Below are 72,089 nucleotides of genomic sequence, written 5' to 3' on the forward strand. Positions count from 1 at the left end.
ACATACAGATGGCCAACAGACACATGAAAAGCTGCTCAACATCGCTAATCAGGGAGATGCACATCATAACCACAGTGAGATAACACCTGTCAATGACACCTGTCAGAATGGCTATTATCAAAAAGACCACCAATAACAAGTGTTGTGAAGCATTTGGAGAAAAGTGTAACCTAGAGCACTGTTGCTAGGAATATCAATGGCTGCAGCCATTATGGAAAACAACATGGAGTTTCTTAAAATAAAAATAGAACTACTGTACGATCCAGCAATCCCACTTCTGGGTATTTTTTTAAGAAAACAAAAACTAATTCAAAAATACATATGCACCCCTATGTTCATTGCAGCATTATTTACAGTAGCCAAGGTACAGAGGCAACCTAAATGTCTCAACAGAAGCGTGGATTGTAGGGCGCGGCTGGATAGCCATTACGCATGCACTAAGTATGCCGCTAGGGCGTATGCACCTAATATGCTAATCAGGTTTTGAAGCAGTGGCCTATCCAAAGTCCGGCTTGCGAAATGCGATAACCATACGGACGAATCAGGGACTTACACGAGTCCTTAAGCCCTTATATAAACAGACAGGCTCGAGCGTACGGGGTCTTCCTTCCATCCGCCCGAAACCAAGCTGTACTCCAATAAAGTGTGATGCGAGAAGAATCTAGCGTGTGGTGATTCGTCATTCTGCTGGTCAGAAGCGGCTCGCCGCAAGTGGTGCCGAAACCCGGGAACCTGCGCGCCCCGCATGGAGGACCGATTCAGAACTCGACACACGGAGTGAACCGCCGTTAAGTAGTCCAGTTTAGGATCAAGATCCGATTTGGGTCCCGACAAGGTTAACAAGAGTCGTGGAAGATAATCCCAAGAACGATGTGGAGCGCTCAAGGAGTGACACTGGGCTGGATACTGTTGATGAGCTTCCCCCTGCTCAAGGCGGAGATCAAGACGTTTTGGGGAATTAGCCGAACTTGGCCAGTCCCCATCCCCGTTCATTCTCAAAGTACCGTTCTCCCAGTATTGTATTCCACTAGCTGTGAGATGAATACGGCTTGTGCTAGGCCACTAAGCACAGATTGGATGCTCTGAATAAGAGCAAGCAGATTGGAGAATTCCTAAAGGGAAATTGGTCCCGCGAGGCGGAGAAGATGATATTTAAGCAGAAGTTGAATATCCTGCAGCTGAATGCAACCAGAGTGGACCTAGTGACTCTTGGAGAATTTACCGCATGGCTAGCTAGAGCATTTTCCTTTTTTAAGGAATGGGTGGATGTGGGACTGTTCGCAGCCTGCTGTTTGTTTGGGATAGTGTTGTGTCTCTGGTTGGTCTGTCGTATTCGCATTCGAACCCGGCGAGATAGGATAATGCTCACTCAGGCGCTTGTGGCCATCAGTGAAGGCGAGTCCCCCGCAGCCTGGCTCTCCACCCTAAAAAACATATGATCGCCCTTGCACAGAGGGGCCTTGCCGCCATTGCACCTCTATAGGGGATCGGCCCTAGGGGCTGCCTCTGCACGGAGAGGTCTCGTTACCATTGCACCTCCATGAGGAGCCCATGCCACGTGAAGACAGCCCTTGCACCCTGCAGTTCGATTGCGAGCATTGCACGCAGGAGGGTGTCTGCGAATGCAAGCGGAAACTACCGGTACACCGTGTACATACCCCGGTATGAGCACTGGTACAGGTCAATGTCCGCTGCAATGGTCGAAAAGAAAAAAGGGGGAGATGTAGGGCGCGGCCGGATAGCCATTACGCATGCACTAAGTATGCCGCTAGGGCGTATGCACCTAATATGCTAATCAGGTTTTGAAGCAGTGGCCTATCCAAAGTCCGGCTTGCGAAATGCGATAACCATACGGACGAATCAGGGACTTACACGAGTCCTTAAGCCCTTATATAAGCAGACAGGCTCGAGCGTACGGGGTCTTCCTTCCATCCGCCCGAAACCAAGCTGTACTCCAATAAAGTGTGATGCGAGAAGAATCTAGCGTGTGGTGATTCGTCATTCTGCTGGTCAGAAGCGGCTCGCCGCAGTGGATAAAGAAGACAGTGCATGTATGTACAATGGAATAGTACTCAGCCATAGAAAAGAATGAAATTTTAGCATTTGGGACAACATATATGGCACTAGAGGGTATTCTAAGTGAAATAACTCAGGCAGAGAAAGGCAAATGCTGTGTGGTTTCACTCACGTGGAATGAAGAAAACAAAACATGGAGAGTCATGACAAAACAGAAATAGACTCACAGATACAGAGAAACAAGTGGTCGTCAGAATGGAGGGTAGTAAGGAAAATGAGTGAAATAGGTGAGGGAGATGAAACAAACTTCCAGTCCTTTTAAAGTCAGTCAGTCACAGGGATGTAATATACAGCATTTATAGAGTCAGTCATATTGTATGGTGGGAATTCCCTGGCAGTCCAGTGGTCAAGACTCCGCACTTTCACTGCTGAGGGCCTGAGTTCTATCCCTAGTTGGGGAACTAAGATTCTGCAAGCCATGTGGTGTGGGTCATGGGAAAAAAAAGAGTGAAGATTTCTTCCCTGAACAAATTAATGCAATTTTTTAAAAAAGTGTGATATTGGTGGCTGTGAGCAGGGTGGGGCTTCTGACAGGGCACCAACCCAAGTGGGATGTCACATGTACATTGTCTGGTTTGTGATGTCATGGATGCTTATGTCATAATATTTCTGTCAAATGTATACTTTTTGCATTTTTCTTCATGTGTGTTTTAGTAAAATACTATGATGTCAATTAATATAACTCACCACAGTAGCACCATAACCCATATTAAAAAAAAACACTATCAAGTTTTCTCAATAGATGTGGAAAAACATTTTATACTAGTCAACATTTCTGAATGACTAATTTCTTAATAATTTATGATGAAGGCAAATTGTAATTATAAGGGAATAGTCTTAGTTCAGGCATACAAAAATGGGGTCAGGCAGCCATCGAGGATCTGGTCTTGGATAGGTCCCTCCTCCACTGTTAACTTGAACTTTCTTTGAACATGACCAGACCCAAGAACACGACCAGTTTTATTCAGAACACAATCCACCAATCTGAGACCTTATGTTCTCAAGGTCCCCCTTTGGAACTATGTAACAATTTCAGACCCCAACACATCCTTGCTTAACAAGCACCCTTCTTGCCAGATCTAATTATAAATTTTGACAAACAACTTATGTAAAGTGTGGCCTTGCAGTTTTGCCTTTATAAGCTTCCTCCATTTTGTAGTCAGGCAAGATCCAATTCAAGTGCTTCTTTTTTTTTTTTTAATATTTATTTATTTGGGTGTGCTGGGTCTTAGTTGCGGCTCACTGGGTCCTTAGTTGTGGCATGCATGTGGCATCTAGTTCCCTGACCAGGGATCAAACCCGAGCCCCCAGCATGGGGAATGCAGAGGCTTTTAAAATAAATAAATAAATGTTTATTTATTTATGGCTGCGTTGGGTCTTCATTGCTACACGTGGGCCTTCTCTAGTTGCGGCGAGCAGGGGTTACTCTTCGTTGGGGTGCGCAGGCTTCTCATGGCGGTAGCTTGTTGTGGAGCATGGCCTCTAGGTACATGGGCTTCAGTAGTTGTGGCACACGGGCTCAGTAGTTGTAGCTCGTGGGCTCTAGAGCGCAGGCTCAGTAGTTGTGGCACACAGGCTTAGTTGCTCTGCAGCATGTAGGATCTTCCCAGACTAGGGCTCGAACCCGTGTCCCCTGCATTGGCAGGTGTATGCTTAACCATTGCGCCACCAGGGAAGTCCCTCAAGCACTTCTTGAATCTGCATCTCCCAGGCTGCCGTCCTAACAAATCCCAAATCAATGCCTCTGTATTTCAATCAGGCCTCTGTTTCTGAAATATTGATTAGTAAGGAATAGATGAGAACTGTCAATTGGCAAAAGGTCACTTGTCTAATAAAATTATACACAAACCAAGAATACCCATAGTCCTGCCCCCATCAGCAGTCTACTGGATATCCTAGCTGGTGCCATGAGAAATAGGTACAAGAATTATAAAGCAAGAAAAAAGTATCTTATCTTGTTTCATAGCTGAAACAATTGTGTATATAGAACCTCAAGAGTATATAAGGGAACCATAGGAAAAAAGACAATTAACAGGTTTTCTGGATGCAAACTCAATATAAAAATAAACGTCATGAGCTTCCCTGGTGGTGCAGTGGTTAAGAATCTACCTGCCGATGCAAGGGACACGGGTTCGAGCCCTGGCCCAGGAAGATACCACATGCCGCGGAGCAACTAAGCCCTTGTACCACAATTACTGAGCCTGAGCTCTAAAGCATGTGAGTCACAACTACTGAGCCCACGTGCCACAACTTCTGAAGCCCGCATGCCTAGAGCCCGTGCTCCGCAACAAGAGAAGGCACCGCAACGAGAAGCCCGCGCACCACAATGAAGAGTAGCCCCCGCTCACCGCAACTAGAGAAAGCCTGTGCAGCAACAAAGACCCAACACAGACAAAAAAAAAAAAAGTCATTACATTTCTAATCACTATAGAAAAGAGGTTGAGGATTTAATTTAAAAGATAATGTGTCGGGCTTCACTGGTGGCGCAGTGGTTGAGAGTACGCCTGCCGATGCAGGGGACACGGGTTCGTGCCCCGGTCCAGGAAGATCCCACATGCCGTGGAGCGGCTGCACCCGTGAGCCATGGCTGCTGAGCCGGCACGTCCGGAGCCTGTGCTCCGCAACGGGAGAGGCCACAACAGTGAGAGGCCCGTGTACCGCAAAAAAAAAAAAAAAAAAAAGATAATGTGTCCAAAAGTAGAAATGACAGTCATGTCAAAATAAGTCTAATGAAAGATTGAACCTAATGTAAAATATGTAGGATTATGTTGAATGACATCAAACCAAATAAATGGAAAGATAAAGCATGTTCTAAGAAAGGAGAGAGCAGTATCACTGTGATGTCAATTCTTCACAAATACCTATAGTGTCCTCATAAAATCCCTTTTTTCTACAGTGTTTCTTAGAACTTCACAAATCTCACTTCTAAGCTTTACAAATAAGAACAAATGTTTAGTAGTAGCAGTGTTTTTCTAAACAACGTTGGGGGGTGGTTAGCTTAAAATGATCAAGGATTAAAAACTTACATTGGGGGCTTCCCTGGTGGCGCAGTGGTTGGGAGTCCGCCTGCCGATGCAGGGGACACGGGTTCGTGCCCCGGTCTGGGAGGATCCCACATGCCGCGGAGCGGCTGGGCCCGTGAGCCATGGCCGCTGAGCCTGCGCGTCCGGAGCCTGTCCTCCGCAACGGGAGAGGCCACAACAGTGAGAGGCCCGCGTAACGCATAAAAAAAAAAAAAAAAAAAAAAAAAACTTACATTGGTAGCTTAATTATGAAAATATGAAAGTAAAGTATGTTCCCATAGGAATGGATGATTACCATTTAAAAGAGTGAAAATTGGCAGAAGACCTAAATAGACATTTCTCCAAAAAAGATATACAGACTGCCAACAAACACATGAAAGAATGCTCAACATTATTAATCATTAGATAAATGCAAATCAAAACTACAATGAGATATCATCTCACACTGGTCAGAATGGCCATCATCAAAAAATCTAGAAACAATAAATGCTGGAGAGGGTGTGGAGAAAAGGGAACCCTCTTGCACTGCTGGTGGGAATGTGAATTGATACAGCCACTATGGAGAACAGTATGGAGGTTCCTTAAAAAACTACAAATAGAACTACCATATGACCCAGCAATCCCACTATTGGGCATATACCCTGAGAAAACCACAATTCAAAAAGTCATGTACCAAAATGTTCATTGCAGCTCTATTTACAATAGCTAGAAGATGGAAACAACCTAAGTGTCCATCATCGGATGAATGGATGAATGGATAAAGAAGATGTGGCACATATATACAATGGAATATTACTCAGCCATAAAAAGAAACGAAATTGAGTTATTTCTAGTGAGGTGGATGGACCTAGAGTCCGTCATACAGAGTGAAGTAAGTCAGAAAGACTAATACCGTATGCTAACACATATATGGAATCTAAGAAAAAAAAAATGTCATGAAGAACCTAGGGGTAAGACAGGAATAAAGACACAGACCTACCAGAGAATAGACGAGGATATGGGGAGGGAGAAGGGTAAGCTGTGACAAAGTGAGAGAGTGGCATGGACATATATACACTACCAAACGTAAAATAGATAGCTAGTGGGAAGCAGCCGCATAACACAGGGAAATCAGCTTGGTGCTTTGTGACCACCTAGAGGGGTGGGATAGGGAGGGTGGGAGGGAGGGAGACGCAAAAGGGAAGAGATATGGAAACATATGTATATGTATAACTGATTCACTTTTGTTATAAAGCAGAAACTAACACACCATTGTAAAGCAATTATACTCCAATAAAGATGTAAAAAAAAAAAAGAGTGATATACCTTAAACTTTACTGGCTTTCACATTAAAAATTTACCTAGGGACACCTGCTTTACCAGGAGCTTCTTTCCAGTTCCAGGAGTTGAAAGTGTCTGCTGAGAATCCCATCCCCACCCCACGGGCTATCCTGAGTAACCCAGTGAATGAAGGAAACACAGGGATAAATCTATGAACTTGGATTTCATAATGATTTCTTAATATGACACCAAAGGCACAAGCAACACAAGAAAAAATAAAGTGGACATCATCAAATTAAAATCTCTTGTGCATCAAAGGATACTGGAAAGACATCCCTACAGAATAGAAGAACATATTTGCAAATCATAAATGTGATAAGGTTTTATTGTCCAGAGAACATTAAAAAGCCTAACATGTCAATCACAAAAATGCAAACAACTCAATTAAAAAACGGACCAAGGGCTTCCCTGGTGGCGCAGTGGTTGAGAGTCTGCCTGCCGATGCAGGGGACACGGGTTTGTGCCCCGGTCCGGGAGGTTCCCACATGCCGCAGAGCAGCTAGGCCCGTGAGCCATGGCCGCTGAGCCCGCGCGTCCGGAGCCTGTGCTCTGCAACGGGAGAGGCCACAACAGTGAGAGGCCCGCGTACCACAAAAAACAAAAAAAAACCAAAAAAACAAAAACACAAAAAACGGGCCAAGGAGGTAAACAGACATTTATCCAAGGATAACATACTAATAGCCAATAAGGACATGAAAATATTCATCACTAATCATCAGGGAAATGCAAGTCAAAACCACAATGAGATAATCACTTTGCAACCACCAGGACGGGTAGAATCAAAAAATCAGAAAAGAAATGTCAAGGATATGGAGAAATTAGAACCCTGTACACTGCTGGGGGGAATGTAAAATGGTACAGCCACTACAGGTAAGATGTTGGTAGTTCCTCAGAAAGTTAAACATAGAATTAGCCTATGACCCAACTATTCCACTCCTGTCTTTACTGAAAGAGATGCTCAAATACGTGTACATGAATACTGGTTGCAGTACTATTTAAAATAGCTAAAAGGTGAAACATTCCAAATGTCCATCAGTGGATGAATGGATAAAGTGTAACCTGTACATAAGATGAGAATAATAGTCACAAAAAGGAAGGAAGCTCTGACACATGCTGCAACGTGGATGAACCTTGAAAACATGCTGAGGAAAAAAACAGGCAGAAAAGGCCAATATTGTATGATTTATATATACATATAAGATCCAGAATAGGCAAATCTAGAGTCAGAAAACATTTTAGTGGTGACTAAATGGAGGTAGGAGGTAGAGTTATCATGGCTATTACTGCTTTTAATTCTTTTTCAATGGCGATATAACTCACATACCATAACGTTCACTTTTTTTTTTTTTTTTTTTTTTTTTGCGGTACGCGGGCCTCTCACTGTTGTGGCCTCTCCCGTTGTGGAGCACAGGCTCCGGACACGCAGGCTCAGCGGCCATAGCTAACGGGCCCAGTCGCTCTGCGGCATGTGGGATCCTCCCAGACCGGGGCACGAACCCGTGTCCCCCGCATTGGCAGGCCGACTCTCAACGACTGCGCCACCAGGGAAGCCCCGTTCACTCTTTTAAGTGTAAAACTCACTGTTTTTTGTATGTCGCTCACCTGTGCAACCATCACTCTATAATCTGAAAAAGGAAATAATAGTTTTTAACGTTTCAAATGTCACATGGGCTGACTAAAGCCTGATCTGACATAAATTTCCTTGTAGTGTAAAATGCACACCTGAGGTCTGTGGCCTCTCACACCTGTGGCTGTGCTAAGACCAGTCCTGCACGTAGTCTGGGGACTGGGGGTCCGAATTCCCACGGGGCAAAGGTCCCTGGCTGAGGGCTGCTGACCTCTAGCCCAAGAGATGGGGAAGGGGATGGAAGGCGGGCCCTCCCCGTGTCAAAGGTCACCTGTGGGACGGAACCTGACCCTTCGTTGCACGCGGTGACGTCACTGAGTCTTTGTTCTTAAAGGGCACAGACCCAGGATGACCTCGCATCGGGCCGACCCCTGACCCCGAAGGTCACCATAACAGGACCCCCTGCCCTGTCCCATTCTCGTCCTTCCAGTCCCCGCTCCGGACAAGGGGCGCTCCGCAAAGAAACTGAGTTAGGACATCCAGGTCCAGCAGGAGGACTACGAGGGGCCGCCGAGTGGCGGGCGGACGGCGAGTCAGCCTTGCCGGGAGGGGTTTCCGCTCGGAGACCCGTCCCGGGAAGGAGGCCACGTAGGTACCGTCTGAGGCATACAACACGTGACCTCAGCCGGCCTTTTGCTCGGGTTCCCAGGGAGTCCGTGATGCTGTCCAATTAGGAACGGCGGGGGCGGGGCCTGGAGGACTAACCTCTCATCTGTAGTAGGGGCTGGAGAACTGCCCAATCAAGTGTCAGGGAAGAATTTGGAAACCCGCCAATCAGGGCGTGGAGTCCCGAACTCCGTCCAATCAGGGCACGGAGCCCAGGGCACCGTCCAATTAGGGTCGGGGGCGGGCGCAATTTCGGCCCGTGTTGTCGTGGCTCTTGTACTTAAGCAGCGCTGGTGCGCACACTGAGCTCGTGAGCACGCCAAGCTCTTGCGCGCCTGGCCCACGCTATCCCAGGTGTACGTTCCCCATCGCTCTCACCTGCCCAAGTCTCGGGGCCGCTGGCGTGACGCCGGGGAGAGCTCAGAGCGAGGAGGAGATGGTGAGTGCCCGAGCTGGGGCCGGAGACCAGGAGGGGCTGGTTGGAACAGGCAAAGGACCCGCTGGAAGCTAACGGGGTCCCGCGTCTCCCTCCCCGCTCCCCCTGCTAGTCTCCACCCCAATAAGCCCTCCGCCCCGGGGTGGGGTCTTGGCGTCCTGTCGCGTCCCCACGCGGGGGTCCCTCCCCGAGTCCTTTGCTGGGTGGGGTCGGAGGGAGGACAGGACTTGGGGAGGGCGGTTGGGGTGACTGCAGGGGACCCGCCCTGGACCTGACGGTTCTGCTTTCACTCTGGCCTCAGTTTTCAGTAAAGGTAAAATAACGGATCCTTTCCCCATCTCCTTCCACTTAGAGTAGTAAGTTCCTCAGGTCTGTTCTTGGTCTCCTGGCGCGGAGCGTGTTGTTTCGACTCGTGTTGTTCTGGGAAGGGTCTCAGGAATGTCCTGTCTTCCACTGCAGTTGTGGGGAAAATGCAGAAAGTTCTGTGGAATTAATTGAAGAAACCTCAGCTAAAGTTGGAGTGGAAATGGGTCTATAGGGAGAGCTCTCTGCGTCCCCCTCCCTCTCCCCAAGCTTCATCAATTACTCCAAACAGGTAGAGACCACCCTCTACGTCTCCAACGGGAAGGCGCATCTTACTACCCAGCAGAAAGGAGAAAACCTCTCTGGGCCAGGACAGCCCAGCCACTGAGAAGCCTCCATATTATGGACGCCCAGCTCCTCCAATGGACTCCTCGGTTATTACAGCTCCTCCAAACTACTCTTTTTCCCTATAATAGCGCCCCTTCATTATTCTCTGGGTTTGCCGGTGGTCCGTCATAGATTGCAATTACTCCCTCTATTGCTGAACTCACTTTTGCTGGTAAGATAAGTGGCTATTACGCTGATAAACTTGACAGTACACTGAAATAAGGTCGACAAAGAGGTGGATTCATGTCTTTATAAAAATAATAGTGACTCTTCCATACAAGGTACAGAGTTCCTGACGCTGTGGTCCTGTTCCATTTCCTGTTAACACGTGGCATTCAGATTAATGAAAATTCTGTAAAATGTGACCGGTAAAAGCAACTAGTGTTCAATTCTGATTAACTTACAAACACTGTGTTACCATGAGGGTATTAGCTGATAACTGTTACCTGGGTTCTTGGAGCCCTTAATGAGTAGAAATTGATCAGGCCAGGTGAAGAGTTCAGGCAAGGCTTTATTGAGGTTCCTGCTACAGCACGAGGGAGCGAGAACAAGTAACTGGTGCCTTTGCTGGATCCAGGAGGAGGGGCGGGCTGGTTCCTTAAACGGGGTGGGGGTGGGGGTAGGTGCGTGGGTCGGGCCGGAGGGGTGGCTTAGATGGTCTGGCCACCCCCGTGGTGGTGCAGCGTGCGGGGATCATGCACAGGACTCTGCTTTTGCTACCGTACCTCGGAAGTGGCAGTTGGGTTTTGGCGTTTTTGTATCTTGTTCTTAATTTGCCCCCACTGCGCGTGCGTGCAGTTATTTTTAGTCCCTTAGAGTATCGTTGCATCTGTTGCTGGAGGAGATGGTTGTCCAGGTGCAAGCACTGCAGCAAAGGGTCCCAGGTCCCAGCCTGTCTCAATGCCTGTCTTCTGAAAGGAGTAAGCAGGATCCAGTTATTAAAACTGTAAAAGTGCCCTAGAATTTCCCTCTACGTTATCCGTGAACACAGGTGGAAGCAGGGATCCTGCAGGCTCCCATTCACACTCTGGGAGGAGGGTCTTTGTCTCCTGTAAATGACCTACGGAGCTTGAAGCAGGGGCATCACCTGGGGTGGGGGACAAGCTGAGCGCAAAGCTGAGCCTGCGAGGGAGGTGAAGGGAGGTGCCCTGGGGTCTTGCTGCCCCCCTCACCCCATGCAGGTGGCCTCCAGACCATGGAACTACCACAGGAGGAGCTGTTGATGCCATGATCATGAGGGGAGGGGACCCACTTCCAGTAGTGCTGGGGGTAGTGTGTCCTGAGGTGTGCTGTGCTTCCCGTGGGGCTGCTCTTAAATCGTGTGACTTTTGCATTAAGTTAATGATGCGAAAATAATCTTGGCTCTCTGTGCACCGATGCGGAACAGAAATATGGAGACAGTTTTGAGGAAAAGAAAGAATAGCTGGATTCTTTGCCAGGCAAAGGGGGGAACACAGTAGGCTAGCGCCTCAAGAACTGTGCCCCCTCGAAAGGGTAGAGAGAAGTTTTTTATACTCAGGACTCTCGGTCTGGGGTGGGTGATAAGGATCAAAGTTGTGCAGGTCTTGTACTTTTTTCTTGCATTATTTCAAAGTGGTCACAGCTGGCGTTAGGCAGCCTGGCAACCGGGTCTGGTATCCCTGAAGTTATAGGCCTGTGAAATAAAGAGCGCTACAAGGGAGTGTAGGGGGAGAAGAGTGCCAGGTGCAGAGTGTTAATTCATGTGGATTCCTAGAGTAATCAGCTTTGTGAAGGACAAGTCTAGCTACAGGTGTTTGTTAGTAGTAACAGCTACAGAATAACCAAGGTTGCTTATGTCTTTCAGGCCCGTTTGGCTGGTCTGTGCCTAAGCCCGTTTGCTTGTTTCTGTTTTGCTGCAACATTAATAACAATATAAACACCTGTGGACTCACCCCCCAGGTGTACAGGTAGGCCCTGGTACCTGTTGGCATCTCCGCATCTCCTGTGCTTCTCCCACATCGTCTCTCCCTCCTGTTGCCAAGGTGACCTCTGTCCCGATTCTTTGTTATTATTCATACCTTTACCATCTCTTATCACCAAGCAGTGTGCCGTCTGATTTTGCCCCTTCAGTTTCCAATAAGTGAACGTTAGTTCGTAAATCACCAGTAATGTGTTCCAGTGCCTCTGCTGCCTGGGTTCTTCCACGTGTTTTTTTTTTTTTTTTTTTTTTTTTTGGCTGCACCATGGCTTGTGGGATCTTAGTTCCCGGGCCCCCTGCAGTAGAAGCACCAAGCCCTAACCTCTGGATTGCCAGGGAATTCCCCAAGTGCATTTTTTTATTAGCTAGCAATGCTGCGGCAGTCATTCTTGTTTTTATCTCCAAGTGCGAGATGCGACTTGAGTTTCTGCACTTCAGAGAAAAAAGCGTGGCTTCGTAGCTTATGGATAAGTTTAAATTTAGAGGGAAAATGCTGGTCAAAAAAACCCCCCCCAAAATCTGCATTAAATGGATTATTATACATGACATTGACAGTGTTACCCACCCCCCTACCCCATCGCCCGTAGACAGCCGTTTGTCCTGCGCTGGAGGAGATTCCTGCCCTGTGTCCATTCTTTCCCCAGGTCTGTGAGTCCCTCCTTCTGCTAATGCTGTGTGGCCCCAACTACTGTCTGGGCTTAAATGCTTTGATGTGTTTTAGGGAAAGTTCTTCCACCTTGTTCTGTAGGAAACTTGGCTGTTCTTAGACATTTGGCTCTCATTTCAGTTCTTAGAAGTAGTTTTTCGTAAAGCAACAAACCCGCCCTGGTTTTGGATGTGATGGAATTTTGTTAACACTCTGCATCTCTTCCGGAGGGTTGCCATCATGATGGCATTGCGTCTCTTTTCTGAGAACACGTACTCTCTCTTTCTTTCTGCTTTGATGTCGTTCGGTAACACTTTATAATTTTCCCTTTATAATCGTTTCAGGGACTTCCCTGGCGGTCCAGTGGTTAAGACTCTGAGCTTCCATTGCAGGGGACCTGGGTTTGAACTCTGGTCGGAGAACTAAGATCCCGCAAGCCAAGTGGTGCGGCTAAAACGAAAAAAAAAACCACATCATTTTATGTCCTTCATTAGAGATTGCCTTGGAAGTAACTACAGCTCTCTGCACTGTGTCTGTTTTACTTTCACACTGAACATTTCACTTCTGATACTTCTGGTCACCAGAGCTATAGGGGTTTCCCAGATCCAGCAATTCTGTGACACCAACCAGGTGTCCTACAACCCAACTCAGTTCTGACACCGTCCACCTGGAGACAGTGTCAGACCGCCCCCCCCACAGGTTAAGGGCTCAGTCCCTAAGGACCGTCCCCCCACTTTAGATGCTAATCGAAGGTAGTTGGTCCCTACGTTGCCCACAACTTCTGTCTGACTTGGCTACAGATCAGTTTCCCATAACCCCTTCTCAGGTTCAGTTAATTTGCTAGAGCGGCTCTCAGAACTCAGGGGGACTGCTTACGTTTACCAGTTTAGTGAAGGATATGATAAAAGATACACACGGACGTCCAGATGAAGAGATACACAGGGCGAGGTCTGGGAGGGTCCCGAGTGCAGGAGCTTCTGTGCCCCTGGACCTGGGGTGTGTCACCCTCCTGGTGTGGATGTGTTCACCTTGAAGCTCTCAGAACCCCCTGCTACTGGGATTTTATGGAGGCTTCTTCACCCAGGCGTGATCACTTATTCACTCTGTTTCCAGCCCCTCGCCCCTCTCTGGAGGTTGGGGGGTGGGGCTAAAAAGCCCAAGCTTCCAATCATGGCGCAGCCTTTCTGCTGACCAGCCCCATCCCGGAGCCCACCCAGTTGCCTCCACAGAACGGAAGATGCTCCTGGTGCATCTTTAATCCATTTTAAGGGTTTTAAGAGCTCTGTGCCGGGAACCGGGGTAGGGATCACTATATAAATTTGGTATTATTTCGCAGACATACTTTAGGACTTACAATTTCTAACAAATTGAAAAGGTGCCATTAAACTTAGTTTTAATGGTCTAGGTTATCCTCTAAGGGTGTCTTTTAGCTGCTGTTACTAGTGATTCACAATGCACCAAGATCTGTTTTTGTATTGCATTTCTGGAAACTTACCAAAAACCCTATAGTCTGATTATAAGCTTATTCTCTGATTCAACTTCTTTGTGGATCTTCCATTTGTAATACTTAGAGTTATTTCATGTTGGACTGTATTTGATTTACAATGTGATCGTTTCAGATGTACAGCAAAGTGATTCAGTTATACATATATCTATTCTTTTTTCGATTTCTTTTCCCATTTGGGTAATTATGGAATATATATTTTTAAATTTTATTTTTGGCTGCGTTGGGTGTTCATTGCTCCACGGCATGTGGGATCTTCCCAGAGGAGGGCTCGAATCCGTGTCCCCTGCATTGGCAAGCAGATTATTAATCACTGCACCACCAGGGAAGCACTATTATGGAATATTGAGTAGAGTTCCCGGTGGTCTTGTTGGTTATCTATTTTATATATAGTGTGTGTATTTTTAAAAATTAATTTTTATTGGAGTATAGTTGCTTTACATTGTTTTATTAGAGTACTGTGTGTATGTTAATCCCAAGCTCCTAATTTATCCCACGTCCCAGGTTTACCCTTTGGTAACCATAAGTTCGTTTTCAAAATCTGTGAGTTTGTTTCTGTTTTGTAAATAAGTTCATTTGTACCACTTTTTTCAAATAAGATCTAACATGAGTGTTATCATATATTTGTCTTTCTCTGTGTGACTTACTTCACTTAGTATGACAGTCTCTAGGTCCATCCATGTTGCTGCAAATGGCATTATTTCATTCTTGTTAATGGCTGAAAAGTTCCATTGTGTATAGGTACCACATCTTTATCCATTCATCTGTTGACGGACATTTGGGTTGCTTGCATGTCTTGGTTATTGTAAACAGTACTGCAGTGAACACTGTGGTGATGTATTCTTTCAAAGCATGGTTTTCTCCAGATATATGCCCAAGAGTAGGATTGCTGGATCATATGCTAGCTCTATTTTAAGTTTTTTAAGGTCCCTCCATGCTGTTCTCCATAGTGGCTGTACAGATTTACATTAATACCAACAGGGTAGGAGGGTTCCGTTTTTTCCACACCCTCTCCAGCATTTATTATTTGTAGCCTTTTTTTTTTTTTTTTTTTTGGCAGTACACGGGCCTCTCACTGTTGTGGCCTCTCCCGTTGCGGAGCACAGGCTCCGGATGAGCAGGCTCAGCAGCCATGGCTCACGGGCCTAGCAGCTCTGCGGCATGTGGGATCTTCCTGGACCGGGGCACGAACCCGTGTCCCCTGCATCGGCAGGCGGACTCTCAACCACTGCGCCTCCAGGGAAGCCCTATTTGTAGACTTTTTGATGATGGCTATTCTGACTGGTGTGAGGTGGTATCTCGTAGTTTTGATTTGTATTTCTCTAATAATTAGCGATGTTGAGCATGTTTTCATGTGCCTCTTGGCTATCTGTATGTCTTCTTTAGAGAAATGTCTATTTAGGTCTGCCAGTTGTTTAAAGATTTTTTTTTTGATGTGAACCATTTGTAAAGTCTTTATTGAATTTGTTACAATATTGCTTCTGTTTTATGCCTTGGATTTTTTGGCCACGAGGCATGTGGGATCTTAGCTTCCCGACCAGGGATCGAACCCACCCTATACATTTGAAGGTGAGGTCTTAACCAGTGGACTGCCAGGGAAGTCCCTTTCTGCCTATTTTTTGATTGGGTGTTTGTTTTTTTGATATTGAGGTGCATGAGCTGTTTGTAAATATTGGCGATTAATCCCTTGTTGGTTGCATCATTTCTAAATATATTCTCCCATTCTGTGGGTTGTCTTTTTGTTTATGGTTTCCTTTGCTGTGCAAAAGCTTTTGAGTTTAATGAGGTCCCGTATGTTTATTTTTATTTTCATTACTGTAGGAGATGGATCAAAAAAGATATTGCTGTGATTTATGTCGAAGAGTGTTCTGCCTATGCTTTCCTCTAAGAATTTTATAGTGTCCGGACTTACACTTAGATCTTTAATCCATTTAGAGTTTATTTTTGTGTATGTTGTTAGAGATTGTTCTAATTTCATTCTTTTACATGCAGCTGTCCAGTTTTCCCAGCACCACTTACCGAAGAGACTGTTTCCTCCATTGTATATTCTTGCCTCCTTTGTTGTACATTAAGTGACCATAGGTGCGTGGGTTTATCTGTGGGCTTTCTATCCCATTCCATTGATCTATATTTCTGTTTTTGTGTCAGTAACACACTGTCTTGATCACAGTAGCTCCGTAGTATAGTCTGAAGTTAGGGAGCCTGATTCCTCCAGCTCCGTTCTTTGTTGACCCAAAGATTGCTTTGGCTATTTGGGGTCTTTTGTCTTTCCATACAAATTAAAAAATTTTTTGTTCTAGTTCTGTGAAAAATGCCATTGGTAATTTGATAGGGCTTGCATTGAATCTGAAGATAGCCTTGGGCAGTATAGTCGTTTTGACAATATTGATTCTGTCAATCCAAGAAAATGGTATATATGTTTCCATCTGTTTGTGTCATGTTCAGTTTCTTTCATCAGCATATCATAGTTTTCAGAATACAGGTCTTTGCCTCCTCAGGTAGGTTTATTCCTAGGTATTTTATTTTTTTTGATGGGATGGTGAATGGAGTTGTTTCCTTAATTTCTCTTTCTAATCTTTCGTCGTTAGTGTATAGGAATGCAACAGGTTTCTGCGTATTAATTTTGTATCCTGAAACTTTACGGAATTCCTTGATGAGCTCTAGTAGTTTTCTGCAGCATCTTTATGGTTTTCTATGTATAGTATCATGTCATCTGCAAAGAGTGACAGTTTTACTTCTTCTTTTCCTTTTATTTCTTTTTCTTCTCTGATTGCCATGGCCAGAACTTCCAAAACTATGCTGAGTAAAAGTGGCGAGAGTGGACATCCTTGTCTTGTTCCTGATCTTAGAGGAAATGCTTTCAGCTTTTCACCATTGAGTGTGATGTTAGTTGTGGATTTGTCATATATGGACTTCATTATGTTGAGCTATGTTCCCTCTATGCCCACTCTCTGGAGAGTTTTTATCATAAATCGGTTTTGAATTTTGTCAGAAACCTTTTCTGTGTCTATTGAGATGATCAGATGGTTAACGTGGTGTATCACAGTGATCCATCTGCAGATATTGAAGAATCCTTATATCCCCGGGGTAAATCCCACTTGATCATGGTGTATGATCCTTTTAATGTATTGTTGGATTTGGTTTGCTAGTATTTTTTTTTTTTTTGGCCATGCTGTGTGGCTTATGGGGTTTTAGTTCCCTGACCAGAGATCGAACCCAGACCCTCAGCAGTGAGAGCATGGAGTCCTAACCCCTGGACTGCCAGGGAATTCCCACGGTTTGCTAGTATTTTGTTGAGGATTTTGGCGTGTGTGTTCACCAGTGATACTGGACTACAATTTTCTTTTTGTTGTATCTTTGTCTGGTTTTGGTATCAGAGTTATGGTGGCCTCATAAAATGAGTTTGGGAGTGTTCCTTCCTTTGCAGTGTTTTGGAATAGTTTCAGAAGCATAGGCATTAACTCTTCCCTAAATGTTTGATAGAATTCACCTGGGAAATTCTTGTCCTGGACTTCCGTTTGGTGGGAGTTTTTAAATCACAGTTTCAATTTCAGTACTTGTGATTTTTCTCTTCATATTTTCTATTTCTTCCTAGTTCAGTCTTGGGAGATTGTACTTTTCTAAGAATTTGTCCATTTCTTCTGGGTTGTCCATTTTATTGGCATATAGTTGCGTGTAGTAGTCTCTTATGATCCTTTGTATTTTTGTGGTGTCTGTTTTAACTTTTCCATTTTCATTTCTAAGTTTTTTGATTTGAGCCCTCCATTTTTTCCTGATGAGTCTGGCTAAAGGTTTATGAGTTTTGTTGTTTATCTTTTGAAAGAACTGGCTTTTAGTCTCATTGATCTTTTCTATTACTTTGTCTCTAATTTCATTCATTTCTGCTCTGATCTTGATGATTTCTTTCCTTCTACTAAGTTTGGGTTTTGTTTGTTTTTCTTTCTCTAGTTGCTTTAGGTGTAAGGTTAGGTTGTTTATTTGATATTTTTCTTGTTTCCTGAGGTACAACTGTATTGCTATAAACTTTTCTTAGAACTGTTTTTGCTGTGTCCTGGAGGTTTTGAATCGTGTTTTCGTTTTCATTTTTCTCTAGGTATTTTCTATTTCTGCTTTGACTTCTTCCGTGATCCATTGGTTGTGTAGTAGCATATTGTTTAGCCTGTATGTGTTTGTGTCTTTTACAGTTTTTTTTGTTGAATTATAATCTCATAGCATTGTGATCAGAAAAGATGCTTGATATGATTTCAGTTTCATAAATTTACCGAGGCTTGCTTTGTGGCTCAGCATGTGTTCTATTTTGGAGAATGTTCCATGTGCACTTGAGAGGAATGTGTATTCTGCTACTTCTATAAATATCAATTAAGTCCATCAGATCTAGGGACTTCCATGGTGGCGTAGTGGTTAAGAATCCACCTGCCAATGCAGGGGACATGGGTTTGATCCCTGGTCTGGGAAGATCCCACATGCTGCAGAGAAACAAAGCCCATGTGCCACAACTACTGAGCCTGTGCTCTAGAGCCTGTGAGCCACAACTACTGAGCCTGCGTGCCACAACTACTGAAGCCACCACACCTAGAGCCTGTGCTCCACAACAAGAGAAGCCAGTGCAGTGAGAAGCCTGTGCACCACAATCAAGAGTAACCCCTGCTCGCTGCAACTAAAGAAAGTCCACATGCAGCAATGAGGAACCATCACAGCCAAAGATAAATAAACAAATAAGCATTACAAAGACTCAATGTATAAATAAATAAAAAATAAATAAGTCCATCTGGTCTAACATGTCATTTAAGCCCTATGTTTCCTTATTGGTTTTCTGTCTGGATGATCTGTCCATTGATGAAAGTGGGGTGTTAAGTTTCCCCAGTATTATTGAGTTACTGTTAATTTCTCCTTTGATGGCTGTTAGCTTTTGCCTTATATATTGAGGTGCTCTTCTGCTGTATGCATATATATTTACAATTGTTATATCTTCTTGGATTGATCCCTTGATCATTATGTAGTGTCTGTCTCTTGTAACAGCTTTTATTTTCATGTCTGTTCCGTCCGATGAGTATTGCTACTGAGCTTTCATTTGATTTCCATTTGTGTGGAATACCTTTTTACATCCCTTCACTTTCAGTCTGTGTGTCCCTAGATATGAAGTGGGTTTTTTTAGACAGCATATGTATGGGTCTTGTTTCTGTATCCATTCAGCCAGTCTGTGTCTTTTGGTTAGAGTATTTAATCCATTTATGTTTAAGGTAATTATTGATTTGTATGTTCTTATTGCCATTTTGTTAATTGTTTTGGATTTGTTTTTGTAGGATTTTTTTCTCTTGTGCTGGTTTGGGCACTCACCCTCCCAATGCCAGACTCCCAGGCTGGGGAGACGGATGTGGGGCTCAGAACTTTAACTCCTGTGTGCGAACCTTTCCAGTGTAAATATTTTCTAGTTTGTGGGTTGCCCAGCCGGTGGGTATGGAATTTGATTTCATCGTGATTGCGCCCCTCCTGCTGTCTCTTTGCTTCTTCTTTGTCTTTAGATGTAGGGTAACTTTTTTGGTAGCTTCCGGTGGTTTTTGGTCAGTGGTTGTTGAGCAGTTAGTTGTGATTTTGGTATTTTCATGAGGGGGACGAGTTCACGTCCTTCCCCTCTGCCATCTTGTCTCCAAGCCCCCACTTCATAGGATTTAATTGTCAAATATAGTGTCTGTAGAAAATGCATAAGCCATTGCGGGACCCACGTAAACTTACTGAGGTGGACATCGTTGGAGGGACGGCCAGGCCAAGACCTGGATGAATCCCTCACACCAGCCCCCGCTCAACATGACTTCCAGACAGGCCTCCTCTGGCGGGTGAGTGACAAGTGTGTGTCTCCCTGGGTCACTGTGTTTTAATTCTGTGTGCTTTCTTCGGAGTGCAAATGGCATTCAGTTTTCCGTTACTCAGCGCTGTTAGCTGCCCATGGGATGGCAGTCTGGTCCCTTTCGCTAGTCTGTAGGGCCCTGTGGTGGGGCTGCACCCTGTTCATTTCTTGATTCTACTGCTAGTAGCCACTCGGGTGGCCTCGAGGGTTTTCTGCTATGACACGTGCTTCTGAAAACTTTGGAAATCGTATACACTTGGATGTCTCGGCCTCATCTTCTCCAAATTGCCCATACTAGACCCCTGTTTCTCAGCCCCCAAACATCTTCTGTTCTCTGGTTGCCCTTTAGGAGGGGGATCAACCCTGCCCCCACCCAAGATGGGCTTGGTTGTCAGGGTGATGCCACTTGCACCAAGAGGATCAGAAAATAGTTGGTAATCTGGGGAGATGGACGCAGGTGTGCGCTCTTGCAGGTGGCCAGAGGAAGAGCTGGTGGGGCCTCCGTCGTGGCTGGGCGTTTATGAGGTTTGATCTTCCCACCCACAGGACACATGGCACTCGTGGGCCTCCTTATCCATTCGCATAGACCGGGCCAGGCAGGGAAGAGGATGGGGCTCTGAAAGTTCTTCCTAGTCTGACCACAGATCACATCACGAGTGGATCCAGCCTCTTCACCTCTGATATCTGTTTGATGACTGACACACCTCATCTCAGCTAATCGAATATGAACTTGTCTGAGTGTGAAGCTTAGAAGCCTAGTGCCCAAGCAGTGTAATGTAGTTAAGACAAGCAGATGTCGGAAGAGCGTTGGAATCCGCTTAATCCGAGGGCATTGGAGAGGGGAGGGAGACACCCTGGGGGCTTCCGGGCTCTGTCCAGCTATGTCTGCCGTGCTTTTGTGCAGCCTCGCCCGGGCTGTCTACCCACATGCAATGAAAGGCCCCTTCAGGGAAACTGCCCCTGCCCTGGCCGGTCAACGAATAGTCCTCAGCCAAGCGGTCAGCAGCTCCATGGAAAGCATCTAGACACAAGGCATGTGCTGCACGTGGCTCGAGTATTTGGGTATTTCCTGAGTGCCACCTGGGTTGTGGGTCCACAAGACCATCATCACACGGGAGGTGCCAGGGGCACTGCTGCCAGGGGTATCAGCACGTGGGAGGCGCCAGGGGCACATGCACAACCCAAGGCATCAGGGCAGCTGGGTGCCAGCAGCCCCGTCTCAGGGCCCGGGAGGGCCTCGTCTGCAGCAGGGCCCAGCGAGTGGTCATCGTGGTGCGCCACTGCTCTGTATTGCTAGGAGGGCTACCAGATGCCCGTGGGCAGTTAACGGCGCATGGTAAATTGGGCCTGCCGGCCTACAGACCCCTGAACGTGTGAGATGGTGTGTTTGTTCCTGTGGATGAACATACACTGACGTGTCATCACCCACAGTCCACAGCTGACTTTGCATGTATGTTCTGTGGGTTTAGAAGAAGATGCGTCCACCTTTATAGTATCCTACGAAACACGTTCACTGCCCTAAAAAATGCCGTGCGCCTCCTAGTCGCCCCTCCCCCAACCCCAATCCCCAGCAACCACTGATCCTTTTACTACCATCTCCATAGTCTTGCCTTTTCAAATAGATTTAGAAAAATCTTTTGATATGCTGTGATTTTTGTTTAGACCGTTGAAGTGATTTTTTTAAATTATTTTATTTTTATTATTTTTGGCTGTGTTGGGTCTTAGTTGCCGCACGTGGGATCTTTCATTGCAGCGCGTGGGCTTCTCTCTAGTTGTGGCCCACAGGCTCTCTAGTTGTGGTTCATGGGCTCCAGAGTGCATGGGCTCTGTAGTTTGCAGCATGCTGGCTCTCTAGTTGAGGCACGCAGGCTCAGTAGTTGTGGCACGTGGGCTTAGTTGCCCTGTGTCATGTGGGATCTTAGTTTCCTCACCAGGGATCAAACTCCCGTCCCCTGCATTGGAAGGTGGATTCTTAACCACTGGACCACAAAGGAAGTCCCCTGAAGTGATTTTTGAATGTTGAGCCAGCCTTGCATACCTGGGATAAATACCAGTTGATTATGGCATATAATTCTTCTGTATTACTGGATTCAGTTTGTTAATATTTTTTAAAAATATGTATTTATTTTGACTGCACTGGGTCTTAGTTGTGGTTTCCTTGAGGCATGCGGTCTACTTAGCTGCAGCATGCAAACTCTTAGTTGCGGCATATGGGATCTAGTTCCCCAAACTGGGATCAAACCTGTGCCCCCCATGGAGTCTTACCCACTGGACTACCAGAGAAATCCCCAGTTTGTTAATATTTTGTTTGGGATTTTTACATCACTCTTTATGAGAGAGACTGATCTATAGTTTCCTTGTAATGTCTGTGTGGTTTTGTTATTAGGGAAATGCTTACCTCATAGAATGAGTTAGTGCACATTCCCTCTGCTTCTGTCCTCTGAAACTAATTGTAGAGAATTAATTTCTTCCTCAAATGTTTGGTAGAATTCACCAGGGAACCCATCTGGATCTGGTGTTTTCTGTTTTGGAAGGTTAGTAATTATATTATTTTTTACTTTACTTTTTTATTGAAGTACAGTTGATTTACAATAGTGTGTTAGTTTCAGGTGTACAGCACAGCGATTCAGTTTTATACACACACGCACACATACATATATTTTTCAGATTCTTTACTCTTACAGGTTGTTACAAAATATTGAGTATTCCCTGTGCTATATAATACGTCCTTGTTGATTATCTATTTTATATATAGTAGTGTGTATATGTTAATCCCAACTTCCTAATATATCCCTCTGTCCATGCCCCTTTCCCCTTTGGTAACCATAAGTTTGTTTCCTATGTTTGTGAGTCTCTTTCTATTTTGGAAATCAGTTCATCTGTATGTTTTATTTTCTTTTATTTATTGTTTTAGATTCTACATATAAGCAATATATGATATTTCCCTTTCTCTGGTTTACTTCACTTAGTATGACTATCTCTAGGTCCATCTATGTTGCTGCAAATGGCATTATTTCAGTCTTTTTTATGGCTGAGTAATATTCCATTGTATGTGTACCATATGTTCTTTATCCACTCAGGTTGCTTCCATGTCTTGGCTATTGTAAATAGTGATGCTGTGAACATTGCGATGTATATATCTTTTTGAATTACAGTTTTGTCCAGATATATGCCCAGTAGTGGGATTGCTGGATCATATGGTAATTCTGTTTTTAGTTTTGTAAGGACCCTCCATACTGTTTTCCATAGTGGCTGCACCAATTTACATCGCCACCAACAGTGTAGCAAGGTTCCTGGAAGGTTACTGATTGTTCATTCAGTTTCTTTCATAGATATAGGACTATTCAGATTATCTATTTCTTCTTGTGTGAGTTCTTGCAGGCTGTGTCTTTCAAGGAATAGGGCCATTCCAACAAGGTTATTAAATTTGTGGGTATAGTTATTCCTAGTATTCCATTATTACCCTTTCAACATCCATAAGACGTGCAATGATATCCCCTAGTTCTTTGCTGATAATAATTTCTGTCTTCTCTATTTTTTTCCTAGTTAGCGTATGATTTTATTGATCTTTTCAGAGAGCCAGCTTTGGGTTTAGTTGATGTTCTCTACCAATTTCCTCTTTTAAATTTTATTGATTTCTGCTCCAAATTTTAGTATTTTTTTCTTCTGATTACTTTAGATTTAATTTGCCCTTTTTCTAGTTTCTTAAGGTAGAGGTTTAGATTATTGATTTTTTATCTTCTTTTTTAATATATCCTTTCAGTGCTTTCTCTAAGCATTGCTTTCACTGCATCCCTCACATTTAAAAAAATTTTATTTTTGTCTGCATTGAGTCTTCGTTGCTTCGTGCGGGCTTTTCTCTAGTTGTGGCGAGCAGGGACTACTCTTCGTTGCAGTGCACGGGCTTCTCATTGTGGTGGCTTCTCTTGCTGCAGAGCATGGGCTCTAGGCACGCGGGCTTCAGTAGTTGTGGCTCACAGGCTCATTAGTTGTGGCACATGGGCTTAGTTGCTCCGTGGCTCGTGGGATCTTCCTGTACCAGGGCTTGAACCCGTGTCCCCTGCATTGCTGGGTGGTTCTTAACCACTGTACCGCCAGGGAAGCCCTGCATCCGTCAAATTTTGATAAGTGTTATTTTCATTTTCATTAAGTTCAAAATATTTTTTATTTTTCTGGGGATTTCTTCTTTGATCCGTTTGTTATTTGGAAGTTTGTTGTTTACAAGTACTTGGGGGACTTTCCAGCTACCTTTATGTTATTTCCAGTTTAATTCCACTGTGGCCTAAGAGCATCCATTGTGATTTCTATTCTCTTAAATTCATTAGGGTTTGTTTTATGGCCCAAGATACGGTGTTTGTTGGTGATGGTCCCATGTGCACTTGAGAGGAATCTGTGTGCTGCTGTCTTTGGATGACGTCGTCCGTAGGTGTGAATTATATCCAGTTGTGGATGGTGCTGTTGAGTTCATTTATCTTCTTACTCACTTTTTGCCTCCAGGATCTGTCATTTCTGATAGAGATATATTGAAGTCTCTGATAGTGGATCCATCCATTTTTCGATGCCGTCGTATCAGTTTTTGTCTCTAGCATGTGGACTCTGTTGTTAGGTGCACACGCACTAAAGGTTGTTATGTCTTGGAGAATCGATGGCTTTATCATCGTGTCATGCCTCTCTTTATCTCTAAGAATTTTCCTTCCTCTGAAATCTGCTCTGTGTGAAATACAGCTACTCAAGTTTTCTGGGTTTTTTCCGGTTTTTGTTTGTTTGTTTTTGGGGGCTGCGTTGGGTCTTCGTTGCTGTGTGCAGGCTTTCTCTAGTTGCGGTGAGCAGGGGCTGCTCTTGCGGTGTACGGGCTTCTCATTGCGGTTGCTTCTTTTGTAGCAGAGCACGGGCTCTAGGCATGTAGGCTTCAGTAGCTGTGGCATGCGGACTCTAGAGCACAGGCTCAGTAGTTGTGGTGCATGGGCTTAGCTGCTCCACGGCATGTGGGATCTTCCAGTACCAGGGCACGAACCCATGGCCCCTGCACTGGCAGGAGGATTCTTAACCGCTGCGCCACCAGGGAAGTCCCTCCGGTTTTCTTTCGATTGGTGCTAGCATGGTATGTCTTTCTGCATCCATTTTCTGTTATTTGCATCTTTAAAGTGAGTTTCTTGTAGACAACCTATGGTTGGGTCTTGTTTCCTTGATCCACTCTGACAATCTCTGTGGTTAGCTCCACAGGGGTCTTATGTAAGGGGTGCACAAGGGGAAGCAGGGGAGACTGTTGATCACAAGGGCCGCTGGTGAAGTCATAGGAACTTATGGTTGTTCATGCCTCTGGGGGCTGCCGTCTAGGGCATGCACTCATGCAAGGGGCTAGTGTCAATTCCAGGACCCTGAAGGCTGCCTGGCCCAACAGAATGGATGCCAGAGCAGCGGTACCATGGAGCAGCTTAGCCAAACCCTTGACAATCCATCCTGTGATTCCTCGGCATCAGGAATAGCAGTCCTCTGAGTAGCAGATTATGTCCAAGTACATAGATACTGAGGCCACGGTAGCGCACATTTAACCAGGGCGAAAATGATGAGGCCTGTGACGAAGACTCCATAGAGTTGGAAACCCTTTTCTCAGCCACTGCTCCTCCAGTGGATGGCAAGGCCCACGAGAACAAATCAGGGCCCTCAGGGAGTGTGGAGCTGAGATATCTTAGCTCTGTTCTGCGTGGCCTGTGTATCTGAAGGTGTCTCCTGGAGGCTGGCCTGTGCTGCCTTGAGTTGTCAGGGTTCCTACAGCAAGAGCTGCCCTGCAAGGAGCAGACTCACCTGGTTAGCCATCACTGTCTGTGCTAGTGGGTCCTGCTGCTGCTGCATCAGACTCTGAGCACGGTGGGGCGTCTGCACGTGGTCGTTTAGGGTGGTTGGTCATTGCCGGGTGGCTTTTTTTCCTTTATTTTTGGCTGCGTTGGGGCTTCGTTGCTGCGCGCGGGCTTTCTCTAGTTGCAGCGAGAGGGGCCTACTTTTCGTTGCGGTGTGCGGGCTTCTCATTGCGGTGGCTTCTCTTGTTGCGGAGCACGGGCTCTAGGCACGTGGGCTTCAGTAGTTGTGGCTCGCAGGCTCATCGGTTGTGGCACATGGGCTTAGTTGCTCCGTGGCTCATGGGATCTTCCTGTAGCAGGGCTTGAACCCGTGTCCCCTGCATGGCCAGGCAGATTCTTAACCACTGGGCAGGCGGTTCTTAACCAGTGTGCCACCAGGGAAGCCCTGCATCCCTCAAATTTTGATAACTGTTATTTTCGTTTCATTAAGTTCAAAATATTTTTTATTTCTCTGGAGATTTCTTCTTTGATCCGTTTGTTATTTGGAAGTTTGTTGTTTACAAGTACTTGGGGGACTTTCCAGCTACTTTTATGTTATTTCCAATTTAATTCTACTGTGGCCTAAGAGCATTCATTGTGATTTCTATTCTTGATTAAATTCATTAAGGTTTGTTTTATGGCCCAAGATACGGTGTTTGTTGGTGACGGTCCCATGTGCATTTGAGAGAAATCTGTGTGCTGCTGTCTCTGGATGACATCATCCGTAGTTGTGAATTATATCCAGTTGTGGATGGTGCTGTTGAGTTCATTTATCTTCTTACTCACTTTTTGCCTCCAGGATCTGTCATTTCTGATAGAGATACATTGAAGTCTCTGACAGTGGATTCTTCCATTTTTCGATGCCGTCGTATCAGTTTTTGTCTCTAGCATGTGGACTCTGTTGTTAGGTGCACACGCACTAAGGGTTGTTATGTCTTCTTGGAGAATCGATGCCTTTATCATCATGTCATGCCTCTCTTTGAGAATTTTCCTTCTTCTGAAATCTGCTCTGTGTAAAATACACCTACTCAAGTTTTGTGTTTCTTTTTTTTTTTTTTTTTTGGGTCTTTTGTTTTTCGTTTTATTTTTTGGGCTGCGTTGGGTCATCGTTGCTGTGTGTGGGCTTTCTCTAGTTGTGGCGAGTGGGGGCTGCTCTTTGTTGTGGTGCATGGGCTTCTTATTATGGTGGCTTCTCTTGTAGCGGAGCACGGGCTCTAGGCATGTGGGCTTCAGTAGTTGTGGCTCGCGGGCTTCAGTAGTTGTGTCATGCGGGTTCTAGAGCACAGGCTTAGTAGTTGTGGTGCATGGGCTTAGCTGTTCCACGGCATGTGGGATCGTCCAGTACCAGGGTGCGAACCCATGGCCCCTGCATTGGCAGGCGGATTCTTAACCACTGGACCACCAGGGAAGCCCCTGCCCTCTCATGTTCATCACCAAAGGGTGTTTGGTGTAATTTTGCTTCTTTCGAACTTTTAATCAGTGGGTATTCTCAGGAATACACTATTGATGTTATATTGAAAATGTTTTCTATCTTAGCCCAGTCTGTTTCACACAAGCTGGTGTCGGAACCTGTGAGTCATCTGATTAACTTATCCATTTGCTCTTGGGGCCTCTGTTGTTTCCAGAGTGTGTGTGTGTGTGTTCAACAGTGCAACTGCAGTCTTGTTTTTTTTTTTGCGGTACGCGGGCCTCTCACTGTTGTGGCCTCACCCGTTGCGGAGCACAGGCTCCAGACGCGCAGGCTCAGCGGCCATGGCTCACCGGCCCAGCCGCTCCGCGGCATGTGGGATCTTCCCGGATCGGGGCACGACCCGTGTCCCCTGCATCGGCAGGTGGACCCTCAACCAGTGCGCCACCAGGGAAGCCCTGCAGTCTTGTTTTTATCCTTTTTTTTTTTTTTTGGCTGCGCAGCTTGTGGGATCTTACTTCCCCGATCAGGGATCATACCCGGGCCCCCTGCAGTGGAAGCACGGAGTCTTAACCACTGGACCGTCAGGGAAGTCCCAATTGTTTTTATCCTTAACTGCAAATACATCAGAAAATTTCTTCACATTGGAGAGAAATTGGTGCATTGTAGATTACGCGTCTACAGGTCCCTCAAGGATTTCACACTGTGGCAGTGCCACCTGGGGAGTCGACACCCGAATTGAGCTTGACCTTCATGGCAGAGGTGTGGTGCTCCTACCTGTTGGCCTTGATATTGGGGCCAGAAGCCTGGGGTCAAAGGACTGACCCTTACCCATGTTGACATTGTCCAAGATGAGGGGCCACTTAACCTGGCTTCACAGGAAATGAACAGCAGTAGAGAAAACGAGGAAAAAGGATATTACCGGTTCTAACTTTATAAGGAAGTAAGCCACCGGGAAAGGAAGTGAAAAAACCTAACGCTGCAGAAAAGACATCATTTCCACTCTCTTGGTCTTCCTGCAACTGTCGTCATGTGTTTTACTTCTAGATATATACTAGTCCTCCAGTATATTGGCGTTTTATTGAAATAATCAAGTATTTCTCAGACTGAAATGACAAAAAAATGAAAAACCATCTAATCTTTTTTTTTTTTTTTTGGGCTGTGTTGGGTCTTCATTGCTGCGTGTGGGCTTTCTTTAGTTGTGGCGAGCGGGGGCTACTCTTTGTTGCAGTGAGCAGGCTTCTCACTGTGGTGGCTTCTCGTTGCAGAGCATGGGCTCTAGGCGCACAGGCTTCAGTAGTTGTGGCTCGCAGGCTCTAGAGCTCAGACTCAGTAGTTGTGGTGCAGGGGCTTAGTTGCCCTGCGGCATCTGGGATCCTAGTTCCCTGACCAGGGATCAAACCTGTGTCCCCTGCATTGGAAGGAAGATTATTAACTACTGCACCACCAGGGAAGTCCCCCATCTTATATCTACATCCATGTATCTACAGATCCAGAACCTTCCAAGCTTTTGTACAGATCTCCCATTCTAGCTGATGTCCTGTCTCTTCTGCCTGAAAGACTTCCTTTCCCTTTTCTGGTAGTGCCAGTTTGCTGGGAATGGATTCTTTCAGCATTTGTGTGTCTGACTCAGTTGCCATAGTGTAGAAAGGTGTTCCCTCTTAGTATAGACATTTTCTGTGACATACAATTTTGCTCTGAGCACTTAAAATATGTTACAGCAATGTATTTGCACTGGCATTATTTCCAGTGAGTACTCACGTGTCAACCTTATGTTTGTTCATCTGTGTATTATTTGTTGTTTTTCTCTGGGTGCTTTGAAGATACTCTCTTCATCTCTGGTTTTTGTTTTGTTTTGCCTCACTGCATGGCTTGTGGGATCTTAGTTCCCTGGCCAGGGATGGAACCCAGGCCCTGGGCAATGAAAGCATGGAGTCCTAACCACCGTACAGCTGGGAAATTCCCTCATCTCTGGGAATTATGACAAGCCTTGGTGTAGATTTCTTTGTTTCCTGTGATTGGTGATCGTCAACCTTCTTAGATATGGGCTTTATATTTTTCATTCACTTTGAAAAATTCTCAGCAATAATTTTGATTATTATAGCTAGAAGATTTTCTCCTAGCTTCCTTCTCTCATTTCGGAATCTAGTTACATGTGTAGTTGGTTGTTAGGGCTCCTTTCACAGCTCACAGATGCTCTGTATTTTTTGATACTTTATTGCAGGGTTCACATCTTTGCAGTAAAGACCCATCCTTTTATGTTCACATCTCTTTTTTCTGCAGTATTTTATCTGCTTTTAATGCCATGCAGTGTGTGTGTGTGTGTGTGTATTAATTTATTTAGTTATTTTTGGCTGCGTTGGGTCTTCGTTGCTGCACGCGGGCTTTCTCTAGTTGTGGCGAGCAGGGGCTACTCTTCATTGCGGTGCGCTGGCTTCTCATTGCAGTGGCTTCTCTTGTTGCGGAGCATGGGCTCTAGGCACATGGGCTTCAGTAGTTGTGGCACACAGGCTCAGTAGTTGTGGCTCATGGGCTCTAGAGTGCAGTCTCGGTAGTTGTGGCGCACGGGCTTAGTTGCTCCACGGCATGTGGGATCTTCCGGGACCAGAGCTCGAACCCGTGTCCCCTGCATTGGCAGGCGGATTCTTAACCACTGCACCACCAGGCAAGCCCCTCCATTCAGTATATTTTTCATCTAAGATGTTGTAGTTTCCGTGTCCTGAGGTTTGATTTGGGTCTTTTCAAGTAATATCTCCATTTCTCTATATAAGGTTTTTGTCATATAGAACAGGGGTCCCCAACACCTGGGCCTGTTAGGAACCAGGCCGCACCACAGGAAGTGAGTGGTGGACAAGCAAGTGAAGCGTCATTTGCCAGTCCCCACTGCTCACATTACCGCCTGAACCCTCCCCCCTCCCCCCTCCCCCCATCCGTGGAAAAATGGTCTTCCACAGAACCGGTCCCTGGTGCCAAAAATGTTGGGGATCACTGATATAGAAGACAATTATAAAAGTTCCTTCTCTAATTTTAACTTGGTGTCAGTGCTGGGATGTTTCAATAGATTGAGCTCTCTCATCATCGTGAGTCTTGCATTTCAACCTTTTAAAAATTTTTATTTCTTTTTTGGCCACACCTCGAGGCACGTGAGATCTTAGTTCCCCGATCAGGGATGGAAACCACGCCCCCTGCAGTAGGCGCGCGGAGTCTTAACCACTGGACCGCCAGGGAAGTCCCTACATTTCAGCTTTTTCTAATGCCTTATATTTGATCAGATGCCAGACATTATGAACTTTACCTGGACGGGCGTCTGGTATTTCCCTATTCCTATCAATATTTGATGGATCTGAATTCAGAGAATCCTGTTTACTTATTTTGGGCCTTGGGTTCAGTGTCAAGAGCTTTGCGCTTCTCCCTCAAAGTTAATTTGCACAAAACTTCACACTTAAGTCCAAATTTGCACAAAACTTCACACTTAAGTCCAAACTAAAAATAAAAATAATATTCCGATTGGAAAAATAGGCCTGTGTTCTTTTTTATTTTTTAATTCATTATTTTTTATTTCATTTATTATTGGCCGCGTTGAGTCTTTGTTGCTGTGCGCAGGCTTTCTCTAGTTGCGGCGAGCGGGGGGCTACTCTTTGTTGCGGTGCACGGTAGGCCTGTGTTCTCTTAATGGCCTAGTGTTCTTCCAGAAAGATGGCCAGTCAAGACTGGTGCTGGCCGTTCTAATTTCCCTCTGGGTTTCTGACAGTTTGGAAGGTGCATTAAAAAGAATACCACCTCCCCAGTCCTTCAGTGTTTTCCCATTGTTAACCACTTCTGTAGATCTGATGCTTGTCTCACGTGCCGATAGCTGTGTTGGGCAAGGAAAAGGGAGATGAAATAGTTGTCATTTGAAATGGGTGATCTTGATGCAGACATGGTTCATTTCTAGAGCATTTCTGTCATTTCTTCATAGTGCCCATGGGGACGAAATAAACCAGAAATGGTCACAACCTAACTGCTGGGGAAATAAGTTCAGGATGTCAAAGGTGCTTGGGGAATTCCCTGGCAGTCCAGTGCTTAAGACTCCATGCTTCCACTTGAGGGCGTGGGTTCAATCTGTGGTCGGGGAACTAGGTTCTTGCATGCTGCCGTGGCTTGGCAAAAAAAGGAAAAAAAAAAAAAAAAAAGATGTCACAGGTGCTGTTAGATCTATGGGATGTGATGAGATCAGTGAACAAGAGGACTCTGGGTAGAGTGGAAAGGTCACTCCTAAGGCTCAGATTTGAAGCTGGCGGACGACAGAGACTTGGGTGAACACAGTGTGAGTCCAGTCCCCCTGGGCTGTGAGCGGCACCAGTCTTCCTGCTTGTCCTGGAGGACGTGGGTTTGTTGCTCTAACGTATGTGTTCTGTTTCAGGACTCAGCGGTCTCTGAGGATGTGGCTGCGGACTTCACCTGGGCAGAGTGGGCTTTGCTAAGTCCTGTCCAGAGGAACTCTACAGAGATGTGATGCTTCGAACCTTCAGGAACCTTGGCCTCAGCAGGTAGGGGTGGCATCACTCCTTCACTTGTCCTTCTAGAGAACAACCCATCTTACTCTGTTGACCTTGTTCCAGGATCTGGGCTGAGAAACGGGCCCACGTTAGCAAACACAGACGTGGCCAGAGGCCTAATGAACAGCTTTACTGTGAAGACAAAGATCCGCTTAAACATCTTTTAAGACGTCGGAAGCTGACTTTTTAAAAAAAAACATTTATTTGGCTGCACTGGGTCTTAGTTGCGGCACACACGGGATCTTCGTTGCCACGTGCGAGATCTTCCTTGCAGCGTGCGGTTATCTAGTTCCCCCACCAGGGATTGAACCCGGCCCCGCCCTGCATTGGGAGCGTGGAGCCTTAACCACTGGACCACCAGGGAGTCCCTAAGCTGACTTTTTATTTCTCTCTTGAGGCTCCTTAAACTGATAAGCGAGCATAGTTTTCAAATATTGGGTTGGGGCACCCTTTGCCTAAAACACACTGCAGCATCAAAAACATCAACAGTCACAAATATTGGGAAATGTGTCGTTACAATAATCGTGAAAAACTATCAGTCCTTACATCATTAATGATTATGAATTTTTAAAAATATTTATTTTTGGCTGCGTTGGATCTTTGTTGCGGTGCGTGAGCTTCTCATTGCAGTGGCTTCTCTTGTTGCGGAGCATGGGCTCTAGGTGCGCGGGCTTCAGTAGTTGTGGCTCGCGGGCTCAGTAGTTATGGCTCATGGGCTCCAGAGCGCAGGCTCAGTAGTTGTGGCGCATGGGCTCAGTTGCTCCGCGGCATGTGGGATCTTCCCAGACCAGGGCTGGAATCCGTGTCCCCTGCGTTGGCAGGTGGATGCTTAAACCCTGCGCCACCAGGGAAGCCCGATTATGAATTGTTAATGTACTTCTAGTGATGTAGATGATCAGTGGGGAGAAACCAAAGCGAGACTACAGTCTTACTGTGAAACAAAGACACCCTGCTGGAGTCGAATCCTACAAATGTACCGAGTGCTGGGGGGGCTTCAGTGGATACCCAAGTCTAGACTCCCACCTTCAGTGTGAGGCTGGGCAGACAGGTCTCGTATCTAAGCGCTGATGTGAGATCTCACGCTGTAGACAAAACCTATCGGTGTCAGGAATGTGGGATGGCCTTTCCTTTTCTCTTCTCTTCAGAAACATGTCTCCCTGGTAAATGCCACGTGAGGAATGTGGCAGAACTCTATCGTCACTCATCTTTTCAGACATGGGAGTGGTCACAAGCGAGCAGAAAACCTATGAAAGGGAAAGAACATGGCAAGGTTCTTATTTATTGCTCTGCCCTTAGAAGACCCGTGACTACTCATAATGGAGTAAAGTCTTGGGACAGGAACGTGGGAAAGGCTCTCGTCGTCATTACACGGTATATAAAAGCACTCACCTTGTAAGTGTGAGACGTGGGGGAACCTTTATTCCTTCCTCACACCCAGCAGCACAATTACGGCTGAATAGCGTCCGCTTACTCACTGCAGTGAGTCCACGAGGAACCGTATGTTCGCTCAGGAGGACGGTGTGAGAGACCTGATCAGGGGATCTCGCCCCGTGTGCGCCAGGTTTGTGCAAGGAGCAAGGAAGCAGGATTTGTGGACTGGATGTACTCATGGGGTAGTGTATGGAAAGAATTTTAGTAATTCTGACCTACAGAGCTGGAAAAATGGAGTGGAGCTAACTTGTAATTGGGGAAAGTGGAAAAAGTTCCTCCAAATATTGATACAATAGGATTGAGAGCTGGTTCTTATTTTTGGTTTGGACAGTACTTTTTGTGTTTTTAGACATGACTGTGCCGTGGCCTTATGGGTGTTCTCCATCCCCATCGGAGCGATGGTGTGGTTTTATGCCCCACGGACTGTTTCTAACAGAACCCGCCGACCATTCTGTGAGCGCTGGCAGTATGTGCCAGGTCAACTGTTGGGCTGTCAGGCAGCCCCTTCTTTTGTCCACAAGCAGATGAAGCCCAGCTTCAAGACCCTACTGTGTGGTACCCAGAACTTTATTACAGATTTTGTGACCTGGACGTTTTCCAGAGAATGTCTGTACTTGGAATAGGATTAGTCTCGCCTGCCTTTTTTTTTTTGATGCAAAATGATCAGATGAATCCTCTGATGCGACAGTGGCTGTGCAGTTGCATTTATTTATGTTTTTGCGGTACGCGGGCCTCTCCCTGTTGTGGCCTCTCCCGTTGCAGAGCACAGGCTCCGGACGCGCAGGCTCAGCGGCCATGGCTCACGGGCCCAGCCGCTCCGCGGCATGTGGGATCTTCCCAGAACGGGGCACGAACCCGTGTCCACTGCATCGGCAGGCGGACTCTCAACCACTGGACCACCAGGGAAGTCCCTGCAGTGGCATTTGAACCTCTAAAGAGAGTAGGGCAACGGTAACACAGAAATTTCCTAGAAATAAAAACGTTTTTTCCCCGAAGCCAGGGTCCTAGGTTACCAAACACAGTCAATGGAAATGTCCCCAAATCTAGACGGTCTTTTGCAAAGATCTGCATGGCTTTGTAAAAAAATCGACATGAAATTCACAAAACTTACAGCTAACCGTTTAATAATATACAATTTGGTCCGTTCACTGTGTTGTGCAACCACCATCTCTAACGTGAAAGCCTCTTCCTCACGCCAGGACACCCTGTGCCCTTTAAGCAGTGGCTCCCTATTTCCCCTGTAGCCTTCCCGGCAAGCGCTCATCTACTTTCTGCCTGTATGGATTTGTCCGTTCTGGTGATTTTATGTAAAAGCAGCCACACGGGGACTTCCCTGGTGGTCCAGTGGTTAAGACTCTCCCCGCAGGGGGTGCTGGTTGGGGAACCAAGATCCCGCATGCCATGCTGCGTGGCCCCCCCCAGTTACACAATATGTGGTCATTTGGGTCTAGTGTTTACTCAGCGTAATGTCTTTGTGGGTCAATGTGTCAGCACCTCTTTCCTTTTTATGGCAGAGTGATCCCACTGTGTGTGTGTCCAGTGCAGTTTGCCTACCCATTCGTACGTTGATAGATATTGGGGTTGTTTCCACCTTTTGGTCGTGGAAGAAAAACCCCTGCTGCTCTGAGCATCCGTGTACAAGTTTCTGTGTGCACCTAAGCACTCATCTCTGTTAGGCGGATACCTGTGAGTGGAGTTGCTGGGTCATGTGAGGTACGGCCAGACTGTTTTCCATAGTGGCCGCACCATTTACGTTCCCATCAGCAGTGTACAAGGTTTCCAATTTCTCCGCATCTTTTGGGAAAACCTGTGTTTATAGTCCCCATATCCCCATAGTGGGTAGGCCGTGATAGCCTAAGTGACCAATGATGTTGAACTTCTACTCGTGTATTTGTTGACTATGTATCTTCATTAGAGAAATGTCTGTTCAAGTCTATTGCCCATTTTTGAAAACTAGGTTGCCTTGCTGAAAGAGTTCCTTATATTCTGGGTACTAAACCCTTACCAGATCAAGGACATTTGAACAAAATGAGATGTGTGGATCTTGTTATCCCTGTAGTGATCACTAGGGAAGCTGACTGCTGCTCGTGGTTATTTGAATACGGTAAACGCAAGTTGTTTATCTTTAGGTGTGATAATGGACTTCGGATTATGTTTTTAAAAAAACATATATTCCCTAATATTCATGGATTAAATGGTATATCTGAGAGTTTCTTCAAAATTATGTGGAGAAATGAGTGGAGTAGAAATAAAAATGGAAAAGTGTTGTAGGAAAGTAATGGATATCTACAGTTTTATTGTGTCTTTTCGCATCCTTCTAAAAATCATTTTTTAAAATCATAGTTAGATACACATAAAACTTACCATCTTAAGTGGTATTAAATACATTCACATTGTTGCGCAGCCATCATATTCCAAGCCCATAACTGAAACAGTAACTCATACTCCCTCCCCCCAGCCCCTGCAACCACCATTGAGATGTGACTCCATACCTCCTATAAGTAGAATCATACAGTATATGTCATTCGTGATTAGCTGATTCCAATGAACATGACGCCCTCAAGGTTCATGCATGTTGTAGCGTATTAAAGAATTTCCTTCCTTTTTTATTCCACTGTATGGATGGACCACACTTTGTGTAGCCATTCATTCTTTGATGAACACCTCCTTACATATTTTAATGATTGTGAATCATGCTGCCACGAACATGGGTAAACAAGCATCTCTTTGAGACCGTACTTTCAGTACTTTAAGGGTACATACCCAGAAGTGGAATTGTGGGAGAATATGGTAATTCTTTCAGTTTTCTGAGGAACTACCATACTGTTTCCACAACTGCTTTACATCTTACATCCCTACCAGCAGTTCACAAGGATTCCAGTTTTTCCACATCCTTGTCCATACTTGCTTTCTGGGTCTTTTTTTGTTTTTTTGTTTTTTTTGATAATAGCCATCCTAATGTGTGTGAGGTGATACCTTATTGTAGTTTTGCTTTGCATTTCCCTAATGATTAGTGATTCTGAGCATCTTTTCATGTGCTTATTGGCCACTCGTATGTTTCTTTTTTCTTTTTTTTATTCAATATGAATTTTTATTAACACACATTTTTCAAAGTCTGTACAAACCAAAACATCCCTGTGTTTTAAAAGGTCCATAATCAAACATACAAATAAACAAAAGGTGTTACCAAAAGTTAGCTACTCGAGTTCATGGTAAAACAGTGTCATGATTTTTAAAAACCAAAATTTCAAGACTGAGGTTTCTGCCTTCCCTTTTTAGAACTTGTGGAAAGTTAGAAAATGTGTGGATTTGCTTGCCAAGACCTTAAAAAAAGATTTAGTATAAAACTAAATGTGTTTTTACATTGTCAAGTCTTTAAAAAAAAAACATGACTTTTATCAGTCTTCTCCCCACAGTCGATGTAAATGCATCTGAAAAATATTATCTGACACTTGTTTACTTAAACGATCCTCATTCAAAAGTTACAAAACTATTTAGCACTGCCATTTCCCTTGCTTAGAAGGGAAAATTACATCCTCTACTAGAGTGATCTCTAAGTAACATGGTCCATTGTTCCTCTTACCAGAAGGAAGTCACTCATTTCCACATCTCTGTCCAATTATGTGCATGGCTCCCCTTGTGAGAATGCTCACCGATTAGAAGCATTTGCTCCTAGGAAATGCCTAGCAAGTTAAACGTACTGCTACACTTTTGGTAGACAGGTACAAATGTCATCTGCCCTTATGATTACCTCTAACTGTAGTTCCGCCCCCTGCATTAATGATTCCAAGGTAGCTGGTTTTCCTGTTTCATGGCACACTACACGTCTCTAGTTCCTTTCACACTACACGTGTCTAGTTCGAGGACCTGAGACAACGGCTAGAAATGCCAATCTATCCTCTCACCTGGAAAAGGAAATCCATGTGCCTGAAGGGAAAACAGGACAAAATTCAGGCTGGGGCCAAGCTGCTTTTGATAGAGAAGCACCTGTTTTCAACACATTTCCATTAAAAGCAGGGAGTGTACAGGCTGGGGTGGGTGAGGAGTGGGGAAGAGGTAGGGTGATATCACTGTCCCAGTCAGCCTTATGGTTCCTACTAGAGCAGCTCACACTAACCTCCAAAATGCTCTGTAGTCCAAATATTATCCCATTTTGAATCAGGTTAAAAAAAAAAAAAAAAGGTACCTGAAAATGGCCCAGTGTGACAACGGATATAAGTAAAGGGTATTTTTTTTTAAAAAGAGGTGGCAGTGTGAGAATTTAAAATCAGTCACATAAAACAATCAAGAAAGGGGTAGGGGAGAGAAGTGTCCAGTACAGCCTGGACAACCTTTCTTTCTGCCCTTAAGTGCCTTTTGGAGGATTTCTTGGAAGAGCATGTAAGAAGATACTTAACTCCATACTTACATACTGAATTGTTTCACCTAAGCAATCAGTTTTTAAGACTCCAAGGTAGCAAGAAAGAAAAGATCTGATTCTTTTACTAAAGCTAGAGAGTTAGGAGTTTTTTTTTAAAGAGGCATCACTTTTACAAGAAGAATGAGCTAGGCTACCATATTCCTTTATCAAGAAAAAGTTTCTTTTTTAAAAAAAGTAAATTAAAACTCTGGCTATACGTAGTACAAAGTTCATACGTAATATACCTGGAAAAAAACCCAAAGAGTATATACCCTGAAGCAAAAAGATTTATTGGAGAGAAAAAGTCTCTTCCACGGTACCAAGTCTTAAGGTGGCAGTTTTCAAAGTTCAGAGGGTGGCAGTGATATGTAATTAATGCCAAACTGTTATGGACCAAAAAACCATTCTGCACATAACACTGAGCAGTGACCAGCACACACACACAAAAGTAACAAAAGAGAGACAGTAGTACTGAGAGAAGGGACAAAAGAGACAGTAGTACTGAGAGAAGGGTTTGGGATAGAGAGAGGGGAGTGAGGGAGAGTATGAGGGAGCCTGAAACCCCAAACATTCAAGCATGCAGTCATAATACAGCACAAAGCAGGTGTTTCCATTCAGCCCACTGCAGTCGCACACAGAAGGGTAACTATAGTAAAATAGAGATTTCTTAAGAAAGCTTGCAATTCCCAGAGAACAGCCAGGTTGCCACTCTAGCCCGGGAATCCGTTGCTATTGCCAGGAGCGTCCTTGTGGTCTCTCATTCCTGACTTCTCTGACTTCTTGTTCTTGGACAAGGCAGCTGCTTGGCTTCAGGAGCTCTCGCTTTTTGGCCTGCATTTGTTCTGTGACTTCTTTGTGGGTTTTCTCCATCTGGTTCATTTTGGCGCTCATGTGAGATGCTTGGTATTGAGAATCAGCCTTCAACTCCGTGACCTTCTTCTCTAAGCTCATCTGATCCTTTTGATGCAGCACCTTCAGAGCGGCTTCTTCTTCCTTTGGGCAAAGATGACAGAGTGGTCAGTGCCTGGTGAGTCCAGAGCCAGGTCTGAGGAAAAGCTGTGACCATTGGTTGTGATCAACTCAAACCTCGATTTTTTCTTTGGGATTTCCTTTTGAATTGAAGATGTAGGCAGTGTTTTCTTGCTGCTTCTCCTGGTGGCTGGCACGGGAAGAAGCGCTCAGATGCTCTTTGGTCTTCTGAAGGACCCGTTTGTATGAAAGTGTGCACAGCCAGCGTAACAACTTCCCGTCTACCTTTTTTCTGTCATCTTTCCCGTCAAATGCACCCTGCTGCTTGCCCTGTTCACGGGAATGTGGTGGGGTGGCCCATACTTCTGAGTCTGTGCGGCGCTGGCTTTGGTGCCAGGGAATGCTGCAGTTACACGGCAGTGCTGCCGAGGTTTGGGCATTCCATAGAACTGCACATTCTGAGTGCACTTTTTGCATACTGTATTGGTTTTACTCTCCTGCTGGTGCTGGCCTACAGTCGGTGCGCTTCACAACAGGGGGTACAATCCGACACTCCTTGCACAGCGGCTGCCCCTGAGACAGCGCCTCGAAGGGGAAGTGCTGCTGGCATTTGGTGCGGGCGTTGCTCACCACCCTACCGGTCCCGCCCGCCACTTTCTCTCTTGTGTGTCTCTTTGGAGAAATGTCTATTCACGTTCATTGCCCATTTTGGATTTGGTTGTTTGGGTTTTTTGTTGTTGAGTTTTAGGGGTTCTTTATATATTCTGGATATTAATCCCTTATCAGATACATGATTTGAAAATGTTTTCTCACATTCTATGTGTTGCCTTTTTACTCTGATGAGAATGTCTTTAGATTCACAAATTTAATCTCAAGCAGCCCAATTTGTCCTTACTGTTTCGTTCTGTTACCTGGGCTTTTGGTATCATATCCAGGAAATTATTGCCAAATCCACTGTTACAAAATTTACAAAATTTTCGTCCTGTTTTCTTCCAAGAGTTTTATTGTTGTAGGTCTTACATTTAGGTCCTTGAGCTATTCAGTTAATTTTTTTTTTTTTTTTTTTTTTTTTGCGGTACGCAGGCCTCTCACTGTTGTGGCCTCTCCCGTTACGGAGCACAGGCTCGGGACGCGCAGGCTCAGCGGCCATGGCTCACGGGCCCAGCCACTCCACGGCATGCGGGATCCTCCCGGACCGGGGCACAAGCCCGCGTCCCCTGCATCGGCCGGCGGACTCCCAACCACTGCGCCACCAGGGAAGCCCAATTTTTTTTTTTTTTTTTTTGAAGTGGGTCTCGCTTTATGCAACATATATGTTCTGTAAAGAAGATGCTAGGGTCAGGTCACATGAACGTTTTCCTCGCAGAACACGGCTTCATGTTTGGTGACTGCTCAGCGCTCGAGCAAGTGCATTAACCGGGGACTGCGGACTTTCTGACGCATTCGTTCAACTGTAAACAAACACCTGAATGAAACAGGAGAGCTGCCATTGATAGGAAGGAACCCTGAGAGTCTTCTGCAAACAGTCAACCCTAATTAACCGTTTTGTTAATGTGGATTTGCGGGGGGGGTTGCCCAAAAGGGACGCAGCCGTTACAGGGCATATTATACTGAGGATGCAGTGTAAAAAATCTAGGGCACAGGTCCTGGGGACAGAGGACCCTCAGCTCTCTGAAAGTGAGGTTTTGGTTAGGAAGCCTGTGCAACCACAGACAGATACACCTGAGGCTTGGTCCAAGTACCTTTCCTCCAAGGAGCTTTCCTCCACGTTCTCATCTCTCCTCCCAACAGGCTTTTTTACCCCTGACTTGTAAGGTCACAGGCAGGCATAGCTGAGACTAGAAGTCAAGTCTCCCTCTGTCTTCTCCAGCAGATCCCTGCGAGCCCAGCCAGGCCTGGCCATCAGAGCAGCAGCCAGGAGGAGGAAAGGCTTAGCTTCCTGGCCACCTGTTCTACATTCCCCTCCCACCCACTCTAGCCTCCATCCCCAGCTCAGCATAGAGGAGGGGCCAACAGTCCCCATCTCTGTGACCCACCCTTCCCAGCAGCCCCCATTCCCTACAGAAACCCTGCATAAAGCAAGGGTTAAGAAGTTAAGGCTGAGCAGAACCTCCTGAGAGCTGGTTGAGGTCGAGGTCCTGAGATCAGGTCATCTTACAGACCTGTCCCCAAAGTGCCACAGGCAAGAGCATTCCCCACACACGAATGCGCTTCCTTGGTGCTTCCCTGACACAAAGCACCAACTCAGGGTGAGACTGGGTCAGGGTCTGAGCAGCAGAGGGACCCTCACAGAATGAGCTGAGCTGAGCTAGATGAGGCTGGGGCTGACGGGGTGGCAGTCACTCAGACAGGTGAGACTGTGAGACTGGGCAGCGCCTCAGAGAGCTGCTTGACGTCGCGGCAGTACGGCTCCCGCCGCAGGATGAAGTCCGCCTTTTTCCTGTTCTTTACTCCCCCGCTGCTGCTGACTGTGTTCTGTGAAGCCCCTGGCAGAATGCTGCGCCTCAGAAGACCCCTGTGCCCTGACCGGCTCCTTCAGGAACTCATCCAGTGTAGGGCCATTTCGCCCCAGTGGGTCATCAGGCACCAGTTTCCCACGAAGGTGAAGGGCAGCAGGCGCTCTAGTGATCGCCATCCACTTCTCAGACTCCTCCGCCAGGTCCCGGCACTGGTCATTGGAGACAATGATCCCGTCGGTCTCTTCAGCCAGCTTCACCATGAACCTGTCGTCACAGGAAGAGATCCTCTTGCCATCCAAGGAGGGAGGCTGCGGGAATACAGCTTGTGCAGGAAGGGACCCTCTCTGACACCTTGGAGTACCTACTGAAATGCCACTGAGGCACAAAGACAGTTATGTCGCGGTGGCCACGGTCCCAGAAGTACTGCACAGCAATGGCCATGCCCCGGCTGGAGGCCATGCACCATGGCCACGTTGCTGCCATCGATGACAATATGGCGGAGGTCTGGCTTACCAAATTACCCCCCCGGGTGCCTCGTTTCCACGGAGACCCCCGACCTCGAGCCACGACCTGCTGCGTGTCTGTCCTGTCTCCCCTCGATCTCTGCAGTGCCTAGGGGGTTCAGGTGCTGGTGGGGGGCTGGGCACTCTCGCAGGTAAGGCTTCCCCATTACGGAGCCGCTGCAGGAGAGAGGCTCCCTGGGGTTGTGCTGCCTTCTGACAGGGGCCCTGGGTGCCAGGAGGCTCGCCCTGGACCCAGAACCTTCCTCTCTCCTGAGGCACCCCCTCCTTCCCCAGGGCCTTCCCTTTCAGAGGCACTGCCTGCCCTGTCTCTCCTCTTCCTGTGGCCTGAAGGCCACTTGTCTCTCCCAGGCCTCTTCCCCGGGCCCTTTGTCCTCTCCTTCCCCATAGCACGTCTCTCCCCTTGACTCCTGCCCCCCTGCAGGTCCTGTTGCCAGAGCACCCAGCAGACCTGGGCTCCCCCACTCCCAGGACGGGAATGCTTGGGGCCCCTGCCCCCTGGATGCCTCTTGCACCAGGCTCAGCAGTTCTTCCTGGACAGCAAGGGGCAGCTGCAGCAAGGCCTCTGTGTGGGCATCTCCCCAGGACTGCAGCAGAGAAGAGAAGAGAATTCTCTCAGCACCCCAGCACACTGAGAGGCTCCAGGGGATGGCCCCAGCCGAAAGTCCCAGCTCAGCCGCTCCACCAGCTCCTCCACTCAGCTCTGGACCATGACAAAGGCCTCGGTCAGGCCGCTGCATCAGCAAGCCGGGTGCCCCTGGCACCAGGTGGGCTGATGTGCTCCCAGTCAGGCAATCAAGGAAGAAGCCCTGGGCTCTCAGAAAGATGCAGTGCAGTTTGGGTGAGTAGTGAATTTCATTCTGTAGCTCTGGGCTGCAGGTACTCCTTGGCTCTGCTGGCGTTCTCCTTGGGGCCCTCCAGCTGCAGCCAGATGTGAGAGTCCTTCAGGAGGACGCTCATCCCCACCCTGAAGATGCGCTCCACACGGGGTTGCTGTTCTTGCACCTTGTCCTTGGCCTCTGCAGACACCGCAAACGGTCATGGGACAGGGAGCCAGCCCCCCAGGTAGGCATGGCTCCTTGGCCGCCCAGCCCCAACGGGGACCTCTCTACCTCATACCTCACGAACAGTTTTTTGAAAGGCTGGGCCTGCACTGAGCCCCAGTGTGTGCCCGCCCCTGCCAGCTGCAGGCTGCTGCCTGCCTGCGGCTGGAGCCTCGGCCCAGGCCCAAGCCCCCCAGTTAATTTTTGTATATCGTATTAGGTAAGGGTCCAACTTCATTCTTTTCTATGTGGATATCGCATTTCCCAGCATTGTCTGTTGAAAATGCTGTCCTCTCCCCATTGGATGGTCTTTTCACTCTATTCCCTTGGTCTATATATATCTGTCTTTATACCAGTACCACACTGTTTTGAGTACTGTAGCTTTGAAATCAGGATATAGGAGTTGTCCAGTTTTATTCTTCTATATCAATATTGTTTGGGCTTTTCAAGACCCCTTGAGATTCTAATTTGAATTTTATGATGGGTTTCTCCTTCTGCAAAAAATATTGGGGTGCATGTATCACCCCAAAATAGGTATTTTATTCTTTGATTCTCTTTCTGATCTTTCGTTGTTAGTATATAGAAATGCAACGGATTTCTCAATTTTGTATCCTGCAACTTTACCAGATTCATTGATGAGCTCTAGTAGTTTTCTGGTAGCATCTTTACAATTTTCTACGTATAGTATCATGTCATCTGCAAACTGAGTTTTACTTCTTCTTTTCCAAGTTGGATTCATTTCTTTTTATTCTCTGATTGCCATGGCTAGGACTTCCAAAACTGTTGAATAAAAGTGGTGAGAGTGGGTGACTTCCCTGTTGGCACAGTGGTTAAGAATCCGCCTGCCAATGCAGGTGACATGGGTTCAAGCCCTGGTCTGGGAAGATCCCACATGCTGTGAAGCAGCTAAGCCCGAGCACCACAACTACTGAAGCTTGCGCGCCTAGAGCCCCCGCTCTGCAATGAGAGAAGCCACTGTGATGAGAAGCCCGTGCACCACAACGAAGAGTAGCTCCTGCTGCAACTAGGGAAAGCCTGTGCACAGCAGCAAAGCTCCAACACAGCCAGAAATAATAAAACAAAAAGAAAAACAGAAAACAACCCAGGCTCGCAACTCCAAGGCTAGGGTGAGCTCTCCTGTTAGTAGTAATATTCGCAAATTAAGCTCTGCCCATGCAATTCCACTGAGGATAACAAACTCTGAGCCTAGTTTCTCCTGGATTCTGCCCTAAGTACTAATATTTACATGTCCTTTCCCTGTAATATAAACTGTGTATAACTGCTTTTCTGAAACAGGTCCTCCTGTGAGCTCTGTAGTGAATCCCCAGACCTGGGGCTGGTCTTGGACACCCCTGACACCCCACAATATGATAAGAAGTAATTCACTAGAGGAGCTTCACAGTCAGTTGAAACTGGCAGAGGAAAGAAGAATTGTGAACTTCATCACTGACTGATGGTACAATCTGAAGAATAGAGAGAATAATGAATGAAGGTGGAAGAGCCTCAGAGAAATGTGGGACAGCGTTTACTGCACCAATACCTGGGTGATGGCAGCAGGAGAGAAAGAAGCAGGACAAATACTCAAAGAAGTACTGGCTGAAAACGTGCTAAATTTATTGAAAATCACCAAACTACACCTACAGATGTCCAATGGACTCTGAAGAATAAACTTGCAAAGCGATCCACACACAGATACGTCCCAGTGAAAATGGTGAAAGTCAAAGACAAGGAGAAAAGCTTGAAAGCAGCAAGAAAAACACCTTGTCCCCTAAAAGGGAACCACTGTAAGACCATGAGCTGGCTTTCCAGCTGAAACCAGGGAGGTTACAGGTAATGGGATAAAACACATTCAAAGTTGTGAATATGAAGAGAAGCCACCGCAATGGAAAGCTCGCGCACCGCAAGGAAGAGTGGCCCCTGCTCGCCGCAACTAGAGAAAGCCCACGCACAGCAACGAAGACCCAATGCAGCCGAAATAAATTAATTTTTAAAAATTAAATAAGTAAGTAAACAAAGAAAAAACTGGCATCAAACAGGATGGATGGAGTCATGCTTGCAACTGACCTCAGGGCATAGGAACTGGGAAGCAGGCCAAGCAGCACCTGCAGTGCCACCAGGAAATGCAACATGAATTGGTATCACCTGGAGCAACGTGCAGGGGGCCTTCCATCATCAGAGAGGGGTCATCCTGTGACAGCCCGCTCTGCCAGTGCTGTTGAAACTGAGACGCACAGCTCCTGCCACAAAGGTTCCCATCCCCAGTATTATAGAGATGATACGGACATCTCCAAGGCTCAAGGCTCCAGGCTCCTATTTAGCTGTGATGTGTACTGGTCCCGCAGGGGATCCCACTGCAACCATTAAAGTCAGTTCTGCTCGCCACGGGGGGCATAATAAAGGCTGATCCCCCGCTGCCCCGAGCACCCATGGCAGTTTTAGGCTGTCGGAAGGAAAAACCGAGGCACTTAACAGTCAAACCGACCCAAGGGCTACTCCCTGACGAGCTAGACTCAGAAGCCGCACACATTGATCCATCGCACTGCCCTTAGAAAACTGTTCAGATCATGTCTCGTATCTGAATCAGGCTAGCTTAACAATGGGAAACCGTGCCTTGAAGGCTGAATAGCTCCTGGACAGCCGCCTATGCTAACACCAGCTGAGTTTACCATGGAACTTGCAACTTGCAAGTATTTAATAACCAAATGGGAAAACCTGACCAAAGATAACTTGTCCCTGAAATGGCCCAAAATGGGGTACTTTTGATTTACCTACATTGGTTTATTTGCACGTTTAATTAGAAAAAGCATACATCTTTATTGGAGTATATAATTGCTTCACGATGCTGTGTTAGTTTCTGCTGTACAACAAAGTGATCAGCTATATGTACACATATATCCCCATATCCCCTCCCTCTTGCATCTCCGTCCCACCCTCCCTACCCCACCCCTCTAGGTGGTCCCAAAGCACCGAGCTGATCTCCCTGTGCTATGCGGCTGCTTCCCACTAGCTATTTTACATTCGGTAGTGTATATAGGGAGGAATATTTTAATTGGACCTGGAGGCCTCACAAGTGAGGAAATAATAAAATGGCTTCATTTTAAGAAACAAACCAAAAATGATTAGAAACAGTGGTGGCTGAATTAGAGAAAGCCTCAACCTCCGTCTCCAGCTTCTTTATGTTCTCTTCTTTCTGAGTTGCCCTGCTCTGCCCTGCCCTTCCTGCTCTCCCTCCTCCAACACCAAAAGAAAAATATATTGAATGCGAGATAGAAAATGAAAGCAACACCAAGTTTAAGGAGAAGCCCATGAGCGAGGGGAACCTGCTCTATCTACAGCCCCTGGGACTAGGACAAAACTTAGAACTTGACTAAGGATTTTCCAGATCCTTTACAAAGACCCTTTAGCTTTTGCTAAGGAATTTGAACTTACGAGCCTGGATATTCAGACTTGTACCAGCTCGTACATTGACTAGTCTCTGAAAGTAAAGCAAAAGAATGGCTCTAAGACATAAATTGGAAAGCACCTATGGAGGATTTTCAGAAGTGTGAGGCTACAGATCGCCAGAAATGTAGAGAAGTTGCCCACAACTTATATCAGGCTATTCCAAAAATCTTCCCACATTAAACAGATTGGGCATGGGACTTCCCTGGTGGTCCAGTGGCTAAGACTCCACGCTCCCAATGCAGGTGGTGCCGCAACTTGAAAGATCCTGCATGCCACGACGAAGACCCAACACAGCCAAATAAATAAAACATGTATTTTTAAAAAAGAAAAGAAAACAGATTGGGCAAAGATCCATCAGTGTAAATAGAGGCCAGGAGAAACTATTTGATTATTTTGAAAGATTTGAAAAAACATTCAAACAACACTCTGGCATGGATCCAGAGTTTTGTAAACCATCAGAATGATTCAGTATTACATTCTATATTTTTCTCGAAGGATTAGATGAAGAAGAATTGGCACACCTGGTTAAAAGACATGAACTTGATTGGGCTACTATGCATACTAATGCCCTTGTCATTTTCTAAAACCTTATGGAAAGGAGAGAAGGAAAAAGCTGCCAAGATTATGACTGCAGCTACAGCAGTTTGGCGGCCCTCCAAAACTCACCTGCCCAAATTCCAGCCGGGCTTGAAAATTGCAAAAACATTTTAAAAGGGATTGCCACAAATTCAAGCGAGACTTGGAACAAGGTAAAACTAAAAAGGAAGAGAAGTGCTCTGAGGATTACGAGAGGGCATTTTCCCCTCTTCCTCACAAATACCTTAGGGGAGACTGAAATAACTATCAGAGGGGAAACTTCTAAGGCCCTGTAGACACGGGGGCTCCATTCTCTGTCCTTAGCCCGACCCTTATTCACTGCCCTCTCGCTCGGGGTAAACAATCGATTCTCATGGTAGGGGTTTCAAACTTTCCTGTGGTTTTTAAATCAGAACCAATAATTGTTCAGCTAGGAACTGTCACAGGAAGACATGTATTCCTTTTGGTGAATGTGCTCCAATTCATCTGACTGGATGAGACCTTTTAGAGGCATATAATGCCCGTATTGCCTTTTCACCTATAGGTGAAATGATTTTAGATTTAGAAGCTGTAGATGCTGCGAACATAATTACTGAAAAGTGAATGGTTATGAAAATCAAAATTCAGACAAATCAAGAGGAAATTAATGATTTGCTGTTACAGGACAGCTGCATGTAAATCAATGGAGTTAGAACACACCCTCACACCATGCACAAAAATAACCTCACAATAGCTTAAAGACTTAAAGACATGACGCCATGAAACTCCTAGAAGAGAGCATAGGCAAAACATTCTCTGACATAAACTGTACCAATGTTCCCTTAAGTCAGTCTCCCAAGGCAATAGAAACGAAAACTTACAAGCTTTTGCACAGCAAAGGAAACCGTAAACAAAAGAAAACCTAAAAGACAACCTATGGAATAGGAGAAAATATCTGCAAATGATGTGACTGACAAGGGCTTAATTTCCAAGATATATTGGGTGGGCCAAAAAGTTTGGGTTTTTCCATATCTTATTGGCCAACCCAATACAAACAGCTCATACAACTCAACAACAACAACAAAAAAATGGGCAGAAGACCTTAATAGACGTCTCTCCAAAGAAGAAACAAATGGCCAATAAGCATGAGGAAAGATGCTCAACATCACTAGTTATTAGAAAAGTGCAAATCAAACTACAGTGAGCTACCACCTCGCACAGGTCAGGATGGCCATCATTAAAAAGTCTACAACTAACAAATGCTGGAGAGGGTGTACACAAAAGGTTGGTGGGAATATAAGTTGGTGCAGCCAGTATGGAGAATATGGAGATTCCTCAAAAAACTAAGAGTTACCATATGATCCAGGAATCCCAGTCCTGGGCATATATCCAGACAAAATTATAATTCAACAGCATTCACAGCAGCACTGTTCACAACAGCCAGGACATGGAAACAACCTAAATGTCCACAGAGGAATGGACAAAGAAGATGGGGTACATTTATACAATGGAATATTACTCAGCCATAAAAAAGAACGAAATAATGCCATTTGCAGCAACATGGATGCAACTAGAGATTATCATACTAAGTGGGGAGTAAGTCGGAGAAAGACAAATACCCTATCACTTAAGCGTGGAAATTAAATATGGCACAAATGAATGTATCTACGAAACAGAAACAGACTCACAGACATAGAGAACAGACTTGTGGTTGCCAAGCAGTGGGGGGAGAAGGGAGAGGGATGGGAATTTAGCGTTGATAGGTGCAAACTATTACATTTAGAATGGATAAACGACAAGGTTCTACTGTAGAGCTCAGGGAACCATATCCAATCTCCTGGGATAAACCAGAATGGAAAAGAATATTTTAAGAAGAACGTACGGCAAAACTGAGTCACTTTGCTGGCGCAACACTGTAAATCAACTATGCTTCGGTAAAAAAATAAAATGATTGGCTGTACAAGTGCCTAAGGAATTATGGTCTCTTCTTCCTCAGATACTGGGAAAATTTAAATGGCTACTCCTATTAAAGTAACTATGGATAATTCCAAGCCGCTACCTAATATCCGACAATAGCCACGCAGACTGGAGGCATTAAAAGGAATGAGACCTATTATTCAGGAATGCCTTAAGAAAAGACTTACAATTCCTTGCACCAGTCCGTGCGATACTCCCATTTTACCAGGAAGAAACCAAATGGAAAGGCCTGCAGGTTGGTTCAGGACCGGAGCTCTAAGTACTCTTGTGATTCCCTGCCACCCTGTCGTCCCTAATCCTCCCACACTGCTCTCAGCCATCCCATCAGACACCTGTTATTTCCCAGTAGTTGACCTACGGAGCGCATTCTTGAGTATTCCAGTAGAAAAGAAAGTCAATACCTCTTCACTTTTACATAGGAAGATCGCCAACCTACTTGGACAGTTATGCCACAAGGCTATACTGAAAGCCCTACTTATTTTTCTCAAATACTTAAAACCGATTTGGCTGATGTACACTTTCCTAATGACTCTGCTCTGATTCAGTACATAGATAATTTACTTTTGTGTTCTAGAACTGGACCGGATTGCCAAGAGACGCTATCCACTTGCTGCAACAATGTGTCGAGAGGCATAAAGTGTCCAAAGACAAACTACAATCCTGCTCACCAACTATGCGATAATTAGGTCATTTAATATCTAAGGAAGGATTGTTGATTGATTCTGAAAGGATTAAGGGAATCCTAGCTTTCTCACTCCCCCAGACAAAGAAACAGCGGAGAGGATTTCTAGTTCTAACTGGGTATTGCAGCAATTGGGTACCGAGTTTCTCCCTCGTGGCCTAATAACCTCTATGCGTTACTCAAGTCTCATCAGCCAGAGGGACTTCCCTGGCCGTCCGGTGCTTAAGACTCCACGCTTCCACTGCAGGGGGCACGGGTTTGATCCCTAGTCGGGGAACTAAGATCCCACATGCTGCGGGGCATGGCCAAAACAATTAATTAATTTAAAAAATACTTTAAAAAAAAAAAAAAAACCTCATCAGCCAGACCCAATTGAATGGATGAACAGAAGGAGAAAAAGCTACAAATGCCCTGTGAACCTACACTAGCCCGGGCTCCAGCTCTGGGCCATCCTAACTATAAACTACCATTTCCCTCTTTGTGCCTGAAGACAGAGGACACGTCCTGGGTGTATTCACTCAGAGGCACTGTGACCACAGGATGTTATAGTTGCCAGTTAGATTTGGTGGCAGAAGGGCTCCCACCCTCTAGGAGAGCTATTTCGGCGACTGCCCTCTTTATGCAAAGCTACTGAAGAACTTCTCATGGGGTCTCCTCGGTGAGTCGCTTGACCTCTTACGAAGTATTGTTACTCTCATCACCCAGTATTACTTCCGCTTGCTGGTGTTAACAGCCTTAACCCTGCAACTTTGTTTCCAGCATCTCAAGATGACTGCATTATACTGGCTATCTTCTAACTGAGGACTGATGTGCAAGAAGTTCCCATTGATAATTCTGGATTTAATTTGGTTTACAGGTGGATCCTACTTCAAAGGACATTACTGAGCTGGGTTTGCAATAACTTCAACAGTAGAAATAAGTGAAAGTTCTTATTTACCAGACACCAAGTCGGCCCAACAAGCTGAACTGATTGCATGACGAGGGCTTGTCAATTAGCCAAAGGTCAAATAAACCACGTCTATACTGATAGCTGCTACGCCTTTGGAGTGGCTCGTGATTTTACAATGCTGTGGAAACCGGATTTCTCACCTCTTCTGGTCAGCCTATAAAGAATGGACAGCTCATCTCAAAACTATTAGACTCCAGACAGCTCATGATCATGAAGCTTACCTGGGCATTCCAAATCTGACTCCACAGAGGCCAAAGGACATGGACCGGCTGGTGCCGCAGCCAGACAAGCTGCCTGAGGTCTTGTCCCTGCCCAATTTCAAGGCTCCCCCCTGCTCGATCACAACTCTGACGAAACTTCAGAAATTTCTTTTGCAGGCTCAGGAACTGGCTTCAGAAAATGAAGAAAAAAAGGGGGGCTATTTGGATCCCATCTCCCAGATATGGCGTATCCGCATGCACTTGTTTAGGGGTGGCTGGTCATTGCTGGGTGTTCTTTTTTTTTTTTTTTAAGTTATTTTTCGTTGCCTTTACTCCAGCAAGGAGATTCCCTGGCCCACGGGCACCCGAGAAAATGGTATTATAGGGAAAACAGTGTATCTGGAAACCTTCTCCCACTATAGCTCATAAGGTTTATGACCTATGTTCTATCTGTCCTAAAATGTAATCCTGGTAAACCCCTTCATGGCTCGCAAGGCCACTTCCCCCTTCCTGAGGAGCCCTTGTAGGTTTGGCAGCTGGACTCCATCCACGTGCCTTCCTCTGAAGGCTATAAACGCATCCTGGTCGTGGTCTGCATGTTTTCACACTGGGTGGAGGCATTTCCTTGCAGAAGGCCGGTAGCCTTCACAGTAGGCAAATTACTGTTGGGAAAAAAATAATTCCACTTTGGGGCATTCCTTCTGAGTTGCATAGCAACCAGGGGACCCATTTTACTGGACAGATTATTAATTCCACTGGTAAGATTCGGCCGCTAATGCAACATGTTCACTGTACCTATCACCTCAATCCTCAGTGGTAGTAGAAGGGACCCAAGAGCACTATTAAAACACAATTGGCTAAATTTTCAGAGGCTTTTCATCTTCCACGGCCAAAAGCTCTTCCCTTGGTAACTCCTCAACCTTAGCTCTACCCACTTTGGTAAACATTCAGTTGTCTCTCTTTGAAATAATTACTGGGCGGCGACCTGTGCCTTTAGATGAAGGTACGTATGAACCAGCGCTGCTTCAAGGTCACATTCCACATTACAGGGACTCATCAAAGTGCTTAAAGAAAATGAAAAATTAGTAACCGAATCCTTCCACAGTGAGCTCCTGGGAGACGAAGACCTTATTAAGGGTCACGGGTTACAGCCTGGAGATGTTGGAAAAGATGTCAAAAAAGTGACTCTTTACAACCACGTTGGAAAGGACCATACCAGCTACTCTTAACAAATCCCTGGGGGGGCAAAACTTAAAGGACTAATCTATTGGAGTCACATCTCTCACCTCAAAAGGGCCTCCCCTCCTGAATGGACTGCAACCCCTATTTGTGACACCCCACTTCCACTAAGAGAGGCTTCATCAAACCAGGATGAGAAGAACACGACAACAGCGGTAGACAGCTAACCCAAGAGTCCAGACCAGACCTGTAAGAAACTGCCTCTCTCCATCAAAATTGAAAGTTATGGGACTTCCCTGGCGTTCCAGTGGTTAAGACACCCCCCTTTCCCTGCAGGGGGCATGGGTTCCATCCCTGATCAGGGAACAGCCAAAAAAATAGAAAAAGAAATTGAAAGTTACTGTTCTGCTTCTAGCTATGTTCTTAGGCCAATGTTTAGGATGAAAAGAAAACTCTTTAGTAAAACTATCACAAAGTATAGGTACTGGGGGAGGTTAACTGATTGCTGGATTTGTCATCAGATTAATCCGTCAGTACAAGGCCGATTAAACCCCTTGTAATTTCTGTCACTGACTTTTCAGATGTTTCTAATGGTACCACTTACTCAGACACACCTCCCTCTGGCCTAACTTTTCACATGCAGGATCTTAGTTCCCCGACCAGGGATCAGACCCGAGCCCCCTGCAGTGGAAGCACGGAGTGCAGTGGAAGCACGGAGTCATAACCACCGGGGAAGTCCCCATGTCCCGTACTTAATTAACAGAGGTCTTAAAGAGAAAGATACAAGTCACGTATGCCAGCAACTCCCCCACCTCCAATATCATACGGATAGCTTTTGGAAAGTCTGCAAAAGAAATGGCCCACGGTTTAATACTGTGTTACGAGAACTTCCAGTTAACGAAGCCATCAACAAAAGCGCTCTGGGAGGAGTCACTTGTGCTCCCCCAGGTTTTGTCTTCATATATGGTATTGGAACTGACCCACCTTCCCAAGGGTATTCACATAAATGTCTGAAGAGCTGGCAAGTAGAAGGTTTATTTTATCAGGACGTTATGTTACCCCATTGTCCATCCAAAAAGAGAAGATGGACCTCCTTTTTCTCCCCATTACAGAATCAGGAGATCCATGCGAGGAGGATACCAAAGAAACCTGGTGGCAAAGTCTTTTTGGAATCTTGGTTCCTAGCGCAGGAGTATATGTGAACAGGGATACGCTTAGAAACTTATCAGCCACCATTAGTCCTTAGATTCCTTAGCCCAAGTTGTGTTAGATAACAGAATTGCCTTAGAGCTCCTACTGCCCAAACAGGGAGGTGTTTGTGCTATTGGCCACACATGTTGCACTTATGTTAACACCTCCAGAGGTTGAGACGTGCCTGGGAAAAATTTTCCGAAGAGCAAAATGGTTACAAGATGTAAGAAAGAGTGATCCTTTAAGTCAGCAGTACCCAGTCTTTTTGGCACCAGGGACCGGTTTCATGGAAGACAGTTTTTCCATGGACCGGGGCGGGGGCAGGGAGGTATGGTTCAGGCAGTGATGCGAGTGATGGGGGGGTGGCAGGTGAAGCTTCGCTCACCTGCCTGCCACTCACCTCCTGCTGTGCGGCCCGGTTCCTAACAGGCCGAGGACTGGTAGCGGTCCGCGTCCCAAGGGTTGGGGACCCCTGCTTTAAGTGACCTTTTTAGTCAGCTACCCTCAGGACTAGGCAACATTTTCCGGCTTTACAGACAGTTGTTATGTTCATTATATGCACTGCCATTCTTTTCCTGGCTATCAAATTACTCATGACATGTATCACTGCTTGTTCTAAGTCTACGGCCAAAAGCACACCTACAACAAACTGAGATGACTGATCAAATGTATAATCTATAAAACTTGCCTTCATCAATTTATTTCTATGATTACTGCATTAAATTACTATGATAAAATATATAATGATGCTTTAACAAATTGAAACTGCTGATCATTTCTATAATTCTGGATAAGGTAATGGACATACACAATACACATAAAGTACAACTGGCCTAAGTGCTATTGGACACCTTAGAATTGGCTACCAGTCCTTGCCAAGCATCCTACTAGTGCATCCCCCCCCGCCAAAAGGAAAAAAAAAGGACCGGGCTCTCAAGACCCAGCATGGAGGGATGATGAATCGGAAGCAGGTAAGCAACCACCTTGGCACCAAGGGACCAAATAGTTGATCATCTAATGCTGTCTATCAAAAGATTTATGATCTAAAGGGGGAAGATGATGAGGGAAATCATAAATATTTTATGGCAGGACAATCAAACTAAGAAAGAAAACAAGAAAACAAATGACATGCTCCTTTTGTGGCAAGCTTTTCCCAGTGTTCAATGTGCATATCTATACGATACATTAACCGGCTCTCAAAGCAGCAGGATGAAATCAACCTTTGAGAAAAAGATGACCCTTTCTTTAGACGCCAGCATTTCAATATTGTAATTCTATGACTAATATATTTCTTTTTCATCTCATACAAGGGTACAGGGGGTCGCACTGACCAAAGGCTTGTCTGTACATGCAATATTAAGGGGAAAAAACCCCCAACTTGTTGACTGAACTATGTACACAGTGCTAACCTGTCAATATGAGAGATAATTTGTCTCAAAAATGTATAAAACTGCATCTCTGACTCCTGATCGATGGAGCCGTTTTCAAACTTTCTGAGAATGTTTCCTGGGTTATAATCCTCAGTTTGACTCGAATAAAATTCTCTTTTCTTTTTTCTTAGCTTGACTGTTATTTGATTTTTCATCAGCAGGCCTCACTGCTGTACACCTTCAGGAAAGGGCTATACCTGATGTCAAGGGCCTTTCCAGAATACAGGAGGATGTGCCTTCCGCCATGCTCAGCCCCTTGCCCTCTGACATGAAGATACAGTTAGTGCTGGCCTAACAGTTGTGAAGCCCCTTGGGACCACTGGACAGCTGTGCCGTGCTTCCCTGCTAGTGGCATATCCCCCGTCTAGGAGGGCTTGCTTGGCAGAGTTGGTGGTGGTGTGCCTGGCCCTACCACTGGCCATCAAAACGACAGTCCCAAGGACACAGATTTTCACTGACTCCCGAGCAGTAGCCAATGGGCTCACAGTCTGGTCTGGACAATGGCCTCCTTGGGGCACCTCCACTTGGAAAGACAGGGCAACACACACACTGATTATGGATACTCGTGGCTCTGCGTACACATGCCAACACCAGAAGGAGACCTGTTCCAGAGCCCAACGTAAGCTACGACACAGGTTCAGACACAGCTCTTCCTCCAGAGATGCACACCCGCTAACACAATGGATCCACGGGGAAGCCTAAGTGGTGGTAGATGTTGCCCCCTCTGCTCTCAAACAAAACTCTGGAAGCCTCCCAGGTAGGCACATGCATACACCCCGGGCTGACAGACCCTACTTCCGGTGAGAAATTGATTTTATCAGGCCACTGCCGCCCTCTGCTAGAGGTAGTGGGTATTCAACCACTGTCACTGATTCCTCCCCTGGACTTCTGCTGGCCACTCCCTCCAGACATGCTGTAATCTCCTTCTTGACCAGGTATGTGCCCGTCCCTTTCGGCCCACCAGGCATCGTGGATTCAGATCAAGGTACCCATTTCACCGCCCAGTCTGTTCGGTCATGGGCTCTGGCACATGGACTCTTGTAAAATTTCCAACTAACTTAGCAGCCCCAAGTGGCTAAACTTAAAAGAGATATACCATGGTCTACTCAAAGGCAGGCCCCCCCAAGCCTTTAAACAAAGGTGGTCCCCAAAATGGACAAAAAAACATTACCACAAGCTCTAACGCTGCCTAACCCCCGACCCTCAGATCTCCACACACCAGCTGCCAGTCTTCTCCACGGACTCCTCTGTGAGCACGTAAAGGAAACCCTCAGCCCTCTGACGTCAGGCATCGTTCACATCTGCTCAGCAGACGAACGCGCCCCTTGCCCACCATCTCACCGTCTTCCACGCACCTAATCAGGTCGATCAAGGGCTGGTTGTGCAACGTGATACAGAGAGAGCGCCCCCAAGGGGACGAGCCCCTACCCAACTGCTTAGAGATCACGAGTGTACAGATTTTATTGGCCCACATGATGGCCCAGGACTAGCCGCAAATCTTAAGGCCACTGGCTTCGCCTCACTTTTTGAAAAGCTGGTTTATTAAACCATATTCATCAAAAGTTTTGCAGGAGGTTGAAGTTACAGCTCCAGCGCAACTTGCGTGGATCTCAGAGAAAAGACAAGAGGCTCCCCACCTAGTGGATGCTGGTGTCGTTAGGAAATGAAATCCACAAGGGAAGCCCGGAGTCCAGTGTCACTATTAGCAGACATGGGCCAAGTCCCAGCTCGAAGGAGGCCCCAGCAAGCCAAGTGCACATCTGACTCTCCTTGGTTGTGGCTCTTAATGTGTACAGCCTGGATAGCAGGGTTGCTAGTGGGCCCCCGGAGCCTAGTGCTGTCCCAGGAGCTGTGCGGGAACACATCAGCCAAGTGCGTGACTGCGTCACGGGAGGGCTGAGTGCCAGTGCAGGCAGGCCCTGTGAGAAGAGCTTCGGCCGGCACATGGCTGGGTGTGGATTCTAACCAGAGCTCACCTCTCTCCACATTAAATGGTGCCAGTAGAAACGATGCTGAAACAAGTTGCTCCCTCCTTTTACGAAACCTCAAGTTATATATCCCAGGCAAAAACGGCCTTCCCAGTGTTAACCGAATCAGACCCAGATGGCTGGCAGTTTGGGGCTGTCATGATCCTACCATGGTTTCATAGGGTGAACTCCGGATTCTGAAGCTGTAGGCCACAACGTGTGCCTACAATCAGCCCATCAATGTGTCCGGAATCTGTGTGCATCATGGATGGGATCCCCACAAGGCTCGGTCTTGGACATGGCCGTGCCCTTCCCAAGATGCACCCCTACTGCTCTGATGGAGCTTACTGATCCGCTCAACCACCGGCAGAGCCTGTGCTTGTAGCTGTGCCCTGCACGGGCCTCCAGCAGATCTGCTCAGAACTTAACACCTCTTAGCCACTCTGCCCTTCACGGGTCTCCACCTGGGAAGGCCACCCCAAGCACACCAACGTCGCAGTGGGTGACGTCTCAACCCAAGAGAATTACGAGGGAAATCATGCTCCCCAAGCTCGTGGGACGGTGGGACCTTCCCCTCCCAGACCGCCTTCACATCAGCAGGGAAGAGACTGGTGACGGTCAACCTCAAGGTTGAGCTGCCCCAGTGCCTCCAGGTGATGGACGCTGGGGGCCCTCGAGAAGACTGTTTTTGTGAAATGGCTAATTCCTTGCCGCTATCACAATACTTACTAGGCACTACCATATATAAAATAGGGAACTGATAAGAACCTGCTGTATAGCACAGGGAACTCCACTTTGCTGTACAGTAGAAACTAACAACACTGTAAAACAACTACCCCAATAAAAAAAAAAAAAGCAAAAAAACAAACAGTAGGTCCCCTGCCAACTGCATGGCACCAGTAACGTCATTTGGCCTTCATGACAAGTCAAGCTGTGTATTCTAATCCCCATCAGCCACGGGGGGCACCTCCTCACAACGGTCCTACCTTGACCTACCTAGAGCCTATGATCAGGGACCTCCTGCCGCCGTGTGTGCCGGCTGATGCGCCGATGACAGCGTTTGCTCCCCACCCGATGCAGCCACAGCAGATCCAACTCCCTCGTTATTCCCACCACCACCTTCCGTACTCAGAGCTGCTGCCCTCCTTTGTACCCACATCGTAGGCACAAGCCGCTCCCCGCTATACGCCAGAATCCCCTCCAACACCACGACCGAGTAGGCCACACCTGCCAGGACACATGTATTTGTGCAAACCTCTGACAGCAGCCTCGGCCTTACAAGCAAAACAACGCTGTCTGTGTCTCTACGCGGGGCCAGACCTACATCCCCAGGTCACTAACCTGCAGTTCCTCACAGTGATCGGCTGTGTGCTAATTCCCTCCAAAATACCTTGAGCCTCACTCAGGCTAAACAAACCCCTAATCAGGACCCCGTACGGGGCACCCTGAGGGTAAGCATCAGGATAACCAGAATAACCACCCCCCACCCCCCGTCGTGGTGGTACTTTCTGAAGGCTGCTAACTGTATGCAAGCACAAAGACTGCCCCTCACCCTGTACACTCGCGGCCCCCAAATGATATTAACACCTCATTCAGATTCTGCTTTGGACCTGCCTCGAGCAGTCAGGAGCAAGCCCACTGGACCCTGCCCAGTCTGCAGCATATCCACGGAGATAACCCCTCGGTTACAATACTGTTCCTTTTAGGATCCCGGCACCCTTCACTCTTCTGACACTTTTCCACTAGAGCTGTCCTGCTCACAGAAAGGGCCATCCTGTCCCTGTCCTGTTGGGACTGGCCATCACCAATGGACTGGGGGGCATAGGAGAAACATCAAATATTAAAAGCCACCCAGCAGGGAATTCCCTGGTGGCGCAGTGGTTGGGAATCCACCTGCCAATGCAGGGGACATGGGTTTGAGCCCTGGTCCCAGAAGATCCCACGTGCCACGGAGCAACTAAGCCCGTGCACCACAGCTATTAAGCCTGCGCTCTAGAGCCCGTGTGCCACAACTATTGAGCCTCCGAGCCACAACTACTGAAGCCCACGTGCCTAGAGCCCGTGCTCCGCAACAAGAGAAGCCACCGCAATGAGAAGCCTGCACACCGCAATGAAGAGTAGGCCCGTCTCGCTGCAACTAGAAAGAGCCCGTGCGCAGCAACAAAGCCCCAACACAGCCAAAAATAAAGGAAAAAAAAGCCACCCGGCAATGACCAACCACCCTAAACGACCACGTGCAGACGCCCCACCGTGCTCAGAGTCTGATGCGGCAGCAGCAGGACCCACTAGCACAGACAGTGATGGCTAACCAGGTGAGTCTGCTCCTTGCAGGGCAGCTCTTGCTGTAGGAACCCTGACAACTCAAGGCAGCACAGGCCAGCCTCCAGGAGACGCCTTCAGATACACAGGCCACGCAGAACAGAGCTAAAATATCTCAGCTCCACACTCCCTGAGGGCCCTGATTTGTTCTCGTGGGCCTTGCCATCCACTGGAGGAGCAGTGGCTGAGAAAAGGGTTTCCAACTCTATGGAGTCTTCATCACAGGCCTCATCGTCGCCCTGGTTAAATGTGCGCTACCGTGGCCTCAGTATCTATGTCCTTGGACATAATCTGCTACTCAGAGGATTGCTATTCCTGATGCCGAGGAATCACAGGATGGATCGTCAAGGGTTTGGCTAAGCTGCTCCATGGTACCGCTGCTCTGGCATCCATTCTGTTGGGCCAGGCAGCCTTCAGGGTCCTGGAATTGACACTAGCCCCTTGCATGAGTGCATGCCCTAGACGGCAGCCCTCAGAGGCATGAACAAACATAAGTTCCTCATATGACTTCGCCAGCGGCCCTTGTGATCAACAGTCTCCCCTGCTTCCCCTTGTGCACCCCTTACATAAGACCCCTGTGGAGCTAACCACAGAGATTGTCAGAGTGGATCAAGGAAACAAGACCCAACCATAGGTTGTCTACAAGAAACTCACTTTAAATATAAAGATGCAAATAACAGAAAAGAGATAGAGAATGACTACCATGCTAACACCAATCGAAAGAAAACCGGAGGGACTTCCCTGGTGGTGCAGCGGTTAAGAATCCTCCTGCCAGTGCAGGGGCCATGGGTTCGTGCCCTGGTACTGGAAGATCCCACATGCCGTGGAGCAGCTAAGCCCATGCACCACAACTACTGAGCCTGTGCTCTAGAGCCCGCATGCCACAGCTACTGAAGCCTACATGCCTAGAGCCCATGCTCTGCTACAAGAAAAGCAATCGCAATGAGAAGCCCGGGCACCACAACTAGAGAAAGACCGCACACAGCAACAAAGACCCAATGCAGCCCCCAAAAACAAACAAACAAAACCCCCCAAAAAACACAAAACTTGAGTAGCTGTATTTCACACAGAGCGGATTTCAGAGGAAGGAAATTCTCAGAGATAAAGAGAGGCATGACATGATGATAAAGGCATCGATTCTCCAAGACATAACAACCCTTAGTGCGTGTGCACCTAACAACAGAGTCCACATGCTAGAGACAAAAACTGATACGACGGCATCGAAAAATGGAAGAATCCACTATCAGAGACTTCAATGTATCTCTATCAGAAATGACAGATCCTGGAGGCAAAAAGTGAGTAAGAAGATAAATGAACTCAACAGCACCATCCACAACTGGATATAATTCACACCTACGGACGACGTCATCCAAAGACAGCAGCACACAGATTCCTCTCAAGTGCACATGGGACCATCACCAACAAACACCGTATCTTGGGCCATAAAACAAACCCTAATGAATTTAAGAGAATAGAAATCACAATGGATGCTCTTAGGCCACAGTGGAATTAAACTGGAAATAACATAAAGGTAGCTGGAAAGTCCCCCAAGTACTTGTAAACAACAAACTTCCAAATAACAAACGGATCAAAGAAGAAATCTCCAGAGAAATAAAAAATATTTTGAACTTAATGAAAACGAAAATAACACTTATCAAAATCTGAGGGATGCAGGGCTTCCCTGGTGGTACAGTGGTTAAGAACCACCTGGCAATGCAGGTGACATGGGTTCAAGCCCTGGTACAGGAAGATCCCACGAGCCACGGAGCAACTAAGCCCATGTGCCACAACTAATGAGCCTGTGAGCCACAACTACTGAAGCCCGCGTGCCTAGAGCCCATGCTCTGCAGCAAGAGAAGCCACCACAATGAGAAGCCCGTGCACTGCAACGAAGAGTAGCCCCTGCTCGCCACAACTAGAGAAAAGCCCGCACGAAGCAACGAAGACCCAATGCAGCCAAAAATAAAATAAATTTTTTTTAAATGTGAGGGATGCAGTGAAAGCAATGCTTAGAGAAAGCACTAAAGGGATATATTAAAAAAGAAGCAAAAAAGAAGCAAGATCAAAAATCAATAATATAAACCTCTACCTTAAGAAACTAGAAAAAGGGCAAATTAAATCTAAAGTAGAAAAAAATACTAAATCAGAAGGAAAAAATACTAAAATTTGGAGCAGAAATCAATAAAATTTAAAAGAGGAAATTGGTAGAGAACATCAACTAAACCCAAAGCTGGCTCTCTGAAAAGATCAATAAAATCATACGCTAACTAGGAAAAAAATAGAGAAGACAAATTATTATCAGCAAAGAACTAGGGGATATCATGACACGTCTTATGGATTTTGAAAGGGTAATAATGGAATACTAGGAATAACTATACCCACAAGTTTAATAACCTCGATGGAATGGCCCTATTCCTTGAAAGACACAGCCTGCAAGAACTCACACAAGAAGAAATAGATAATCAGAATAGTCCTATATCTATGAAAGAAACTGAACGAACAATCAGTAACCTTCCAGGAACCTTGCTACACTGTTGGTAGCAATGTAAATTGGTGCAGCCACTATGGAAAACAGTATGGGGGGTCCTTACAAAACTAAAAACAGAATTACCATATGATCCAGCAATCCCACTACTGGGCATATATCTGGACAAAACTATAATTCGAAAAGACACATACGGGCTTCCCTGGTGGTGCAGTGGTTGGGAGTCCGCCTGCTGATGCAGGGGACGTGGGTTCGTGCCCTGGTCCGGGGGGATCCCACATGCTGCAGAGCGGCTGGGCCCGTGAGCCATGGCCGTTCAGCCTGCGTGTCCGGAGCCTGTGCTCCGCAACGGGAGAGGCCACAGCAGTGAGAGGCCTGCGTACTGCAAAAAAAAAAAAAAAAAAAAAAAGATACATACATCCCAATGTTCACAGCAGCACTATTTACAATAGCCAAGACATGGAAGCAACCTAAATTTCTATCAACAGATGAGTGGATAAAGAAGATGTGGTACACATACAATGGAATATTACTTAGCCATAAAAAAGAATGAAATAATGCCATTTGCAGCAACATGGAAGGACCTAGATAGTCATACTAAGTGAAGTAAACCAAAGACAAATATCATATATCACTTATATGTAGAATCTAAACCAATAAATAAGTAAAAGAAAATAAAACATACAAATGAACTGATTTCCAAAATAGAAAGACTCACAGACATAGGAAACAAACTTATGGTTACCAAAGGGGAAAGGGGCGTGGACAGAGGGATATATTAGGAAGTTGGGATTAACATATACACACTACTATATATAAAATAGATAACCAACAAGGACCTACTGAATAGCACAGGGAACTATACTCAATATTTTGTAACAACCTATAAGAGTAAAGAATCTGAAAAAGGTATGTATGTGTGCGTGTGTGTGTATAAAACTGAATCGCTGTGCTGTACACCTGAAACTAACACACTATTGTAAATCAACTGTACTTCAATAAAAAAGTAAAGTAAAAAATAATTACTAACCTTCCAAAACAGAAAATACCAGAAATAGATGGGTTCACTGGTGAATTCTACCAAACATTTAAGGAAGAAATTAATTCTCTACAATTAGTTTCAGAGGACAGAAGCAGAGGGAATGTGCACTAACTCATTCTATAAGTTAAGCATTTCCCTAATAACAAAACCAGACACAGACATTATAAGGAAACTATAGATCAGTCTCTCTGATAAATGGTGATGTAAAAATCCCAAACAAAATATTAACAAACTGGGGATTTCCCTGGTAGTCCACTGGGTAAGACTCCATGGGGGGCCCAGGTTTGATCCCTGTTCGGGCAACTAGATCCCATGTGCCACAACTAAGAGTTTGCATGCCGCAACTAAGAAGACCGCATGCCTCAAGGAAGATCCTGCAAGCCACAACTAAGACCCAGTGCAGTCAAATATTTTTTAAAAATATTAACAAACTGAATCCAATAATATAGAAGAATTATACACCATAACCAAGTGGTATTTATCCCAGGTATGCAAGGCTGGCTCAACATTCAAAAATCACTTCAGGGGACTTCCTCAGTGGTCCAGTGGTTAAGAATCCACCTTCCAATGCAGGGGACGTGGGTTTGATCCCTGGTGAGGGAACTGAGATCCCACATGACACAGGGCAACTAAGCCCATGCGCCACAAATACTGAGCCTGCGCGCCTCAACTAGGGAGCCAGCATGCTGCAAACTACAGAGCCCATGCACTCTGGAGCCCGTGCACCACAACTAGAGAGCCCGTGGGCCACAACTAGAGAGAAGCCCATGCGCTGCAACGAAAGATCCCACATGCCACAACGAAGATCCCACGTACGGCAACTAAGACCCAACACAGCCAAAAATAATAAAAATAAATAAAATAATTTTAAAAAATCACTTCAACAGTCTAAACAAAAATCACAGCATATCAAAAGATTTTTCTAAATCTATTTGAAAAGGCAAGACTATGGAGATGGTAGTAAAAGGACCAGTGGTTGCTGGGGATTGGGGTTGGGGGAGGAGCGACTAGGAGGCGCACAGGGCATTTTTTAGGGCAGTGAACGTGTTTCGTAGGATACTATAAAGGTGGACGCATCTTCTTCTAAGCCCACAGAACATACATGCAAAGTCAGCTGTGGACTGTGGGTGATGACATGTCAGTGTAGGTTCATCCACAGGAACAAACACACCATCTCACACGTCCAGGGGTCTGTAGGCCAGCAGGCCCAATTTACCATGCGCCGTTAACTGCCCACGGGCATCTGGTAGCCCTCCTAGCAATACAGAGCAGTGGCGCACCACGATGACCACTCGCTGGGCCCTGCTGCAGACGAGGCCCTCCCGGGCCCTGAGACGGGGCTGCTGGCACCCAGCTGCCCTGATGCCTTGGGTTGTGCATGTGCCCCTGGCGCCTCCCACGTGCCGATGCCCCTGGCAGCAGTGCCCCTGGCACCTCCCACGTGCCGATGGTCTTGTGGACCCACAACCCAGGTGGCACTCAGGAAATACCCAAATACTCGAGCCACGTGCAGCACATGCCTTGTGTCTAGATGCTTTCCATGGAGCTGCTGACCACTTGGCTGAGGACTATTCGTTGCCCAGCCAGGGCAGGGGCAGTTTCCCTGAAGGGGCCTTTCATTGCATGTGGGTAGACTGCCCTGGCTAGGCTGCACAAAAGGATGGCAGAAATAGCTGGACAGAGCCCAGAAGCCCCCAGGGTGTCTCCCACCCCTCTCCAATGCCCTCGGATTAAGCGGATTCCAACACTCTTCGATGTCTGCTTGTCTTAACTACATTACACTGCTTGGTCACTAGGCTTCTAAGCTTCACACTCAGACAAGTTCATATTCGATTAGCTGAGATGAGGTGTGTCAGTCATCAAACAGATATCAGAGGTGAAGAGGCTGGATCCACTCGTGATGTGATCTGTGGTCAGACTAGGAAGAACTTTCAGAGCCCCATCCTCTTCCCTGCCTGGCCCGGTCTATGCGAATGGATAAGGAGGCCCACGAGTGCCATGTGTCCTGTGGGTGGGAAGATCAAACCTCATAAACGCCCAGCCACGACGGAGGCCCCACCAGCTCTTCCTCTGGCCACCTGCAAGAGCGCACACCTGCGTCCATCTCCCCAGATTACCAACTATTTTCTGATCCTCTTGGTGCAAGTGGCATCACCCTGACAACCAAGCCCATCTTGGGTGGGGGCAGGGTTGATCCCCCTCCTAAAGGGCAACCAGAGAACAGAAGATGTTTGGGGGCTGAGAAACAGGGGTCTAGTATGGGCAATTTGGAGAAGATGAGGCCGAGACATCCAAGTGTATACGATTTCCAAAGCTTTCAGAAGCACGTGTCATAGCAGAAAACCCTCGAGGCCACCCAAGTGGCTACTAGCAGTAGAATCAAGAAATGAACAGGGTGCAGCCCCACCACAGGGCCCTACAGACAGCGAAAGTGACCAGACTGCCATCCCATGGGCAGCTAACAGCGCTGAGTAACGGAAAACTGACAGAATGCCATTTGCACTCCGAAGAAAGCACACAGAATTAAAACACAGTGACCCAGGGAGACACACACTTGTCACTCACCCGCCAGAGGAGGCCTGTCTGGGAGTCATGTTGAGCGGGGGCTGGTGTGAGGGATTCATCCAGGTCTTGGCCTGGCCGTCCCTCCATCGATGTCCACCTCAGTAAGTTTACGTGGGTCCCGCAATGGCTTATGCATTTTCTACAGACACTATATTTGACAATTAAATCCTATGAAGTGGGGGCTTGGAGACAAGATGGCAGAGGGGAAGGACGTGAGCTCGTCCCCCTCATGAAAATACCAAAATCACAACTAACTGCTCAACAACCACTGACCAAAAACCACCGGAAGCTACCAAAAAAGTTACCCTACATCTAAAGACAAAGAAGAAGCCGCAAAGAGACAGCAGGAGGGGTGCAATCACGATAAAATCAAATTCCATACCCACCGGCTGGGCAACCCACAAACTAGAAAATATTTACACTGGAAAGGTTCACACACAGGAGTTAAAGTTCTGAGCCCCACATCCGTCTCCCCAGCCAGGCAGTCTGGCATCGGGAGGGTGAGTGCCCAAACCAGCTGGCTTTGAAGGCCACTGGGGTTTGATCACCAAATTCCACACGACTGGGGGAAACAGAAGCTCTACTCTTGGAGGAGGCACACAAGGTCTCAAACACACCAGGACCCGGGAGGAAAAGCAGTGACCTCATAAGGGCCTGGGCCAGACCTACCTGCTGATGTTGGCGAATCTCCCGTGGAGGCAGGGGGTGGCTGTGGCTCACTGTGGGGACAGAGACACTGGCAGTGTAAGTTCTGGGAAGTGCTCATTGGCGTGAGACCGCCTGGAGGCCAAGCTTTTCTCACTAAGACCCGGCCCCACCCAACAGCCTGTAGGCTCCAGTGCTGGGATGCCTCAGGCCAAAAAACCAACAGGGCGGGAACACAGCCCTGCCCATCGGAAGACAGGCTGCCTAATGTCTTCCTGATCCTACAGCTTCGTACTAAACACACCCCTTGACAAGGCCATGCCAACCAGAGGGACAAGACCCAGCTATACCCACCAGTGCGCAGAAACCAGTCCCTCCTACCAGGAAGCCAGCACAAGCCCTTCGCCAGCCTCACCCACCACGGGGCAGACACCTGAATCAAGAACTACAATCCCGGGCTTCCCTGGTGGCGCAGTGGTTGAGAATCTGCCTGCCAATGCAGGGGACACAGGTTCGAGCCCTGATCCAGGAAGATCCCACATGCCGCGGAGCAACTAAGCCCGTGCGCCACAACTACTGAGCCTGCGCTCTAGAGCCTGCGCACCTGAGACCGAGTGCCACAACTACTGAAGCTCACGCACCTAGAGCCCATGCTCCGCAACAAGAGGAGCCACCGCAATGAGAAGCCCGCGCACAACGGAGAGTAGCCCCTGCTCACAACTAGAGAAAGCCCACGCGCAGCAACAAAGACTCAATGCAGCCAAAAATACAATTAATTAATTTAAAACGGAACTACAATCCTGCAGCCTGTGGAATGGAAACCACAATCACAGAAAGTTAGACAAAATTAGACAGCAGAGGAATATGTCCCAGACGAAGGAACAAGATAAAAGCCCAGAAGAACAACTAAGTAAAGTGGAGATAAGCAATTTACCCCAGAGTAATGACAGTAAAGATGATCGAAGATCTCGGAAAAAGCATGGAGGCACAGACCAAGAAAATAAAGGAAATATTTAACAAAGACCTAGAGGATCTAAACAACAAACAGAAATGAACATACAATAACTGAAATGAAAAATACACTAGAAGGAAGCAATAGCAGAATCAATGAGGCAGAAAAACAGATAAGTGAGCTGGAAGACAGAATAATGGAAATCACTACCCTGGAACGGAATAAAGAAAAAAGAATGAGAAGAAATAATGACAGTCTAAGAGGCCTGCTAGAACAACATTAAACACACCAAAAATCGTTCACATTATAGGGGTCCCAGAAGCAAAAGAAAGGACCCGAGGAAATATTCAAAGAAATAATAGCTGGAAACTTCCTTATCACAAGAAAGGAAGCACAGGGAGTCCAGGCAAGATAAACCCAAGGAGGAACAAGCCAAGGCACATATTAATCAAATTTACAAAAACTGGGACTTCCCTGGTGGTCCAGTGGAGAAGACTGCACGCTCCCAATGCAGGGGGGGCCCAGGTTCGATCCCTCATGGGGGAACTAGATCCCACATGCCACAACTGAGAGTTCACATGCCGCACTAAGGGTTTGCATGCCACAAGTAAGAGTTTGCATGCCGCAACAAAAGATCCTGCATGCTGCAACTCAAGATTCCACATGCCACAACAAAGACTGAAGATCCTGCATGCCACAAATAAGACCCAGCACAGCCAAATACATAAAGATTTTATTAACTTACAAAAATTAAAGACAGAAGGAAAATACTAAAAGCAACAAATAACAGAAAAGGGAATCCCCATAAGGTGATAGGGTGATTTTCCAGCAGAAACGCTACAGGCCCAAAGAAAGTGGCACAATATATTTAAAGTTATGAAAGGGAAAAACCTACAACCAAGAATACCTTACTCAGCAAGGCTCTCATTCAACTTCAACGGAGAAATAGAAACCTTTGCAAAGAAGCAAAAGCTAAGAGAATTCAGCACCACCAAACTAGCTTTACAACAAATGCTAAAGGAACTTCTCTAGGTGGAAAAGAAAAGGCCAAAACTACAAACAAGAAATGGGAAAGCTCACCACTAAAGGCAAACATACAGCAGAGGTAGGAAATCATCCACATACAAATATAATATCAAGACCAGCAATCGTGAGAAGAGGAAAGTACAAATACAGGATACTGGAAATGCATTTGAAAGTAAAAAGACCAGCAACTGAAAACAATCTTGTACGTATATAGACTGCTATATCAAAACTCCATGATAACCTCAAACCAAAAATCTACAATAGATACACACACACACACAAAAGAATAAAGAATCCAAACACAACACTAAAGTTAGTCACCAAATCACAAGAGAAAAAAATCCTACAAAAACAAATCCAAAACAATTAACAAAATGGCAATAAGAACATACAAATCAATAATTACCTTAAACATAAATGGATTAAATACTCTAACCAAAAGACACAGACTGGCTGAATGGATACAGAAACAAGACCCATACATATGCTGTCTAAAAAAACCCACTTCATATCTAGGGACACACAGACTGAAAGTGAAGGGATGTAAAAAGGTATTCCACACAAATGGAAATCAAATGAAAGCTCAGTAGCAATACTCATCGGACGGAACAGACATGAAAATAAAAGCTGTTACAAGAGACAGACACTACATAATGATCAAGGGATCAATCCAAGAAGATATAACAATTGTAAATATATATGCATACAGCAGAAGAGCACCTCAATATATAAGGCAAAAGCTAACAGCCATCAAAGGAGAAATTAACAGTAACTCAATAATACTGGGGAAACTTAACACCCCACTTTCATCAATGGACAGATCATCCAGACAGAAAACCAATAAGGAAACATAGGGCTTAAATGACATGTTAGACCAGATGGACTTATTTATTTTTTATTTATTTATACATTGAGGCTTTTTAATGCTTATTTGTTTATTTATCTTTGGCTGTGATGGTTCCTCATTGCTGCATGTGGACTTTCTTTAGTTGCAGCGAGCAGGGGTTACTCTTGATTGTGGTGCACAGGCTTCTCACTGCACTGGCTTCTCTTGTTGTGGAGCACAGGCTCTAGGTGTGGTGGCTTCAGTAGTTGTGGCACGCAGGCTCAGTAGTTGTGGCTCACAGGCTCTAGAGCACAGGCTCAGTAGTTGTGGCACATGGGCTTTGTTTCTCTGCAGCATGTGGGATCTTCCCAGACCAGGGATCAAACCCATGTCCCCTGCATTGGCAGGTGGATTCTTAACCACTACGCCACCATGGAAGTCCCTAGATCTGATGGACTTAATTGATATTTATAGAAGTAGCAGAATACAGATTCTTCTCAAGTGCACATGGAACATTCTCCAAAATAGAACACATGCTGAGCCACAAAGCAAGCCTCGGTAAATTTATGAAACTGAAATCATATCAAGCATCTTTTCTGATCACAATGCTATGAGATTATAATTCAACAAGAAAAAACTGCAAAAGACACAAACACATACAGGCTAAACAATATGCTACTACACAACCAATGGATCACGGAAGAAGTCAAAGCAGAAATAGAAAATACCTAGAGAAAAATGAAAACGAAAACACGATTCAAAACCTCCAGGACACAGCAAAAACAGTTCTAAGAAAAGTTTATAGCAATACAGTTGTACCTCAGGAAACAAGAAAAATATCAAATAAACAACCTAACCTTACACCTAAAGCAACTAGAGAAAGAAAAACAAACAAAACCCAAACTTAGTAGAAGGAAAGAAATCAAGATCAGAGCAGAAATGAATGAAATTAGAGACAAAGTAATAGAAAAGATCAATGAGACTAAAAGCCAGTTCTTTCAAAAGATAAACAACAAAACTCATAAACCTTTAGCCAGACTCATCCAGAAAAAAAATGGAGGGCTCAAATCAAAAAAATTAGAAATGAAAATGGAAAAGTTAAAACAGACACCACAAAAATACAAAGGATCGTAAGAGACTACTACACGCAACTATATGCCAATAAAATGGACAACCCAGAAGAAATGGACAAATTCTTAGAAAAGTACAATCTCCCAAGACTGAACTAGGAAGAAATAGAAAATATGAAGAGAAAAATCACAAGTACTGAAATTGAAACAGTGATTTAAAAACTCCCACCAAACGGAAGTCCAGGACAAGAATTTCCCAGGTGAATTCTATCAAACATTTAGAGAAGAGTTAATGCCTATGCTTCTGAAACTATTCCAAAACACTGCAAAGGAAGGAACACTCCCAAACTCATTTTATGAGGCCACCATAACTCTGATACCAAAACCAGACAAAGATACAACAAAAAGAAAATTGTAGTCCAATATCACTGGTGAACACACACGCCAAAATCCTCAACAAAATACTAGCAAACCGTGGGAATTCCCTGGCAGTCCAGGGGTTACGACTCCATGCTCTCACTGCTGAGGGTCTGGGTTCGATCTCTGGTCAGGGAACTAAAACCCCATAAGCCACACAGCATGGCCAAAAAAAAAAAAAATACTAGCAAACCAAATCCAACAATACATTAAAAGGATCATACACCATGATCAAGTGGGATTTACCCCGGGGATATAAGGATTCTTCAATATCTGCAGATGGATCACTGTGATACACCACGTTAACCATCTGATCATCTCAATAGACACAGAAAAGGTTTCTGACAAAATTCAAAACCGATTTATGATAAAAACTCTCCAGAGAGTGGGCATAGAGGGAACATAGCTCAACATAATGAAGTCCATATATGACAAATCCACAACTAACATCACACTCAATGGTGAAAAGCTGAAAGCATTTCCTCTAAGATCAGGAACAAGACAAGGATGTCCACTCTCGCCACTTTTACTCAGCATAGGTTTGGAAGTTCTGGCCATGGCAATCAGAGAAGAAAAAGAAATAAAAGGAAAAGAAGAAGTAAAACTGTCACTCTTTGCAGATGACATGATACTATATATAGAAAACCATAAAGATGCTGCAGAAAACTACTAGAGCTCATCAAGGAATTCCGTAAAGTTTCAGGATACAAAATTAATACGCAGAAACCTGTTGCATTCCTATACACTAACAACGAAAGATTAGAAAGAGAAATTAAGGAAACAACTCCATTCACGATCCCATCAAAAAAATAAAATACCTAGGAATAAACCTACCTGAGGAGGCAAAGACCTGTATTCTGAAAACTATGATATGCTGATGAAAGAAACTGAACATGACACAAACAGATGGAAAGATATACCATTTTCTTGGATTGACAGAATCAATATTGTCAAAACGACTATACTGCCCAAGGCTATCTTCAGATTCAATGCAAGCCCTATCAAATTACCAATGGCATTTTTCACAGAACTAGAACAAAAAATTTTTTAATTTGTATGGAAAGACAAAAGACCCCAAATAGCCAAAGCAATCTTTGGGTCAACAAAGAACGGAGCTGGAGGAATCAGGCTCCCTAACTTCAGACTATACTACGGAGCTACTGTGATCAAGACAGTGTGTTACTGACACAAAAACAGAAATATAGATCAATGGAATGGGATAGAAAGCCCACAGATAAACCCACGCACCTATGGTCACTTAATGTACAACAAAGGAGGCAAGAATATACAATGGAGGAAACAGTCTCTTCGGTAAGTGGTGCTGGGAAAACTGGACAGCTGCATGTAAAAGAATGAAATTAGAACAATCTCTAACAACATACACAAAAATAAACTCTAAATGGATTAAAGATCTAAGTGTAAGTCCGGACACTATAAAATTCTTAGAGGAAAGCATAGGCAGAACACTCTTCGACATAAATCACAGCAATATCTTTTTTGATCCATCTCCTACAGTAATGAAAATAAAAATAAACATACGGGACCTCATTAAACTCAAAAGCTTTTGCACAGCAAAGGAAACCATAAACAAAAAGACAACCCACAGAATGGGAGAATATATTTAGAAATGATGCAACCAACAAGGGATTAATCGCCAATATTTACAAACAGCTCATGCACCTCAATATCAAAAAAACAAACACCCAATCAAAAAATAGGCAGAAAGGGACTTCCCTGGCAGTCCACTGGTTAAGACCTCACCTTCAAATGTATAGGGTGGGTTCGATCCCTGGTCGGGAAGCTAAGATCCCACATGCCTCGTGGCCAAAAAATCCAAGGCATAAAACAGAAGCAATATTGTAACAAATTCAATAAAGACTTTACAAATGGTTCACATCAAAAAAAAAATCTTTAAACAACTGGCAGACCTAAATAGACATTTCTCTAAAGAAGACATACAGATAGCCAAGAGGCACATGAAAACATGCTCAACATCGCTAATTATTAGAGAAATACAAATCAAAACTACGAGATACCACCTCACACCAGTCAGAATAGCCATCATCAAAAAGTCTACAAATAGGGCTTCCCTGGAGGCGCAGTGGTTGAGAGTCCGCCTGCCGATGCAGGGGACACGGGTTCGTGCCCCGGTCCAGGAAGATCCCACATGCCGCAGAGCTGCTAGGCCCGTGAGCCATGGCTGCTGAGCCTGCTCATCCGGAGCCTGTGCTCCGCAACGGGAGAGGCCACAACAGTGAGAGGCCCGTGTACTCCCAAAAAAAAAAAAAAAAAAAAAGGCTACAAATAATAAATGCTGGAGAGGGTGTGGAAAAAACGGAACCCTCCTACCCTGTTGGTATTAATGTAAATCTGTACAGCCACTATGGAGAACAGCATGGAGGGACCTTAAAAAACTTAAAATAGAGCTAGCATATGATCCAGCAATCCTACTCTTGGGCATATATCTGGAGAAAACCATGCTTTGAAAGAATACATCACCACAGTGTTCACTGCAGTACTGTTTACAATAACCAAGACATGCAAGCAACCCAAATGTCCATCAACAGATGAATGGATAAAGATGTGGTACCTATACACAATGGAACTTTTCAGCCATTAACAAGAATGAAATAATGCCATTTGCAGCAACATGGATGGACCTAGAGACTGTCATACTAAGTGAAGTAAGTCACACAGAGAAAGACAAATATATGATAACACTCATGTTAGATCTTATTTGAAAAAAGTGGTACAAATGAACTTATTTACAAAACAGAAACAAACTCACAGATTTTGAAAACGAACTTATGGTTACCAAAGGGTAAACCTGGGAGGTGGGATAAATTAGGAG

General features: G+C 45.8%; 1 long non-coding RNA gene and 2 pseudogenes across 1 annotated transcript; 1 reads left to right on the top strand and 2 right to left on the bottom strand.

Moving 5' to 3' along the window:
- The first annotated feature begins 8,969 nt into the window (after positions 1–8,969).
- On the top strand, positions 8,970–32,075 carry LOC116751480. Its single transcript, XR_004349271.1, has 2 exons — positions 8,970–9,091; positions 31,360–32,075. It is a non-coding gene; the product is annotated as an uncharacterized LOC116751480 (long non-coding RNA).
- Positions 32,076–33,797: 1,722 nt separating this feature from the next.
- LOC116750589 lies at positions 33,798–38,984 on the bottom strand (annotated as a pseudogene).
- Positions 38,985–39,555: 571 nt separating this feature from the next.
- On the bottom strand, positions 39,556–42,347 carry LOC116751479 (annotated as a pseudogene).
- Positions 42,348–72,089: the final 29,742 nt, after the last annotated feature.

Source organism: Phocoena sinus, chromosome 3 (assembly GCF_008692025.1).
Source record: "Phocoena sinus isolate mPhoSin1 chromosome 3, mPhoSin1.pri, whole genome shotgun sequence".
In the NCBI taxonomy this organism is placed as follows: domain Eukaryota; kingdom Metazoa; phylum Chordata; class Mammalia; order Artiodactyla; family Phocoenidae; genus Phocoena; species Phocoena sinus.